The sequence below is a fragment of the Elephas maximus genome, chromosome 11 (assembly GCF_024166365.1).
Source record: "Elephas maximus indicus isolate mEleMax1 chromosome 11, mEleMax1 primary haplotype, whole genome shotgun sequence".
NCBI classification, from domain to species: Eukaryota; Metazoa; Chordata; class Mammalia; order Proboscidea; family Elephantidae; genus Elephas; species Elephas maximus.
The window spans coordinates 94,071,620-94,135,875 of record NC_064829.1 but is presented as its reverse complement, the minus strand read 5'-3'; the positions used below and the strand labels follow the sequence as shown (position 1 = coordinate 94,135,875).

Here is a 64,256-nt window from a genome sequence, read left to right as displayed (position 1 = left end):
CTTTCTTCACTTTAAACCACACAGTATCCCCTTGTTCTGTTTGAATGACTGCCTCTTGGCCTATGTACAGGTTCCTCATGAGTATTCTAGAATTCCCATTCTTCAAAATGTTATCCATAAATTTTTTATGATCCACACAGTCGAATGCCTTTGCATAGTCAATTGAACACAGGTAAACATCTTTCTGGTATTCTCTGCTTTTAGCCAAGATCCATCAGCAATGATAATCCCAACTTCCATGTCCTCTTCTGAATCCAGCTTGAATTCCTGGCAGTTCCCTGTCAATGTACTGCTGCGACTGCTTGAATTATCTTCAGCAAAATTTTACATGTGTGTGATATTAATGATATTGTTTGATAATATCCACATTCTGTTGGATCACCTTTCTTGGACTGGCACAAGTACAGATCTCCTCCAGTTGGTTAGCCAGGTAGCCATCGTGCAAATTCCTTGGCATAGATGAGTGATCACCTTTATGGCTACATCGTTTGTTGAAACATCTCAATTGGTATTCTATTCTATCAATTCTGGGACCCTTGTTTATTGCCAGTGCCTTCAGTGCACCTTGGGCTTCATCCCTGAGTATATCAGTTCTTGATCATATGCTACTTCCTGAAATGATCAATTTCAGACTGCAGACGTTACTAAACATCTTCAGTTTCTTCATCTTTGGCATTAGTGGTTGGTGAGTAAATTTGCGTCGTAACCATATAAACTGGTCTTCCTTGCAGGTGTATGGATATCATCCTATTGCTGACAGTGTGGTACTTCAGGGGAAAAAAAAGTTGCCATTGAGTCAATTCTGACTTACAGCGACCCTACAGGACAGAGTAAGACTGCCCCATAGGATTTCCAAGGAGCTTCTTGTCATCTCTCCTAGTCTCCTCATTCCAGGAGCTTCTCAGCGCAGGGATCCTGGGTCCAAAAGACGTGCTCCACTCCTGGCTTTTCTTTCTTGGTGGTGGTGACATCCTCCCTTTCTGCCTCTGGGATGGCTCATTTTAAGCCTAGTGGAATGGCAAAACTTGGCGGGCCACAATTACCTTATTTGCGTAGTTCCACTCAATCGCTTGGGTGGGAGTTACAAAACCATGGTGAGAAAGGCCATATAAAAGCAAGTCGTCACTCCACACCTACACATGGAGTGCCCAGAGGACACATTTTTACCATGATGGTGAGGAACGAATTTGTGAAGGGCGCCTTGGCATCCTTGAAGACTGCTGTAACTGATGTTTTACCATGTCAAATTTGACAATGGGAACTGTCCTAACTGAATTAAGGCACCTAACTACAATGGGGCTGATTGGGCCCCATGGTGGTAGCCGCTAAGCGGAGGCACTCAATTGACAAAGATAAGGTGGGCATGGTTACCAGAATGGAAAGCGGAGTCAAAGCACTAATTAGAATAGTCTGACTCATATGGAATTATGGTGTTGGCTACTTATTCATGGTGTCCCTAGGAATGAAACAGATGGGAAAGCTACTAAATATTTCCCGGATCTGTACAAGCAGATGAATTCAAGGACAAGTGAACAGCAGTCTAACTCAAATCACCTGAATAGAGTCACAGCCCATCAATCAATTCCCAGACTTGAGGCAGTTTACAGACCCACAACCCCTTGATTGAAGGGGAGGCTGCGTCCCTTTGAGGAAGGGCCACACTGTGCTTCAAAAAATTTATACTGTTAATCTTTCTCCAGCCTTCCCCAAAGGGATCTACAGCCTTTTATGAGAGTAGCTGTTCATTGGGGAAAAGGAAATAAACTTTTTGAGGATTACTGGACACTGACTCTGAAATGACACTACTTCCAGGAGACTCAAAATGTAATTCTGACCCACCAGTCAGAGTGGTGGCATATGGAGGTCAGATTATTAACGGAGTCTTAACTCATGTGCATCTCACAGTAGATCCAGTGGGTCCCCAAACCCATCCTGTAGTGATTTCCCCAGTTCCAGGATGCATAATTGGAATAGACATACTTGGCAACCGGCAGAGCCCCTACACTGGATCCCTGACAAGTGGAGTAAGGGCTACTAAGGTAGAAAAGGCTATGTGGAAGCCATTAGAACTGCATCTACCTAGGAAAATAGTAAACCAAAAGCAATATTGCATTCCTGGAGCGATTGTAGAGATTACTGCCACCATCAAGGACTTGAAGGACGCAAGGGTGATAATTCCCACAACATCCCCATTCAACTCATCTATTTGGCCTGTGAAAAAAACAGATGAATCTTGGAGAATGACAGCGGATTATCAAAAATTTAACCAGGTGATGACTCCAATTGCAGCTGCTGTTGCAGGTGTGGTTTCATTGCTTGAGTAAATTAATATATCTCCTGGTACCTGGTATGCAGCTATTGATCTGGCTAATGCCTTCTTCTCCATACTTGTTTTGAAGGAGCACCAGAAGCAGTTTGCCATCAGTAGGCAAGACCAGTAATGTACCTTCAAGTCCTACCTCAGAGGTATATCAACTCTCCAGCGCTATGTAATAATTTAGTCCGCAGGACCTTGATTGCCTTTCCCTCCCACAAGACTTCACACTGGTCCACTACATTGATGATATTATGCTGACTGGACCTAGTAAGGAAGAAGTATCAATGGGTCTAGACTTATTGGTAAGACATCTGTGTGCTAGACAGTGGAAAATTAACCTGACAAAAATTCAGGCGCCTTCCACCTCAGTGAAATTTGTAGGGGTCCAGTGGTGTGGGGCATGTTGAGATATTCCTTCTAAGTGAAGGATAATTGTTGCATCTGGCACCTCCTACAACTAAAAAGGAGGCACAACCTCTGGTGGGCCTCTGAGGATTTTGGAGGAAGCATATCCCTCATTTGGGTGTGCTATTCTGGCTTACAAGTAACTAAAAAACCTGTTAGTTTTGACTGAGGCCAGAACAAGAGAAGGCTTTGTCACAGATTCAGGCTGCCATGCAAGCTGCTCTGCCACCTGGGGCATATATCTAATTGATCGATTAGTACTTGAAGTGTCAGTGGCAGACAGAGATGCTGTTTGGAGTCTTTGGCAGGACCCTACTGGTGAATCCCTTAGGATTTTGGAGCAAAGCCCTGCCATACTCTGCATAACTACTCTCCTTTTGAGAAGGAGCTTTTGACTTGTTACTGGGCATAATAGAGAATGAATGCTTATGTGGCCTGAGCTGCCCATCACAAACTTACTGTTGTCTGACCCACGGACTCATAAAGTGGGATGTGCACAGCAGCACTCCATGATTAAATTGAAGTGGTATATGTGAGATCGGGTCTGAGCAGGACCTTAAGGGACAAGTTCCATGAAATGGCCCAAATACCCATGGTCTCCACTCATGTCACGTTACCGCCCCTCTCCCAGTCTGTACTTATGGCATCATGGGGGGTTCATTATGATCAGTTGATTGAGGAAGAGACAACTTGGGCCAGTTTACTGATAGTTCTGTGCAATAATATGCAGGCACCACTAAAATGTGGACAGTGGCAGCACTACAACCCCTTTCTGGGAACTCACTGAAGGACAGTGGTGAAGGGAAATCCTCCCAATGGACAGAACTTTGAGCAGTGCACCTGGTTCTTCACCTTGCTTGAAAGGAGAAATGGCCAGAAGTGTGATTTTATACTGATTCACGGGATTTAATGGTTTCGCTGGATGATCAGCGACTTAGAAGGAACATGATTGGAAAATCAGTGATGAAGTACAGGGAAAAGGTGTGATGGGCCACAGAAGTAAAGATATTTGTCTCATGTGAATGCTACCCAAAGGGTGACCTCAGCAGAGGAGGATTTTTTTTTAAGTATTTTTTATTGTGCTTTAAGTGAAAGTTTACAAATCAAGTCAGTCTGTCACATATAAATTTATATACACTTTACTCCATACTCCCACTTACTCTCCCCCTAATGAGTCAGCCTGCTCCCTCCCTCCAGTCTCTCCTTTCATGACCCTTTTGCCAGTTTCTAACCCTCTCTACCCTCCCATCTCCCCTCCAGACAGGAGATGCCAACACAGTCTCCAGTGTCCACCTGATACAAGTAGATAACTCCTCATCAGCATCTCTCTCATTGTCCAGTCCAATCCATGTCTGATGAGTTGTCTTTGGGAATGGTTCCTGTCCTGGGCTGTGACCGCCGAGATTCTTCTAGTCTCAGTCAGACCATTAAGTCCGGTCTTTTTATGAGAATTTGGGGTCTGCATCCCACTGCTCTCCTGCTCCCTCAGGGGATCTCTGTTTTGCTTCCTGTCAGGGCAGTCATCAGTTGTGGCCGGGCACCATCTAGTTCTTCTGGTCTAAGGATGATGTAAGTCTCTGGTTCATGTGGCCCTTTCTGTCTCTTGGGCTCGTAGTTATCGTGTGACCTTGGTGTTCTTCATTCTCCTTTGACCCAGGTGGGTTGAGACCAATTGATACATCTTAGATGGCCACTTGTTAGCATTTAAGACCCCAGACGCCACATTTCAAAGTTGGATGTGGAATGTTTTCATAATAGAATTATTTTGCCAATTGACTTAGAAGTCCCCTTAAGCCATAGTCCCCAAACCCCCACCCTTGCACCGCTGACCTTTGAAGCATTCATTTTATCCTGGAAACTTCTTTGCTTTTGGTCCAGTCCAGTTGAGCTGACCTTCTGTGTATTGAGTATTGTCCTTCCCCTCACCTAAAGTACTTCTTATCTACTATCTAATCAGTAAATAACCCTCTCCTACCCTCCCTCCCCTCTCTCGTAACCACAAAAGTATGTGTTCTTCTCAGTTTATACTATTTCTCAAGATCTTATAATAGTGGTCTTATACAATATTTGTCCTTTTGCATCTGACTAATTTCACTCAGCATAATGCTTTCCAGGTTCCTCCATGTTACGAAATGTTTCACAGATTCATGACTGTTCTTTAGCGATGCGTAGTATTCCATTATATGAATATACCATGATTTATTTAACCATTCATCCATTGATGGACACCTTGGTTGCTACCAGCTTTTTGCTATTGTAAACAGTGCTGCAATAAACATGGGTGTGCATATATCTGTTCATGTCCAGGCTCTTATTTCTCTAGGGTATATTCCGGGGTGGGATTTCTGGGTTGTATGGTAGTTCTATTTCTAACTTTTTAAGGAAAACGCCAGATAGATTTCCAAAGTGGTTGTACCATTTTACATTCCCACCAGCAGTGTATAAGAGTTCCAATCTCTCTGCAGCCTCTGCAACACTTATTGTGTTTTTTGGATTAATGCCAGCCTTGTTGGAGTGAGATGGAATCTCATCATAGTTTTAATTTCCATTTTTCTAATGGCTAATGATCGAGAGCATTTTCTCATGTATCTGTTAGCTGCCTGAATATCTTCTTTCGTGAAGTGCGTGTTCATATCCTTTGCCCACTTTTTGATTGGGTTGTTTGTCTTTTTGTGGTTGAGATTTAACAGAATCGTATAGATTTTAGAGATCAGGCGCTGGTCGGAGATGTCATAGCTGAAAATTCTTTCCCAGTCTGTAGGTGGTCTTTTTACTCTTTTGGTGAAGTCTTTAGATGAGCATAGGTGTTTGATTTTTAGGAGCTCCCAGTTATCTGGTTTCGCTTCGTCATTTTTAGTAATGTTTTGTATTCTGTTTATGCCTTGTATTAGGGCTCTTAACATTGTCCCTATTTTTTCTTCCATGATCTTTATCGTTTTAGTCTTTATGTTTAGGTTTTTGATCCACTTGGAGTTAGTTTCTGTGCATGGTGTGAGGTATGGGTCCTGTTTTATTTTTTTGCAAATGGATATCCAGTTATGCCAGCACCATTTGTTAAAAAGACTATCTTTTCCCCAACTAACTGACACTGGGCCTTTGTCAAGTATCAGCTGCTCATATGTGGATGGATTTATATCTGGGTTCTCAATTCTGTTCCATTGGTCTATGTGCCTGTTGTTGTACCAGTACCAGGCTGCTTTGACTACTGTGGCTGTATAATACGTCCTAAAATCAGGTAGAGTGACACCTCCCACTTTCTTCTTCTTTTTCAATAATGCTTTACATATCCGGGGCTTCTTTCCCTTCCATGTGAAGTTGGTGATTTGTTTCTCCATCACATTAAAAAATGTCATTGGAATTTGGATTGGAAGTGCATTGTATGTATAGATAGCTTTTGGTAGAATAGACATTTTTACTATGTTAAGTCTTCCTATCCATGAGCAAGGTATGTTTTTCCACTTATGTAGGTCCTTTTTAGTTTCTTGCACTAGTACTTTGTAGTTTTCTTTGTAAAGGTCTTTTACATCTTTGGTAAGATTTATTCCTAAGTATTTTATCTTCTTGGGGGCTACTGTGAGTGGTATTGATTTGGTGATTTCCTCTTCTATGTTCTTTTTGTTGATGTAGAGGAATCCAAGTGATTTTTGTATGCTTCTCTTGTAACCTGATACTCTGCTGAAATCTTCTATTAGTTTCAGTAGTTTTCTGGAGGATTCCTTAGGGTTTTTCTGTGTATAAGATCATGTCATCTGCAAATAGAGATAATTTTACTTCCTCCTTGCCAATCCGGATGCCCTTTATTTCTTTGTCTAGCCTAACTGCTCTGGCTAGGACCTCTAGCACAATGTTGAATAAGAGCGGTGATAAAGGGCATCCTTGTCTGTTTTCTGTTCTCAAGGGAAATGCTTTCAGGCTCTCTCCATTTAGAATGATGTTGGCTGTAGGCTTTGTTTTATTATGTTGAGGAATTTTCCTTCAATTCCTATTTTGCTGAGAGTTTTTATCATGAATGGGTGTTGGACTTTGTCAAATGCCTTTTCTGCATCAATTGATAAGATCATGTGGTTTTTGTCTTTTGTTTTATTTATATGGTGGATTACATTAATGGTTTTTCTAATATTAAACCAGCCTTGCATACCTGGTATAAATCCCACTTGGTCGAGGTGGGTTATTTTTTTGATATGTTGTTCAATTCTATTGGCTATAATTTTGTTGAGGAATTTTTGCTGTTCAGTTCATGAGGGATTTAGGTCTGTAATTTTCTTTTTTTGTGATGTCTTTATCTAGTTTTGGTATCAGGGATATGGTGGCTTCATAGAATGAGTTAGGTAGTATTCTGTCATTTTCTTTGCTTTGAAATATCTTTAGTAGTAGTGGTGTTAACTCTTCTTTGAAAGTTTGGTAGAATTCTGCAGTAAAGCCATCTGGGCCAGGGTTTTTTTTGTTGAGAGTTTTTTGATTACCTTTTCAATCTCTTTTTTTGTTATGGGTCTATTTAGTTGTTCTACTTCTGATTGTGTTAGTTTAGGTAGGTAGTGTTTTTCTAGGAATTCATCCATTTCTTCTAGGTTTGCAAATTTGTTAGAGTACAATTTTTCATAATAATCTGATATGATTCTTTTAATTTCAGTTGGGTCTGTTGCGATGTGGCCCATCTCGTTTCTTATTCGGGTTATTTGTTTCCTTTCTGTATTTCTTTAGTCAGTCTGGCCAATGGTTTATCAATTTTGTTAATTTTTTCAAAGAACCAGCTTTTGGCTTTGTTAATTCTTTCAATTGTTTTTCTGTTCTCTAATTCATTTAGTTCAGCTCTGATTTTTATTATTTGTTTTCTCCTGGTGCCTGATGGATTCTTTTGTTGCTCGCTCTCTATTTCTTCAGGTTGTAGGGACAGTTCTCTGATTTTGGCTCTTTCTTCTTTACGTATGTGTGCATTTGTTGACATAAATTGACCTCTGAGCACTGCCTTTGCTGTGTCCCAGAGGTTTTGATAGGAAGTGTTTTCATTCTTGTTGCATTCTATGAATTTCTTTATTCCCTCCTTAATGTCTTCTATAACCCAGTCTTTTTTCAGCAGGGTATTGTTCAGTTTCCAAGTATTTGATTTCTTTTCCCTGATTTTTCTGTTATTGATTTCTACTTTCATGGCCTTGTGGTCTGAGAAGATGCTTTGTAAAATTGCGATGTTTTGGATTCTGTAAAGGTTTGTTTTATGACCTAATATGTGATCTATTCTAGAGAATGTTCCATGTGCACTAGAAAAAAAAGTATACTTTTCAGCAGTTGGGTGGAGTGTTGTGTATAAGTCTATGAGGTCAAGTTGGTTGATTGTAGCAATTAGGTCTTCCATGTCTCTATTGAGCTTCTTACTCGAAGTCCTATCCTTCTCCGAAAGTGGTGTGTTGAAGTCCCCTGCTATAACTGCGGAGGTGTCTATCTCACTTTTGAGTTCTGTTAAAGTTTGTTTTATGTATCTTGCAGTCGAGTCATTGGGCACATAAATATTTAATATGGTTATATCTTCCTGGTCAATTGTCCCTTTAATCATTATGTAGTGTCCTTCTTTATCCTTTGTGGTAGATTTAACTTTGAAGTCTATTTTGTCAGAAATTAACATTGCTACTCCTGGTCTTTTTTGCTTGTTGTTTGCTTGATATATTTTTTTTCCATCCTTTGAGTTTTAGTTTGTTTGTGTCTCTAAGTCTAAGGTGTGTCTCTTGTAGGCAGCATACAGACGGATAGTGTTTCCTTATCCAGTCTGAGACTCTCTGTCTCTTTATTGGTGCATTTAATCCATTTACATTCAGTGTAATTATAGATAAGTATGTGTTTAGTGCTGTCATTTTGATGCCTTTTTGTGTGTTGTTGACAATTTCATTTTTCCACTTACTTTTTTGTGCTGAGACGTTTTGCTTTGTAAATTGTGTGTTCCTCATTTTCATAGTAGTTGAATTTATGTTTGCTGATTCGTTACGGTTTTCTTAGTTTTTATTTTGAGTTATGGAATTGTTAGACCTCTATGTGGTTACCTTAATATTTACCTATATTTTTCTAAGTAAAAACCTAACTTGTATCGTCCTCTATCACGTTTTTTTCCTTTCCATATGGCAGTTCTATGCCACCTGTATTTAGTCCCTCTTTGACTATTGTGATCTTTTACATAATGACTTCAATGATTCCCTGTTTTGAGCATTTTTTTCTTTTTCAAATTAATCTTAGTTTGTTTTTGTGATTTTTCTATTTGAGTTGATATCAGGATGCTCTGTTCTGTGACCTTGTGTTTTGTTGGTATCCGATATTATTGATTTTCTGACCAAACAATTTCCTTTGGTATTTCTTGTAGCTTTGGTTTGGGTTTTGCAAATTCTCTAAGCTTGTGTTTATCTGCAAATGTTTTAAGTTCACCTTCATATTTGATAGAGAGTTTTGCTGGATATATGATCCTTGGCTGGCAGTTTTTCTCCTTCAGTGCTCTATATATGTCATCCCATTGCCTTCTTGACTGCATGGTTTCTGCTGAGTAGTCTGAACTTATTCTTAGTGATTCTCCTTTGTAGAAGACCTTTCTTTTATTCCTGGCTTCTTTTAAAATTGTCTCTTTATCTTTGGTTTTGGCAAGTTTGATGATAATATGTCTTGGTGATTTTGTTTTTGGATCAACCTTAAATGGGGTTCGATGAGCATCTTGGAGAGATATCCTTTCATCTTTCATGATGTCAGGGAAGTTTTCTGCTAACAGATCTTCAACTATTCTCTCTGCATTTTCTGTTATCCCTCCCTGTTCTGTAACTCCAATCACACGCAAATTATTCTTCTTAATAGAGTTCCACATAATTCTTAGGGTTTCTTCATTTTTTTAAATTCTTTTATCTGATTTTTCTTCAGCTATATTGGTGTCAATTGCCTTATTCTCCAACTCCCCCAGTCTACATTCCAATTGCTCCATTCTGCTCCTCTGACTTCCTATTGAGTTGTCTAATTCTGTAATTTTACTGTTAATCTTTTGGCTTTCTGAATGCTGTCTCTCTATGGATTCTTGCAGCCTATTAATGTTTCCACTATATTCTTCAATAATCTTTTTGATTTCTTCAACTGCTTTATCAGTGTGTTCCTTGGCTTTTTCTGTAGATTGCCTTATTTCATTTCTGAGGTCATCCCTGATGTCTTGAAGCATTCTGTAAGTTATTTTTTTATATTCTGTATCTGGCAATTCCAGGATTGTATCTTCATTTGGGAAAGATTTTGATTCTTTAGTTTGGGGCGTTGTAGAAGAAATCATGGTCTGCTTCTTTATGTGGTTCGATATCGACTGCTGTCTCTGAGCCATCTATACGATACTGTAATGATTTATTTTATATTCACACACTGAGTCTTGTTTTGTTTTCTTTCAATATATGTAGATGGGCTACTAGATTGTGCTGTTTTGATTGTTGTAGGCTTTGAATCACTTATGTCCTATTACCATCTGGTTTATGCTGTTACCAGATATATAAGCCTAAGAGTCCGTTCACTATTCTTGAGTAGAACCTGATTTTGGGTCACCAAGTGTGTGGTGTAGACTGTCACCTATTCACTTAGAGGAGTAGTGGTGATAGTTGTGTGCACCAGATTCTAGTAGGAGCAGGGGGTCACACTCCGGGGGGGCAGGATGGTGACAGGCTTCCCCCAAGTGCCAGTGAGGTAGGTGTGTCTCTATTCCTAAAGCACTTTGGTGGGCGGTCTCTGCAGCTGTACCTTAGTCACCCAATGCATGTACCTCTACAGATTGGTAGGTGTCACTATCCTCAGATCCCTTTGGCAGGAGGCTAGGTGGATTGGGTGGAGCTTCAGCCCTCAGTTCCCCGTTGTGGGTCAGTGAGGGCTCTGTTTAATAGGTAGAGATACCAGACCTGGAAAACTTGTATTTCCAATAATCTGGTAAAACAATTACAGTCAGATCACTATTAGAATTGCCTTTGCAGTATAATAGCCACCTTGTTCCCTGTAGGGATGAAAGCCCAAGACTGTGGGTCTCTTATGGTTGGCTGGAGCTGGTTCTGTAATTTTAGTCCAATTTTGGGAAGTCAGGGAAGGATTTTTGGTCCCTGGGTTTTTTGTAGCTGCTTCTCTCAGGCCAGGAGAATGCGTTAGGAAAGGACAAAAACAAAAACAAAAACACCGCAGAGCACTTTACTCCCTGGCCCAGTTAATTCCAATGTTAATGAAGCCACCTGGGAAGGGAGGGGAGGGATCAGATAGATAGGAGAGAGTAGCACCCAGGAATATATACAAAGTTACTTATCTTGCTTGGTGATGTTTATCTGAGATTCCTGAGGGGCATGTATCCTGTGTGCGCTGGCTGGGTCGAGATTGCCCACGAGGGTCAGGCCCACGTCCTGTGCTTGTGCTGTCTCAGAAGACATGGTCAGTTCCTCCGCTCCCATACCAAAGCCTAGCGCCAAGTTTCCCCAGCTGGGACGCCACACATCTGGCTCCAAAACCAGTCGCTGCCGTCCGGTGACTTCTCCTTTTGTTAGCCGCATCGCTGCGCTGCCTGCATGCACTGGCTGGGCTTCCCCCGAGGTCACTTCAGGGAGCTAGGGCTGCGTCCCGTGTTTGCGCCATCTCAGGATGCTGTGCCCAGCTCCCCTGCGCCCAGTTCAAAGCCCGGTGCCAAGGTTTTCTGGCTGGGACGCTGGCTTGAGGCTCCAAAAACAGTTGCTACTTCCCCGTGGTTGCTCATTCTCTCGTTAGCCGCTTGAGTGTGCAGCCTGCTTGCTCTGGCTGAGTCTCTACGGAGGTTACCCCAAGGGGCTAGGGGTTAGGGCTGTGTCCTGTGCCTGCCCGGCCTCAGCAAGCCGCAATCAGCCCCACCACTCGGCACCAGGGAACCGCGAGGGTTCAAGGCTGTGGCACTGGGTGCCGGCTCCAGAGGCAGTTGCTGCTTCAGGAAGCAGCTTTTCGCTCACCTGTCACTCAGGTCAACTCTTTAGATCTGTGTTTGATGGTCAGGGTTCATAGATTGTCATGTATGTGGCCAACTCACTTGCTTTTCTGAGTCTTTTTTCCAAGAGGGATCCGAGGTAGCTTCTACCTAGTCAGCCATCTTGGCCCCCCAGAGGAGGATTTTAATAGTCAAGTGGATAGGATGATGTGTTCTGTGGAAACCAGTCATTCTCTTTCCCCAGCTACTCCCATCATTGCCCAATGGGCTAATGAACAAAGTGGCCATGGTGGCAGGGATGGAGGTTATGCATGGGCTCAGCAACATGGACTTCCACTCACCAAGGTCAACTTGAATATATCCACTGCTGACTGCCCAATCTGCCAGCAGCAGATTCCAACACTGAGTCCCTGATATGGTACCATTCCTTGAGATGATCACTCAGCAACCTGGTGGCAAGTTGCTTACATCACGGAATGGGCAGGATTTTGTTCTTACTGGAATAGACATTTTGAATATAGATTTGCCTTCCCTGAATGCAATGCTTCTGCCAAAACTATCATCCATGGACTTACAGAATGCCATAACCACCAATGTGGTATCCCACCCAGCATCGCCTTGAATCAAGGGACCTACTTCACAACAAATGAAGTGTGGCAATGGGCCCATGCTCATGGAATTCACTGGTCTTAGCATGTTCCCCATCATCCTGAAGCAGCTGGCTTGATAGAATGATGGAATGGCCTTCTAAAGACACAATTATGGCATGAGCTAGGTGGCAATACCTTGTAGCGTTGGGGCAATGTTCTCCAGAAGGGTGTATATGCTCTAAACAACCTTCCAATATATGGTGCTGTTTCTTCCATAGCCAGGATTCATGAGGCCAGAAATAAAGTGGTAGAAATGGGAATGGCATCACTCACTATTACCCCTACTGAGCCACTCACTAAATTTTTGTTTCCTGTCCCCTTGACTCTATGCTCTGAGGGTCTAGAGGCATTAGTTCCAAAGAGGAATGCTCCCACCTGGAGACACGTCAGTGATCAACAAGCAAAGAAAGTTACCGTATTGGCTGGTGTAATTGATCCTCATTACTAAGAGAAAATCAGATTGATATTACATAATGGAAGTAAAGAAGTGTATGTCTGGAATAATGGAAACCCCTCAGGGTGTCTCTTAGTACTACCATGCTATGTGATTAAAGTCAATGGAAAACTACAGCAACCCAATTCCGACATGACTATTAATGGCCCAGATTGCTCAGGAATGAAGGTTTGGGTCACTCCACCAAGTGAATAACCATGACCAACTGAGGTGCTTGCTGAGGGCAAAGGGAATATGTAATGGATGGTGAAAGAAGGTAATTTTAAATAGCAACTACGACCATGTGACCAGTTGCAGAAACAAAGACTGTAATTGTTATATTTCTTCCTTGTATGTGTGCATCAAAATTTTTTCTCTTCACATAAAAATAAGATGTAAATGGGTGTGGTGAGTTTTCAGTTGTATGTGTATTTTATCATTTTACAAGCAAGTATGACTTTATAATTGTCTTATTTAGAGATCATGTATAGTTTAAAGAAATGTGTACAGGTGTCAGGTTAACAAGGGGTGGACTGTGATGGTTAACATTGTCTGTCAACTTGGCTGGTCAATGATTCTCAGTGGTTTGGCAGTTAAATTGTAGTCTGGCAGTTATATAATGATGTAGTCAACTCTATGAAGAGATCTGCTATGAGCAGTCCATCAGCTGAAGGGAAGTTTCCTTGGGGATGTGACCTGCCTCCAGTATATAAATGGATGTTCTAGCAAGGCTCTTACTCTGGATCCTGCATCTGGCTTGTTGTTATCTGATCTTTGGTTCTAGGGACTTAAGTGAGCAGCTTACCTGCCAAATTTGCAGCTACATGAGTCAGGAGAAGCCTCCAGCCTGACTCCTGACCCATGAACTTGGGCCTTCCCAGCCTCTACAACCGTTGAGCCATTTCTTTGAGATAAATATACCTCTCTCTCTATTTCCATATGCATGCTTCACTGGTTTTGCTTCTCTAGAGAACCAAGCTTCAGACAGACACCAAAATAATGATAAACAGATACAACGAACAACCCTATGACCACAAATCTGACAACTTAGAGGAAACTGATGAATACTTTGAAAGACACCAACTACTAGACTTCACTCCAGGACAAACAGATTATCTGAATAGACCTATAACTACTAACTATATTGAATCAATAATTAATAACCTTCCAAAGAAGAAAGCAACAGGCCTAGAGATTTCACTGGTGAACTTTAACAAATTTTTAAAAAATAAATGAAACCAACTTTCTTATGTATCTTACAAAATATAGAAGTAGAGGAAACACTCCCTAAGCTACCTGATGAGGCCAATATTGCCCTAATACCAGAAAGGCATTAAAAGACATGAAAACTACAGACCAATATCTCTCATGTGATATATATAAAAACAAAAGACCCAGAATAGTTAACACAACACTGAAGAAGAAACACACCACTGGAGGACTGATACTAACAGACATCAACACTTTCTATAAAGCTATAGTAAGCAACACTGTATCCTACTGATTAAAAACGCAAAAAATCATCAAAACATTAGCATACAGAATCTAAAAGTATATTAAAAAAGACACATTAACCTATACCATGACCAAGGGTATTGGGACTTATACAGTGCACATCCATGAATAGAAAAAGGAGGAGTTAGGAAGTCAGATTGTGAAATTACACTGTATTGGTATTATTATTGTAGCCACATAAATATCCAGGGACAGAAAACAGAGAGAATACCTAAAGTGCAAATTATGAGTATATATTCAAAGAACTGTATAATTCCACAAAGGCAATAAATTTTTATATGTGTTATTTAACCATGATAGACTAATAATGCATTGTTGTAAGTACCATTTTTGTTGTTAGGTGCCCTCGAGTCGGTTCTGAATCATAGCAACCCTACATTCAACAGAATGAAACACTGCCCAGGACTACACCATCCTCACAGTTAAGTGCTTAGCTGCTAACCAAAAGGGCAGTGGTTCAAACTCATCCAGCAGCTCTGCTGGAGAAAGACCTGGCGATCTGTTCCCGTAAAGAATACCCACTGCCCTTGAGTCGATTCCAACTCATAATGACCTCATAGGGTTTCCGGGGCTGTAATTTCTACAGAAAGACTGCCACATCTTTCTCCCATGGAGCCGCTGTTGGTTTTGAACTGCCAAATTTTTGGTTAGCAGTCAATCGCTTTAACCACTGTGCCATCAGGGCTCCTTCCTGTAAAGAATGCAGCCTAGGAACCCTTATGGGGCAGTTCTACTGTCTTATAGGATCACTATGAGTCAGAACTGACAAGAGCACAACACATGAGACCTATGATACATTCTGAATAAATCAGTACCAAAATATGAAGCCAGCAGTCAAATATGAATCAAATACACATACACACTCCATTTTGGTTCCTTTGATTCTCCCCTCTGATAATTGCTCTTTTCAGTTTTCAAAAACAACACTAATTTTTCATTAATCTTTGATCTACAACAGCTATTGCAATTCAAAGGAGGCGACCATCATTAACCCTCTTGTTATTTCTAAAACATGATCAGGCCCTAGTAACTTATCACTCTCCTCCCATGAAGATCTCTCTCAAAGCACAGGCATGGTCTGTTTCATGGTCTGTTGGTGGAATAATCTGGTTTCTCTCAAGCATAAATTTTCAGATGATTTTCAAGCTGTGAATTTTGAGTAGTGACCTTGCCATATACGGGACATTTATATGGTTTCCCTCACTATTCCCTGTATAGTGAGGAGTACACCCCACTTAAAGGCTTTACTGCTTATTAAATTGGGAGGTTTTAAATCTTTGCATAAAAGCCTACATTACTGTAAAAACTGTACTTTTACACAAATAACACTTGCATTATGTTTTTTGCATATGGTGTAACCCCCATGTTATTTTGACAAAGGCGCTATACCAGAAGTTTTTACAAGTTGCTGGCTTCAATTTCAATTTTTTTTTTTTCTGTTCAACAGTTATAACATTGTTTCATCTTGGTGTCTGTTGACACAAAGGTTTGGTTGCCAGCAGCAGACCCTCACCAACCTACCCCTGAGTTTCTAAAGCAGCCCCTCTCCCCGCAGGATTCCTTCCCTGTTTTGCAAACTGCTTTCTCCAATAAGGGAAGAAATCACTTTTTGCACCTCAGAAAGTAGCTTTCCAAGGGTGCTGGCCCCAGCCCAGGAGGTACACAGAACTGCACACCCTGGGCCAGAGAGGCCACTCAGGCAGAAGCCTGGAGTGAAGCATCTGTGCACATTACACCCCACCATCCAGCTGGCCAGCCATCGTGCTGAGGCCATTTGAATCTCCCACTTACACAGACCACACGAGGCATATGTGAGAGCCACAGGCACAAAGGGATCGAATGTCTCTTGCTTGGACAAGATGGGTCTGACTTGGTACCCAGAGGCCCCGCAGGGCTGGGCCAGTGGGTGTCCCAAACCTGCATTGTCCTGCCACCTGGCTTTACATGGGGCTGGCACTGTAAGACCTGGATGTGTGTGGACAAGGGTCCCCATCCACCAGAGGACCAGCCCGTGCTTGGGCTATGGCAGGCCTGCACGCAGGCCTCCAGCCAACCCTCCACCCGTCTCTGACCCGCTGTACCTGGATGTAGATCAACTACAAGGAACTCCAGCACTCTCAGGCCTGGCCACAAAATGCCCCAGAGCAAACAAATTTCAATTTTTTATTTTCCAATTACTGGGGTACTACCGAACTCGATCCATGAGTTTTTGACCATGGCTTATACCTTAATTATACAAATATGATCAAAAAGTAACATTTTCACACAATCGAATATGGATGAATGAGGCTGAAATTCACCCCTAGAAGTGTCACAAGACATGTGTGTATCATCTGCAAAAAAATACAGTAATTACATTTCTAAGGTTTCTCATTAGTATGAAATCTGTGATGCGTTGTAAGGCTTTTACCTTTACTAAATACCTTGCCGTATACATTAAATTTACATGACTTCTATTATGGCTTCTCTGATGAGAGATTTGAGCCACATTTAAAGAATTTACTTCACTTATTACATTTGTAATGTTTCTTCTCTGGTATGAGTTCTCTCATGACCCTGAAGGATTGACTGACTGCTAAAAGCCTCTCTGGACTCATTACATTTTTAAGGCTTCCCTCCAGTATGAATTTTCTTATGATCCCAAAAGGTTTATATGTGGAAAAAAGACTTACCACATTCATTACATTTGTAAAGTTTCTCTCCATTATGAATTGGTTGATGTTCCAAAAGACCTGGTTTTGGGGTAAAAGCCTTACCACATTCATTATTTGTACAATTTCTCTCCACTATGAATTTGCTGATGTTTCACAAGTTTTGATCTTCTGGAAAAAGCCTTACCACACTCAATACATTTGAAATGTTTTTCTCTACTATGAATTTGTTGATGTTCCAAAAGACTTGATTTTCGAGTAAGAGCCTTACCACATTCAGTACATTTATAAGGTTTCTCTCCACTATGAACTCGCTGATGTCGCACAAGATTTGATCTTTTGGAAAACGCCTTGTTGCATTCAGTACATTTGTGAGGTTTCTCTCCACTATGAATTCGCTGATGTTCAAGTAGACTTAGTTTTCGGATAAATGCCTTACTGCATTCATTACACTGGTAAGGTTTCTCTCCACTGTGAATTTGTTGGTGTTTCCAAAGATCTGATTTTCGGGTAAAACCCTTACCACATTCATTACATTGGTAAAGTTTCTCTCTACTATGAATTGTCTGGTGACGTTTAAGGCCTGAACACTGACTAAAGGTCTTGCTACATATATTACATTTATACAGTTTCCCCCTAGGATGGAGTCTCTGATGTTTACTGAGGCTTGAGCTCCAGTTAAAGGTTTTGCCACATTGATGACATTTGTGAGGTCTCTGACCAAAATGAATTCTCTGATGATTAATAAGGATTGACCTTCGGCTAAAAGCCTTACAACATATATTGCATTGGTTTGGTTTCTTTACACTGTGAATTTTCTGATGCTGAACTAGAACTAATTTTCGGGTAAATGTCTTACCACATTCATTACACTGGTAAGGTTCCTCCCCACTATGAATTGTCTGGTGACGTTTAAGGCCTGAACATCGACTAAAGATCTTGCTACATATATTACATTTATATGGTTTCCCCCTAGGATGGAGTCTCTGATGTTTACTGAGGCTTGAGCTCCAGTTAAAGGTTTTGCCACACTGATGACATTTGTGAGGTCTCTGACCAAAATGAATTCTCTGATGATTAATAAGAATTGATCTTCGACTAAAAGTCTTACAACATATATTGCATTGGTATGGTTTCTTTACACTGTGAATTTGCTGATGTTGAACTAGAATTAGTTTTCGGGTAAATGCCTTACCACATTCATTACATTGGTAAGGTTTCTCTCTACTATGAAATGTCTGGTGACGTTTAAGGCCTGAACATTGACTAAACACCTTGCCACATATATTACATCTATATGGTTTCTTTCCATTATGGATTCTCTGATGTGTAATGAGGTGTGAATCACGGTTAAAAGTTTTTCCACACTCATTACATTTGTAAGGTTTCCCTCCACTATGAATTCTCTTATGACCCCACAGGTTTGGACGTCTCATAAATTCCTTACCACATTCATTACATTTGTAAAGGATCTTTCTAGTATGGAATCTCTGATGGGCCTTAAGGCTTAATCGTAGACTAAATACCTTGCCACACACATTACATTTACATGGTTTCTCTCTGGCATGGATCCTGTGATCTTTAGTGAGGTTTGAGCCACAGTCAATGGTTCTGACACCCTCGTTACCTTCGTAAGGTCTCTGTACACAGTGACTGCTCTGATGATTAGTATACATTGACCTCTGGCTGACTGACTTCCCACATTCGTAAGGTTCTTCCCTGCTGTGGGTTTTCTGGTGTTGTATAAACAACGTAGGATGCGAGAAAACCTCCCCACATTCATTAGAAATGTTGCTTTGGACACTAGGAGGAAATCTTTGAAGGGATGGAATTGAAGATCCATTGCTGACTGACGGCTCCACTTGATGGCAGTCATAAATTTTCTCTTCAGTGTGCAATTTCTGCATTTCAGCCACATGGGACTGAAAGCATTCAATTGTATTTTTAAAACATGTCATAAACTTGTTTCCTGTATCTTTGTTAACATGCTGATCTCTTCTACCAGTGAAATTTTTGTTATGGGCCTCAGTCACTCCTTTGTTATTTCTTCCATCTTCTCCCCACTGACTTTCAAACTCACATACATTTTCCCTGACTTGCCTGAAGCGAAAATCCTCAATGCCATGACTTTCATTTCTTTCCAACACCACTTTCTGGAATAATTCTCCCTTCTTACTGATCTCTTTTGTTGATAATTCCTTGATCACACAGGTAGAAATGATATCTAAAAAATATAAAGAATCATAAGCTGCCTATTAACAACAGTTGGAAAATATTTCATATCCAAAAACATAATTTTAAACCAGCAGGAATAGTAATAATAAAGAGAATTTTAGAACTTCTGCACTTTGGTCTTCGAACGTTTAGGAACACAAAGTTAATAGGATTCCTCAATAAAGTAAGGATAATTACATGTAATTCATATCATTTTCAGGAAAGTTCAGTGTTAAATACACACGACCATACCACTCATGCTATGTAAAGAATGTAAGCCCTAAGAGAAACAGACCGGTGGTGGCATTCCGTGGTGGACTGTGTGTTGCTATGATGGTGGAAGCTATGCTACCTATATATGAAATACCAGCAGGGTCACCCAAGGTGTACTGCATTCAGCATAACTGTGTGATTAAAACAGACTAGGAAGAAGGGCCTGGTGATCTATTTCTAAAAATTAGCTGATGGAAATCTTACAGATAACAAAAGAATATTGTCAGAGATTAGCATTGAAAGATGAGCTCCTCGGGTTAGAAACCACTCAAACTATGAATAGAGAAGACCTGCCTCCTAAAAGTACCCCAAACCAAAAAACACCCATTGCCATTGAATTGATTTGGACTCACAGCGACCCTACAGGACAGAGGAGAACTGCTCCGTAGGGTTTCCAGGGAGCAACTGGTAGATTTGAACTGCTGACCTTTTAGTTAGCAGTCAATCTCTTAACCACTGCGCCACTTCGACCTTAATGATGGAGGCAGGCGAGGGTCTTTGGGACCTTCATTTGCTTATATGGCATGACTCCAAAGGAGAAGTAAAAGCTGCAAACATCTATTACTAATTGGAATGTCGACTGTACAAAGTATGAATCAAGAAAACACTGAATGTCATCAATAATGAAATGGAATATGTGAAGATAGATACCCTAGGCATTATCGAGTGGAAATAGATTGCTAATGGCCATTTTGATTCTAACAATCGTATGGTCTACCATGCCAGGCACAAGCAATTGAAGAGAAATGGCGTTGCACTGATTGTCAGAAGGAACATTTTTAATCTCTCTCTTGAAGTACAACACTGTCAGTGATAGGTTAATATTCAGATGCCTCCAAGGAAGAGGGGTTAATATGGCTATTATTCAAATTTATGTATCAACCACAAATGCCAAGGATGAACAAATTGAAGATGCTTACAAAATGCTGCAGTCTGAAATTTAACCAATGTGCAATCAAGATGTGCACATAATTACCAATGACTGGAATGCAAAAGTTGGAAACAAAGAAGAAACAATAGTTGGAAAATACAGCCTTGGGGTAGGAACAATGGCGGATATAGAATGAAAGGTTTCTGCGAAAACAATGACTTGTTTGTTGGAAACGCTTTTTTTCCAATAATAAAACTGATGGCTATACATGTGGACATCACTGGCTGTATTACAGAGGAATCAAATCAGCTGCATCTGTGGAAAGATAGGGACTGGCTGCGGAACAGACCATAAATGCAAGTTCAAATTGAAGCTCAAGAAAATCAAAGCAACTGCACGAGAGCTTAAGTATGACCCTGAATACATCCCATGTGAAAATAGAGACCACCTCTGGAACAGATTAAATGCACTGAACACTAACGACCAACGATCAAAGAATTGAGGGATTACATCAAGGACATCACACTTGAAGAAAGTAAATGGTCACTGAAAATTCAGGAAAAAAAGAAAAGACCAAAATGGATGCTAGGAGAGACTCTGAAACTTGTTCTCAAGCACAGAGTAGTGAAAGTGAACACAGAAATGATAAAGTTAAAGAACAGAATATTTCAGAGGGGGGCTCAAAAAGACAAGGTAAAGTATAATAATGACCCATGCAAAGAGCTTGAGTTAGAAAACCAAAATGGAAGAACACGATCAGCTGTTATCAAGATGTAAGAACCAAAGGGAAAATTCATGCCTCAGGTTGCATTACCGGAAAATTCTATGGACAAAATATTGATGAAACAAAAAAAGATGGAAGCAATAAACAGAGTTGGTGTACCAAGAAGGACTGGTGAACATCTAACCATTTCAGGAGGCAGCAAATGATGAAGAATCATCATTGCCACAGGAAGAACTTCAAGCTGCATTGAAGGTAATAGTGAAAAAGCAAGGCTCCAAGAACTGATGAAATACTAATTGAGATGCTTCAACATGCAGATCCAACACTGGATAGACTTACTGGCTATGTCGAGAAATTTAGATGAAAGTTCCTGGACTGGATCTGTATTTGTGCCCATTCCAAAGTAGGGTGATCAAACAGAATGTGGAAATTATCACACAAGATCATTCGTATCGCATGGTAGCAAAATTTTGCTTAAGATAATTTAAAGTTCGCTGCAGCTGTACATCAACAGTGAACTGCCAAAAATTCAAGCCAGTTTCAGAATGTGGAATGAAGGATATTACTGCCAATATCAGATGGATCTTGGTCCAAATCAGAAAATATCATAAAGATGTTTACCTATGTTTTATTGACTACATGAAGGCATTTGACTGTGTAAATGATAACAAATTATACATAAAATGGTAATCCCAGAACACTTAATTCTGCACATACGGAACCTGCACGTGACTCAAGGTACAGTCATTAAAAAGAATAAGGGGACACTATTTTTTTTTTATATGGATTCAAACTGGAAAAAGGTGCGTGGTAGGGTTGTATCCTTTCACCATATTGATTCAATTTGTATGCTGAGCAAATAACCCAGAACTGGACTATATGAAGAAAGTGGCATAAAGATCTGAGTAAGACTCATCAACAACCTGTGACATGCATTTGACACAATTTTACCTGGCCAAAGTCAAGGCAACTGAAGGCGCTTACTGATCAAGGTAGAGACTACAGGCCAAAGTATGTATTACACCTGACCATTAAAAAAAAATGAAAATCCTCACAACTGGATCAATAAACAACATCATGATAAATGACAAACTGAAGTTGTCAAGGACTTCATTCTAATTGGATCAATAATCAATGCCCATGGAAGCAGAAATCAAAGAACACATTGCACTGGGAAGTTGTGGAAGAAGACCTTTTTAAAGTGTTAAAAAGCAAAGATGTCACTTTGATGACCAAGGTGTACCTAACCAAGCATGGTCTTTTTAATTACTGAATATACATGGGAAAGCTGGACACTGATAAGGCAAGATTGAAAAACAATTGATGCATTTGAATTGTGACGCTGGCGAAGAATACTGAATATACCATGGGCCACCAGAAGAAATGAATACATCAGTCTTGGAGGTGGCATGGCCAAAATGGTCCTTAGAAGTGAGGATGGCATGATATATCTTGCTGACTTTGGACACATTATCAGGAAACAGCAATTTCTCTATAAGGACATCCAATTTGGAAGAGGGTCAGAGAAAATGAGTGTTAGGTCATGAAGAGCACTCTGGCCTTTGTGGTCAGTGATAGATAACACTTAGAATTTTTCAAGCGAGTGAGGTGTTTTCTGTTATCTAGGCCTACCGACTATCCCTGAGGCTTTGTGCAAATGAATGGGGACTGGCCAGGCCCGAAAGACCACCAAGTTGCTGATCAAAAATGTGAGGAGAACATGATTCATTCAATCATTCACATGAAATGAGGACTCAATCATGACTGTGATGATGCCAATAAAGCCTTTGGACATGTATGTTCCATTACCTTCCTAATTGGTGAAACATATCGATACACGTGGGAAAGTAGTGTGCCATTTTGGGATATAGAAGCTTACACTGGGGACCCTCCCATACCTCACTCCATGTGCTTCTTCTTCAGCTGGATCCTTTGCTATATTAAATCTGTAATCATAATTATAGCAATTTCCATGAATTCTGTGCTTAACAGGTGAAAGTGAGAAAGTCCAGAGAAGGCCAACGAGCTTGCTGCTGATACCCTGAAGGGGCAGTTGGAAAACTCCCAAAGTTGAAGCCAGCAAGCACGTCAGAAGTAAGGGTGTTGTGTAGACTCCTGAGCTTGCAGCTGACATCTGCCTATTTGGCAGTATGAAGGACAGTGTCCTTTTAACTGATGAGATCTGACCTAATCCTAGATAGCAGATGTCAAAGAGACAAGTACTTTGTGAGTACCTGGTGTCAGAAGTAAACAGAGAAGTAGAAAGTGCAGATCTGTTATATCCTTGCAGTTGGAACAGAATGGTAAGATTCTAAGATTTCCACTAGATGGACTTGGCTTTCTTATCCTGAATGCAACAAGGGAAACCCTTAATGAGATACAGTGACATAACAATTGCAACAATGGGCCAAACAAACCAATGACTGCAAGGATAGCACAGGACTAGGCAATGTTTCATTCTGTTATACAGAAGGTAACCATGAGTTGGAGGCAACTTGACGGCAACTAACAAGAACAAGTTCTAAGAGATGGAATATTTGTTCATCACCATCCTAAAGCACATTCTACTTGGTTGCCTCATATTGGGAAAAAAAAAAAGGACGAATATGTTAATATATGTTGAGGCAAAATTACTGTACACAAATAAATACTAAAACACAGACCCATATAATGTAATGGTAAGTAATCCACTGTCAAGTTATCTCATGAATATGATCAATAAATGGCAGTTCAGAATTTCAAAACAAAATAACTTCAGGTATAATCAGGAAGAATGTAAGAAAACAATAGTTTAAGAGGTACAAAATATTCTTTTGAATAAAAAAAAAACTTTTGAATACCTGTTTAAAAAACTATACCCATGCAAAATAGGCATTTTGCAACATTTACATCTGGTACATGGCAGTTATATTCCAAAAACCAACATCTAAACATTAGAATCAAAATTAATACACAAATCAATCCAACAAACCATGATAAATCCAATAGGTACTTAATAAGTAACCACAAACATACAAAATTTTAGTCTGTATAATTAGAACAAATTTTCCATTAAGAAGAAAAGACTTCTAACACACAGGAAGCATGCAGTATAAGAAAAAGAAAATACGCTGGAAATAACTGTCTTTTGAAATATATTCAGCTAAAGAAGTTAATACTAAGAGAATAAAAACAGGTTTTAAGTCAGGTGAAACAAACGGAATAACTATTTCTGAACAAAATTCTGGAGGTTTTATAGAACTTGGGGAAACGGCTATTAAGCTATAATCCTCAACCCTTGTGTAAGAACACTTCTTGTAAAATTGATAAAATAATACTCATCACACAATTCCACAGCCCCACAAATTGCAGATGTAAAACACAGAGCACTAAGAGTACCATCAAAACATGTAATTAATGAGTGTGTGATAATGAATGTCCTTATTAAAAAAAAAAAAAACTTTAGCCTTTTGGTCCCTAAGAAATAATCGTTGGAATTTCCTGAGTAATTGAGGTGCCTTCTTTATCTAAAACCTTCAGACCACACCTGAGGATTTCTATTAATGAGTGGGAGCTAGAAGGACCACAAAGACCACTTAGTAGCCCGTTATTAACTAACCTCAGTGTCATGGATTGAATTGTGCCCCCCCAAAATATCTGTTAACTTGGTTAGGCCATGATTTCTAGTATTGTGTGGTTGTCCTCCATTTTGTGATTTTCCTGTGTATTATAAATCATAATATCTGCCTGCGGTTAAAGAAGATTAGGGTGGGAGGTAACACCCTTGCTCAGGTCACATTCCTGATCCAATGTAAAGGGATTTTCCCTGGGGTGTCTTGCACCACCTTTTATCTTACAAGAAATGAAAGGGAAGCAAGCAGAGAGTTGGGGACCTCATACCACCACCAATGCAGTGCCAGGAGCAGAGCACATCCTTTGGACTTGGGGTTCCTGTGCAGAGAAGCATCTAGTCCAGGGGAAAATTGATGACAAGGACCTTCCTCCAGAGCCAACAGAGAAAGCCTTTCCCTGGAGCTGACACCCTGAATTTGGACTTCTGGCCCACTAGACTGTGAAACAATAAATTTCTCTTTGTTGAACCTATCCACTTGTGGTATTTCTATTATAGCAGCTCTAGATAACTAAGACACTCATAAGGCATGATTTTACATATCATACATAGTTAAGGGGGCCTCAATCATGACCATATAATGAAGCCAACAAAGGCTCTACACCCATTTGCATCCTAGTGCTATAGTAAATCTGTAATTCTACGTATAGTACATTCTGTTACTTCTGTAAGTCATTCGAGGGAGTTATCAAACCCAAAGGAATAGTGGAACCCAGCGGATGAAAGAGGGGGGGTCCAAGGAAGGCCCTCCAGCTTGTGGCTGCCATCTGAAAGGCAAAAAGGAAAAGTCCAAATTTGTGACCAGCAGGTAAAGTGAGGGTGTCATGTGGACTCCCAAACTTGTGGCAGATGTCCACTTATGTGGCAATCTTAATGACAGTGTCCTTGTAACTTGTGCCCTGTGACCTAGCTCCAGGTGGGCAGGAGCAGAAAGAGGAAGTATCTCATAGGTGGACAGTGTCAAAGAGGATGAAGACTTGGGAAATTGGGGATTTGATCAATCTTTTTTTATCTGCAAAATGATTAAATAAAATAGCTATTATAAATCATGAAAATGTACAAAATGAATGTAGCAGTAGCTTAAATGGGTAAAACAAATTACAGTAGAGTTAAAAAATGTAGGCATCCTACAATATCATGAGTTCCTTCAACATGAGGCATCTAAAGAATGTTTGTTGAAGAGGAATGAACGATGACACACACATGGGATTAACAATGTGGCATGAGCAATAATTTGGTCAAAATCCTCAAAGATAGGAGCTCGTGAACGTGGACAATGTTCTTCCTAAGATAAATTCTTACCCTTGTGTGGCACAAATAACTGGAGGTGGTCTTTTGTTTCTGGGTAACGAAAATAGTCCTTGGAATTTCTCAAACAATAAAGGTGCAATGCAGTGCAGTGAATTACTTAATATGGCCCTTTTAATTATAGTCTTTGTAACTCCCACCAAATGAGTAGGTGGGACTATGCAAATGAGGTCCTTGTGGGCCATTAACTGGACTGGATAGTTTACTAATGATGTAAATACAGTTCATGGCACACTCGTGACTATTGGACCATGCAAATAAGGTGTAAGGAACACCAATGGGAAAATTGGTCAGTTTTACCATTCTGCTAGGCTTAAAGGGAGACGAAGGGAGAGAGGACCTGCAACACAGAAGACAGAGAGACGGCAAAGACAGCAGAACCAGGATACAGAAGGGAGAGCTGTAACACTGGAGATAGCAAGAAGCAGTGGCAGCAGGACCAGGAGACCGGCAGCAGTTGGAATGGTAGGCTTCTCAGCCCACAGAGAAACCTGAGCACCTTCAAGCAGGAAGCTTCCTGGCATAGTGAGGTGCCCCTGAGCACTTACTGGCAGAACTAAAGAGCTTTGTAACATTGTCCGAGCAGGGCAGAGGCCAGGTTGATGGGCCGAGGGACAGAGAGAGGCCTTCCTGTGGACATAGCTGAGAAGAGGCTGTCCGGATAGAAGAACTGAATCCTGAGTAACTCTTGATCCTGAATTGTAACCTGTTACTTCCCCAATAAATCCTATAACTGTGAGTATGGTCTGTGAGTTGTGTGTGACCATTATAACAAATTATCAAACCCAGCAGAGAAGCAGGGAGTGTCTTGGGAGGACGGATGGTGTCAGAATTGATAAAAGGTTGCCAAGAGGAGGTATATCTGACATTGACCTAACAGGAATCTGCTGTCAGCTGATGCTGATAGTGATTCTCTCTCCCCCTTGTGAAACCAGAGGAGGTCAGATGCCTTCGCCACCCCATTTTGACAAAAGGTGACTTCATTTTTCTAAAATAGCCAGGCAACAAATATATCAGGATCCCCAAAGACCACACCAGGCAAATAACTTCAGGAAGGATAAGTGGCATGATGCATCAGTCGCGTATTCATTAATTCCATTAACCATGCATGTATTATGAGGCACTAATCGTGACTCCCCCATGTGTCTGTCAGTTTGTCTTACTATAATGATGGCTGGTGTGTTGCTGTGATAATGGAAGCTTTGCCACTGGTATTTCAAATATCAGCAGGGTCACCCTTGGTGGACAGGTTTCGGTGGAGCTTCCAGGCTAAGACGGATTAGGAGGAAGGGCCTGGAGGTCTACTTCTGAAAAAAAAAAAAAAATTAGCCAGTAAAAACCTTATGAATAGCAGTGGAACACTCTCTGATACAGTGCTAAAAGATGAGTCCCTCAGGTTGGACGACACTCAAAAAATGACTGGGCAACAGCTGCCTTCTCAAAGTAGAGATAACCTTAAAGACGTGGATGGAGTCAAGCTTTCAGGACCTTCATTTGCTGATGTGGTAAGACTCAAAATGAGAAGAAACAGCTGCAAACATCCATTAATAATAAGATTGTGGAATGTACAAAGTACAAAATGGAAATCATCAAAAAATGCAATGGAATGCATAAACATTGATATCCTAGCCATTAGTGAGCTGAAAGGACTGGTATTGGCAATTTTGAATCAAACAATCATGTGGTCTACTGTGCTGGGAATGAACAAACTGAAGAGGAACGGCATTGCGTTAATCATCAAAAAAACATTTCAAGATCTGTTCTGAAGTACAACACTGTCAGTATAATATTCATATGCCTAAAAGGAAGACCAGTTAATATGACTATTATTCAAATTTACATAACAAACACTAAGGTCAAAAATGAAGAAATCGAGGATTTTTACCAACTTCTGCAGTCTGAAATTGATCAAACGTGCAATCAAAGTGCATTGATAATTACTGGCAATTGGAACGTGAAAGTTGGAAACAAAGAAGATGGATCGGTAGTTGGAAAATATGGCCTTAGTGATAGAAGGTGGATGCTGGAGATCCCATGACAGAATTTTGCAAGACCAACGACTTCTTTATTGCAGATACCTTTTTCCAACAACATAAACAGTAACTCTACACATTGACCTCGCCAGATGGAATACAAAGGAATCAAACTGACTACATCTGTAGAAAGAGATGCTGGAAAAGCTCGGTATCATCAGTCAGAACAAGGCCAAGGGCTGACTGCAGAACAGACCATCAATTGCTCATATGCAAGTTCAAGCTGAAACTGAAGAAAATCAGAGCAAGTCCACAAGAGCCAAAATATGACCTTGAGTACATCCCACCTGAATTTAGAGACCATCTGAAGAACAGATTTGATGCACTGAACACTAGTGACCAAAGACCAGATGAGTTGTGGAATGACATCAAGGATGTCATACGTGAGGAAAGCAAGAGGTCACTGAAAAGACAGGAAAGAAAGAAAAGACCAAGATGGATGTCAGAGGAGACTCTGAAACTCGCTCTCAAACATGAAGCAGCTAAAGGAAAAGGAAGAATTGATGATGTAAAAGAACTGAACAGAAGATTTCAAAGGGTCGCTCGAGAAGACAAAGTAAAGTATTATAATGACATGTGCTAAGAGCTGGAGATGGAAAACCAAAAGGGAAGAACACATTTGGCATTTCTCAAGCTGAAAGAACTGAAGAAAAAATTCAAGCCTCAAGTTGCAATATTAAGGATCCTACGGGGAAAATATTAAATGAAGAACCAAAAGAATTGGTTGACCTTCAGCCATCTCAGGAGGTAACACACGTTCAAGAACCATTGGTACTGAAGGAAGACATCCAAGCTGCACTGAAAAAACTGATGAAAAACAAAGCTCCAGGAATTGATGGAATATCAATCGAGATGTTTCAACAAACGGATGCAGTGCTGGAGGTGCTCACTCGTCTATGCCAAGAAATTTGGAAGACAGCTACCTGGCCAACCGACTGGAAGAGATCCATATTTATACACATTTCAAAGAAAGGTGATACAATAGAATGTGGAAATTATCGAACAATATCATGAATTCCACACATTAAAATTTTGCTGAAGATCATTCAGAAGCAATTGCAGCAGTACATTGACAGGCAACTGCCTGAAATTCAAGCCAGATTCTGAAGAGGACGTATATCAAGAGATATCACTGCTCTCCAGAAGATAACCTAGATAACTGGGATCTTCTAAAAATTAAACACTTAGACTCATCAAAAGACTTCACCAAAAGAGTAAAAAGAGAACCTACAGATTGAGAAAAAAATTTTGGCTATTATAAATCCAACAAAGGTCTGATCTCTAAAATCTACAGGAAAATCCAACACCCCTACAACAACAAAAAACAAATAATCCAATTAAAAAACGGGCAAAGGAAATGAACAGAGGCTTCACCAAAGAAGACATTCAAGCGGCTAACAGACACATGATGAAATGCTCACCATCACTAGCCATTAGAGAAATGCAAATCGAAACCATACTGAGTACCATCTCACCCCGGCATTACTGGCATGAATGAAAAAAACCAGAAAATGACAAATGCTGGACAGGCCGTGGAGAGACTGGAACTCTTATGCACTGCTGGTGGGAATGCAAAATGATATAACCATTTTGGAAAATATGGTGCTTCCTTAGAAAGCTAGAAATAGAAATATATGATCCAGCAATACCACTCCTAGGAATATATCCTAGAGAAATAAGAGTCATCACACGAAGAGACATATGTACACCAATGTTCACTGCAGCATTGTTCACAATAGCAAAAAGACTGACACAACCTAGACGCCCATCAACAGAATGACTGGATAAACAAACTATGGTACATACACACAATGGAGTACTAGGCAAAGATAAAGAACAATGATCGATCTGCAAAGCATCTCACAATACGGATGAATCTGGAAGGTATGCTGAGTGAAATAAGTCAATCACAAACGGACAAATACTGTATGAGACCACTAATATAAAAATTCATGAAAAGGTTTATACATAAAAAGAAACAATCTTTGAAGGTTATGAGGGAGGGGAGAGGTGGGGATGGAAAAAAACTAAATAGACAATAGATAAGTGGTAACTTTGGTGAAGGGTAAGACAGTACACAATACTGGGGAAGCCAGCACAATCTGTACAAGCAAGGTCATGGAAGCTTCATACACACATCCAAACCCTGAGGGACCCAACTGCTGGGCTGAGGGCTTTGGGGACGGACCATGGTTGCGGGGAACATCTAGCTCAATTGGTATAACATAGGTTATAAGGAATATGTTCTATATTCTACTTTGGTGAGTAGTGTCTGGGGTCTTTAAAGCCTGTGAGCAGCCATCTAAGATACTCCACTGGTCTCACCCCTTTGGGAGCAAGAGAGAATGAGGAAAACTAAAGCCACAAGGAAAAATTAGTCCAAAGGACTAATGGACCACAACTACCACAGTTTCCACCAGACGGAGTCCAGTACAACTAGATGGTGTCTGGCTTCCACCACTGACTGCTCTGACAGGGATCACAATAGAGGGCCCTGGGCAGAGGTAGAGAAAATGTAGAACAAAATTCTAACTCACAAAAAAAGAGCAGACTTACTGGCCTGACAGAGACTGGAGAAACCCTGAGAGTATGGCCCTCAGACATTTTTTTAGCTCAGTAAGAAGGTCGCTCTCGAGGTTCACCCACCAGCCAAAGATTAAACAGACTCATAAAACAAAACAAGATTAAAGGGGCACACCACCCCAGGGGCAAGGACTAGAAGGCAGGAGGGGAGAGGAATGCTGGTGATAGGGAACCCAAGGTTGAGAAGGGAGAGTGTTGACATGTCGTGGGTTTGTTAACCAATGTCATAAGACAGTGTGTGTACTATTTAAGGAGAAGCTAGTTTGTTCTGTGAACCTTTATCTAAAGTATGAAAAAAAAAAAAAGAGATATCAATGCTGATGTCAGACAGATCCTGGCTAAAAGCAGAGAATACCAGAAAGATGTTCACCTGTGTTCCATTAACTATGCAAAGACATTCAACTGTGTGGATCCTAATAAATTATGGATAACACTGCGAAGAATGGGAATTTCAGAACACTTAGTTGTGCTCATGAGGAACCTGTACTTAGACTAAAAGGCTGTTGTTTGAACTGAATAAGGGAATACTGCTGGTTTAAAGTCAAGAAAGGTGTGCATAAGAGTTGTATCCTTTCACCATACTTATTCAATCTGTATGCTGAGCAAATAATCCAAGAAACTGGACTGTATGAAGAATACAACATCAGGATTGAATAAAGACTTATTAACAACCTGCGATATGGAGATGACACAACCTTGCTTGCTGAACGTGAAGAGGACCTGAAACACTTACTGATGAAGATCAAAGACCACAGCCTTCGGTATGAATTACACCTCATTATAAAGAAAACAAAAATCCTCACAACTGGACCAATAAGAAACATCATGATAAACAGAGAAAAGATTGAAGTTGTCAAGGATTTCATTTTACTTGCATCCACAATCAATGCCCATGGAAGCAGCAGTCAAGAAATCAAATGAGACATTGGGCAAATCTGCTACAAAAGTTCTCTTTAAAGTGTTAAAAAGCAAAGATGTCACTTTACAGACTAAGATATGCCTGACCCAAGCCATGGTGTTTTCAGTCACCTCGTGTGCTTGTAAAAGTTGGACAATGAATAAGGAAGACGGAAGAAGAACTGATGCCTTTGAATTATGGTGCTGATGAAGAATATGGACTATACCATGGACTTCCAGAAGAATGAACACATCTGTCTTGGAAGAAGTACAGCCAGAATGTTCATTAGAAGCAAAGATGCTGAGACTTTGTCACATATACTTTGGATATGTTATGAGGATGGACCAGTCCCTGGAGAAGGACATCATGCTTTGTAGAGTAGAGGGTCAGCAAACACAAGGAAGACCCTCAATGAGATGGATTGACACAGTGGCTGCAACAATGGGCTCAAGCGTAACAACCTCTGTGAGGAGGGCGCAGCACCAAGCAGTGTTTCCTTCTGTTGTACACAGGGTCACTATGAGTCAGAACTGACTCCACAGCACCTAATAACAATCATGACTATGCATTATGGTCCCAGTGAATGTTATAAGAGCCCTTGAACACAGAAATACTTGGGTTTTCTGGACCGGAGAGAGTGTGGTACATCCATGTGAATAATGTAAATCTGATGCCAGGACCTCGCCCAGGGCAACACCTGTTGAGTCTTTTGGTGTGTATCCTTTTGTTGTTATATTAAATTTATTACTGTAAATACAGCCCTTTCTGTGAGTTCTGTGAGTCCTTCTAGGGAACTATCAAACCCACTGGGGACAACGGACCAGCATAAGTTGGCACCTGCCTATTTGGCAGTCTGAAGGATAGAGTTCTTCTGATTTGTGTCTATTGACCTGGGTAGGAGCAAGGCAGTGCAGGAAGTTGATTGGAAGGACTGCGTCATTTTACTAGTAAGGTCTGACCTAATTTTGGGTGGTTAGGTTCAGAGAGAGAAAATACCATGAAGGTGGCTGGTGTCAGAAATGATTGAGAACTGCATCGTTCAGTTTTTTGCCCAAAGCATCCAATTTTGCAACTCGAGGCTTGAATTATTTTCTTCAGCTCTTTCAGCTTGAGAAATGCAAAATGTGTTCTTCCACTTTGGTTTTCTAACTCCAGGTCTTTGTACATTTCATTATAATACCCTGTCTTCTTGAGCTACCTTTTAAAATCTTCTGTTCAGCTCTTTTACTTCATCATTTCTTCCATTTGCTTTAACTACTCTACATTCAACAGCAAGTTTCAGAGTCCCTTCTGACATCTGTATTGGTCCTTTCTTTCTTTTTAATGACCTCTTGCTTTCTTCATGTATAATGTCCTTGATGTGATCCAACAACTCTTAGGGTCTTTAGTCATTAGCAGAGTCAACCTTAACGATGTTGATGGAGCAAAGCTTTTGGAACCTTCATTTGCAATCGGGACATGGAAATTATGACGTATGAATTAAGAAATACTGGAAATCATAAAAATGACATGGGACATTTAGAGATCAATATCCTAGGTATTAATAAACTGAAATGGATTGGTATTGGCCATTTTGAATCAACAATCATGTGGTCTACTATGCCAGTAATGACAAATTGAAGAGGAACAGCATTTCTCTCATCATAAAAAGAACATTCCAAGATGTATCCTGAAGTACAACGCTGTCAGTGATACGATAATATCCATATGCACGCAATGAAGAAGAGTTAATACGACTATTAATTAAATTTAAGCACCAACCAATAATGTCAATGATGTAGAATTTGGAGACTTTTACCAAATTCTGCAGTATGAAATTGATCAAATTTGCAATCCAAGTGCAGTGATAATTACTGGTGATTGAAATGCAAAAGTGGAAACAAATAAGTACAATCAATAGTTGGAAAACATAACCTTGGTGATAGAAATGATGCTGGAGATTGCATGACAGAATTTTGCAAGACCAGCACGTTATTCACTGGAAATACCTTTTCTCTATACCATACACAGTGACCATACAAGCGGTCCTTGCCACATGGAATACCCAGAAAACAAATCAACTACATCTGTGGAAAGAAACGTCGGAGAAGCTCAATATTATCACTCAATATAAGGCCAGAAGCTGACTGCTGAACACATCATCAGTTGCTCATATGCAAGTTCAAGCTAAGCTGCAACACTGCTGGTGGATGAAGTTTTACACATCTGCAGAGAGCGATATGCAGGGTGTGGAGAGAGTAAACCAAAAACCAACCAAACCCAGTGCTGTCGAGTCGATTCCGACTCATAGCAACCCTATAGGACAGAGTAGAACTGCCCCGTAGAGTTTCCAAGGAGCGCCTGGCGGATTCGAAGTGGCGACCCTTGGGTTAGCAGCTGTACAACTTAACCACTACGCCACCAGGGTTTCTGTGGAGAGGGTAGGGAAGGAAAATTTCCCTTGAGAGCTCACAAGAAATAAATTTGTGTTTTTCCCTTGGGGGAAGAGTCTCTCCAAACCATATTTAATTGTGTGGTTTCTTCTCTAACCATGTGACCTCTTACCTATTGTTATAGATTGAATTGTGTCTCCCAAAAAGTATGTGTTATAAATTCTTACCCTATACTTGTGGATGTAATCCCATTGGGAATAGGGATTTCTTTGTTGTGTTAATGAGCCATGTCAGTATTCCTTAAGCCAATCATTTATAAATGAACATATTTGACACAGAAGAAAGTTAGGACAAACAGAGGGCAAATACATGAAGATTGCCAAGATTGGAGGAACAGAAGCTAAAGAGACAATGACCTTCGCCTAGAGCTGACAGACAGCCTTCCCCTACAGCTGACACCATGATTTTGAACTTCTAGCATCCTAACCTGTAAGAAAATATATTTCTGCTTCTTAGAGCCACCCATTAGTAGTGATTTCTGTTACAGCAGCTCTAAGAAACTAAGACACCTACATTCATATCTTGACACATTCCCACATACCTGTGTTATTTGCTAGTTTCATCTTCTTCTCTACCATCCAAAGTTCTGTCCCTTTCTTCAAAAGGGAGATAATATTCATCTCAAAAGGAGAGATTCCTGTTTATCAGAAAAAAGGAACATGGTATGCTGTAGCTTTTGAATACAGTCTAAGCCATTTGTTCAGCTTAGAACATCACAGATGTCTCTAGAAAAGTATTTCAAACATTCATGCATTGACTGCCCCCTTTGGAATACTTAGGAATGTATTAAATATGTAGACATCTATCTCTCTTACAACAACTACTCAGTCAAAAAGCATGGAAGTAAAGCCAGACAAGTGGATATATTAAAAGTTGGCCATAAGGTTTTGTGCTTACGTAAGGCATGGAACCACAGTGACCTAGAGTGAACCAGGCAGATCATCTGAAGAAATGGGAAGGCTAAAGTTCTGATGCCATATTAGAAAACTTTACAATTCTGAATCAGCTTCAATCTCTGCCATAAGAACAGAGGTTTCAAAGTCCATCCAACAGTGCTGGGGCTTCCAAGATACTGACAGGGAAAATGCAGTGATACAGAAGGACAGATTCTACATATGGAGGTAAGTTATACTCACCCATGGACACCAGGTTCCTGTAGTTCTCCAACATCACATCCCTGTACAAGGCCCTCTGAGCAGGGCTCAGGCATTCCCATTCCTCCTGAGAGAATTCTATAGCCACATCCCTGAATGTCAACAGACCCTATAAAAAACAAAGACCAAAAAGAAACAAAACAAAAAACTACCTCTCAGGAGTAGAAAAGGGAGAATTCTTATTTTCATACAAAATGACAAAAGAACAGTATACAGATCAAGTCGATTGATGTGAGTGGTTTGAAAGATCCACATAATAGTGAGCAAGTTATATGTCCCTAATTGTGTATTATTGTGGTGTGACGGATTGCTTTTGTGTGGCCTTTCTTGCCATGGTCTTGACTCCCACCCAAGTGATGGGTGGGACCATTCAAATAAGGTCTATGGAAATCTATGAAGGGACTGACCAGTTTTCCCATCCTACTAGGCTTAAAATGAGCCATTCCAGTGGCAGGAAAGAGAGAATTTCACCACCACCAAGAAGGAAGAGACAGGGGTGGAGGACATCTTTGAGACTTGGGAACCAGGAAACTGAGAGAGCTATAACAATGGAGATGGCGAAAAGCGGTGGCAGGAGAGACCGGCAGGGATGGTGCAGTGGGCTTCCCAGCCCACAGAGTGAGAAAGCTGAGTGCCTTTGGACAGCAGGCTTGCTGGAGGAGCAGGGTACCTCCAGGCACCTGGTGGAGCTAGGTTTGCTAACCCAGGGGTTTAGAGCTGAGCGATTTTGGCTGAGGCTTACTAGCCGAGTGGGGTGCTTTGGGGCACTTACTGGCAGACCTAAAAGAGCTTTGTAACACTTGTCGAAACCGGGCAGAGGCTGAGGGCCAAGGAGAGGCTTGCCTGCGGGCACAAGTGAGAAGTGGCTATCCTGGTGGAAAAACTGTATGCTGAAAGTTCCTGAACTTGAATTGTAACCTGTTAATTCCCTAATAAACCCCATTATCATAAGTATTATCTGTGTATTCTGTGTGGCCATTGCAATGAGTTATTGAACGCAGCATAGAAGTAGAGTATGCCATGGGAGGGATGGATGGTGCTAGAATTGGTAAAGATTGTGGAGACAGGAGGCATGTCTGACCTCCACCTCATAGGAATGAGCCTTGGCCTATTGATCTTGATTCTCCTTTCCTATCCTGAAGTTGCAGGAGGTCAGGTGCCACCCCCATGCCATTTTTATAACTATACTTTTCCATCACAGGATATGAAATCCATTGCATCATTGGGGACTTTAATTTTGGTGGACAATAAAAGAAATAAGCAAGTGAAAAGAATTCCCAGTGTTGTCTATGTATAAGTGCTAGCTGTTATATTCTGTGGCATGTTTCCAGAACCTTTCAAAACACAAATGCAGAATCCTAGACGTAGCACTCACTCTTCAAGCTCCCCAACCTGGAGGAACCCGCAGACATCTGGAAAGAAGTCAAGGTACTCAGGAGTAACAACTACGACAACAGCAAAAATTGTAAAAGACCCATGTATGTTCATTATGAGAATGCTCTAATGAGCATCTAAAAGAACAAGTTATCTCTGTTTACTAACATGACAAAATTCTAAGACATACAGTGTGTAAACTTTTAAAAAGTTGAAGAATAAATTATCACAACAACACCTTCACTGGAGAAAATTTTGTTCAAATCACATCACATAATGATGCCTTTTACCAAGACCCGCACTGCCTCTTGCCTCAGAAATGACAAGAGTGGTTCCTGATGGAGGCTGTGAGCGATGGTAGAGGACGTGACAGGGTAGAGAAGGTTTACATTTTACTCTCTATGGGCATCACTGTTTCTAGTTTTACCACAAATTACATATTTCTATCATGTATGTTAAAAATAAAAGAAATATTTAATAACAAAGGTCGAATCAGTATTTGCTTCTATTCCTACTGAAGACAGTTCTTTTCCTACCTCTCATCTGAATGAAAATCATTTTTATCTGAAAGGCCTGCTGAAGAGAGTCCCTGAACACCATTGTCTTCAAGTGATGACTGTTGTGGGTTTTACTTTACCATAAAAATTTGGTCTTTGTCCTTGATTCTTGAGAGATAATTCTAAATCCTTGGATTTTCCCCAATCTTAAGTATCTTTGAGCATCCAACCTAGCAGTTTATGCTAATGAGGTGACTCTGTGGTGGGAACAGGACAGGACAGAAAGACTCACTTCATGATATCAACATTGTGATATAAACACTATGACAAAGCCTCATGATATCAACACAACTCAGAGGACAGGGTCTGGAACTTGAATTACATAATGAGTCCCTCAAATAAATGTTCTTGACACTGGTGCTCTATGGGCTTCTTGGTTGGTGAAAAAACACTGATGCATGTAGGAGGGTAGCATGTCCTTCTGATATGGAAACAACACATTGGGAATTCTCCCTGACCTTGCCCTATGTGTCTCTTTGTTTATATCCTTTTTCTATAATAAAATTGTAATCTTGAGGATAGTACATTCCATGAGATCTGTGAGTCAGACTAGCCAATTACAAAACCCAAGGTAGTATTAGGAGCCACCAGGTCAGAAGTGAGGGGAGCTGGGACCCCCTGAACTTATGGCTGACACCCAGAGACATGAGAACTGGGGTTTCATTTTCCATGCATGTGTGCTGTGAATGACATAAAGAACCCCCTACAGGCAGACTGTCATTGTTAAGGATGTGTGTCAACTTGGTTGGGACATGATTCTCAGTAGTTTGGCAGTTGCGACATAGTTTGGCAGTCATATGATGATGTGATCACTCCCATGATGGGATCTGATATAATGTGTGATTGTCTCCATGATAGGATCTGCTGTGAGTAGCCAATCAGTTGAAAGTGAGTTTCCTTGGGGTGTGGCCTGCATCAAACATAAGTGGACTTTCTGGCAAGGCTTGTGAGCTTTTGCTTGTACTAGATCCTGCAGCTGGCTCCTGTTTATCTGACCTCTGGTTCTTGGGACCTGAGCTAGCAGCTTACCTGTGATCTTGCCTGCCGATCTTGGGATTCATCGATCTTTACAGCAAAAGCCCTGCTCTCTGACCTGCAATCTCTGGTCCATCAGCCCCTGCAACTATGTGAATCAGGAGAAACCTTTATTCTGACCCACAGACTTGAGATGTTCCGGCCTCTACAATCGCATGAGCCATTTCCTTGATATAAATCTCTCTCTATACATAGATTTACATGCTTTACTGGCTTTGCTTCTCTAGAGAACCCAGCCTCAGACACATTTAGGTGGATTTCATATTTGAAAATTAATTATGGAATAAAGCATTCTCTATCACTGATGTCTATTACCAAACTTTCCACTCCTTATCTAATCATTAAGACTTTGGAACCAATAACTCAGATTCACTTGCTTAGCTTCAAATGTATTAAAAATCGGCAGAGTTGGTTTCCCATTATAAGTCTTCTTCAGAAGCACATAAACGTGCAGTTGCCTTAATGCTGGTCCACAGAGACCTGACAGGGCATGCTGATGCAGCCCCTAAAGATTCCCTGCTGCCCACTCTCACTGCCCTCACATGGCCCAATCCCTGTCTCCAACCCAGGACTGGTATGAAGCACTTCCCGTGACGCTCCCCAAATCTAGCCTCTTCACAAGTCCCATGTCACTGAGTCAGACCATGAGAGGGAATATGCATGAAGATGAAAGGGGGTGGAAGGAAGGCCATGGGTGAATGTGAGCAAATGTGTCAGGCAGGACACATCAGAGGAGATGAGCAAATTCTCTGGACAGCATTTCAGGAAGGAGAGGACAGAATCATATATCAAGAATATGACAGTTACCTGGGAAAGAGCCATTCTGGACTCCTCTTAATCTCTTAGTCCTCCCAACTTCTTTCTTGGGCAAGATGAATCTTGAAATGTCAATCCTGAGTGTCAAAAAAAAAAAACATGCTGTTAAATTGCTTAGCATCAACATATCCCTTTCCCCTGTAACAACCACAAATGTAAGGAGGACCTCACCATTGGGAAGGCGGTCCCTGCTTCCTCCTGTACCACAAGGCATTCAGGGACAATGAACTTCTACACAGAGATCAACAGGTGAGTTTATTGCTCACTGCCTGGTGTTGACCACACATGCCAGTGCAGCTGGGGGATATGACCTGGACTGATCCTCCCATTCAGGTCACACACCCGGCCCTGATACCAAACCCCAGGGTTGTGTTTTTTTAAAACATCCCAAGATGTTCACCTGATCCTGAGGAAGGTCAGAGCACCCCTTAACTGAGATGTGGAGGAGTTCAAAGCCAGGGGGTCACTTTTGCACATTTTAAGGTAGGGATGCCTGGTAGAGGCCCCAGAAGAGATTTCCAAGAGTCACATGGTCACATGAGTCAGGGGAGAAGTCTGGGCTGGAGAGGAGGAACTAGGAGATGCAAAGGTGTTTAAAGCTGTGGGGTGAGATGAAAGGCTGTGGGTGTAGACAGAGAAAATGTTCAAGGACTGCGCCCTGGGTGTTAACTGAGCAGTGATAAGGAAGAAAAGTGAAACAAATACACAGCAAGAGAAGGATATTTAAAGAATATTGTGATGTCCTAAAAGCCAAGAAAAAAAGTTTCCATAAAGAGGGAGTGAACTGAGGCGAAGCTAAGATGGCAGAATAGACAGATGCTTCCGTCCAGAGCTCTTTACAACAAAGACCCCCCAAAAACAAGTGAGACAAGTATACTTGTGACAAGCTGGGAGCCCTGAGCATCAAAGGCAAGCTTAGACAAAGAACTGAGGGGCAGGGGAAGGAAGAGACCGTTCAAAAGCAGAGAGGAGTTGCCGGACCTGAATTGTGGGGAGCCCTCAGGCACCATTCCAGCAGTGGCGGCGGCAGTGGTGGCAGTGGGCTGGTCCTAGCCTTCAGCCACAGTTTCCTCAGGGAGAAGCAGCAGCCACACAGCCCACTCACACCTCCGGAACCTGAGCAGAAGGGTGCTCTCGGCAAAAGCTAAGCGCTTGCATATATTTTACCACGCCCTCCCACCCCCAAGCCAGCTTCAGCGGCTGAATCCCCAGGCCTGAGATAGACCCTGGTGAGCACCTGGAGCCGTCCTCCCCGCCTTGGGGAAGGAAAAAATTTGCAACTGGGGGGAAAAGATAATTTGCTGCTCCATTAACTGGGGGAGCTCAGGACAGAAGCGGCTCCTGTCCAGGCATAAACCGTCCGTGGACCTTGAGCACCTTTCCCTTCTGCATGGACCTGTGTGGGCCTATTTCAGGAGAACAAGCCCTTGTTGGCAAACTCCAACCATTTCAGCAGTACGGTGGAGAGGTGCGTGTTTGATGTTTGACGTTGATTTGCCTGTTAAACAAGGTCCTCACCTGCCTACAACAGGGACCTAAGGACTGGCAGCTCCACTTGGGTCACCCAGCCACCTGCAACAGGGGCCCAGGGATAACTGGTACCTCCCAGTCCTTACAACAAAATCTTTGGGTGCTCATGGTCTCTCTGCAGAGCCCACCCACCAGCACGCTCTAGGGAACAGAGACGCGTTTTCCTCAAAGACACTTGGGGGTCGGTTCTCAGCCCCCTGCCTTGTTCAGAGCATGACCCCCTGCTGCAATGAGATACGGGTATATACGCCAATCACCCCTGCTCCTCTAAGGCTGTAAGACAGAGCCTGTACCACACACTTGATATCAGCTACCTGGAAACCTGAGCTGAATTCATACAAGAAAACTGAAGGCACTCCTAGACTGATATACCTGATAACAGCTCTAGCCAGCTGGGGACAGGACACCAGAGCTACAAAGGCAAAAATAATCAAGCTAGCTCACTCAAGCAACCCATAGGGGTATGCCAAAACAAAACAAAGCATGCAGCTACGACACAGTAAGCAAGCATAAATTAATACAATAACTTATAGATGGCTCGGAGAAAACAGTCAATATCAAGTCACGTAAAGAAACAGGACATGATCACCTCAACAGGCTCTCAAAACAAAGAATCCAGGGATCTTTTAGATGAAAGTGCATTCCTGGAATTACCAGATGCAGAATACAAAAGTTTAATATACAGAACACTTCAAGACATCAGGAAGGAAATGAGCCAATACGCAGAACAAGCCAAGAAACACACAGATAAAGCAACCAAAGAACTCAGAAAGATTATTCAGGAACATAACGAAAAGCTTAATAAGCTGGAAAAATCCATAGACAGACAGCAATCAGAAATTCAGAAGATTAACAATAAACTTACAGAATTACATAACTCAATAGAATGTCAGAGGAGCAGAACTGAGCAAGTAGAAGCTAGAATTTCTGAACTCGAAAATAAATCCCTTGGCACTAATATATTTGAAGTAAAATCAGATAAAAGAATTTTAAAAAATGAAGAAACCTTAAGAATCATGTGGGACTCTATCAAGAGAAATAACCTACGAGTGATTGGAGTACCAGAACAGGGAGGGATAACAGAAAATACAGAGAAAATTGTTGAGGATTTGTTGGCAGAAAACTTTCCTGATATTGTGAAAGAGAAGAAGATATCTATCCAAGATGCTCATTGAACTCCACATAAGGTAGATCTTAAAAGAAAGTCAGAAAGACATATCATAATCAAGCTTGCCAAAAGCAAAAATAAGGAGACAATTGTAAGAGCAGCTAGGGATAAAAGAAAAGTCACCTACAAGGGAGACCCAATAAGAATAAGCTCAGACTACTCAGCAGAAACCATGCAGGCAAGAAGGCAATGGGATGACATATTTAAAAAATTGAAGGAAAAAAAACTCCTTGCCAAGAATTGTATATACATCAAAACTATCTCCTAAATATGAAGGTGAAATTGAGACATTTCCAGATAAACACAAGTTGAGGGAATTCATTAAAACCAAACCAAAACTACAAGAAATACTAAAGGGAGTTCGTTGGTTAGAAAATCAATAACATCAGGTATCAACCCAAGACAGAACACTGGGCAGAGCAACCAGAAGTCAGCCCAGACAGGGAAATCCAAAAAAAAAAAAAAAAAGCAAGATTTAAAAAAAAAGCCCAACACAGGGTAACGGCAATGTTATTATATAAAAGAAGACAACATTAAAATAATAAAGACGGACTAAGAAATGTAATCATACAGTTTCCATATGGAGAGGAAGATACGGCCATACAAAGAAATAAAAGTTAGTTTTAAATTTAGAAAAAAAGGGTAAATAATAAGGTAACCACAAAGGGGACAAACTATCCTACTCACCAAAATAAAATACAAGGGAAAAATACAGACTCAGCAGAAACAAAATCAACAACAACAAATATGAGGAAAGGACAATATATAACGAAAATCTACTCAGCACATAAAATCAAGTGGGAAAAAGAAGCTGTCAACACACAAAAAAAGACATCAAAATGATAGCACTAAATTCATACCTATCCATAACTACCCTGAATGTAAATGGACTAAATGCACCAATAAAGAGACAGAGAGTGGCAGAATGGATTAAAAAACAAGATCCCTCTATATGCTGCCTACAAGAGACATACCTTAGACTTAGAGACACAAACAAACTAAAACTCAAAGGATGGAAAAAAATATATCAAGCAAACAACAATCAAAAAAGAGCAGGGGTGGCAATATTAATTTCTGACAAAATAGACTTTAAAGTTAAATCCATTAGAAAGGATAAGGAAGGACACTATATAATGATTAAAAGAACAATACACCAAGGAGATATAACCATATTAAATATTTATGCACCCAATGACAGGGCTGCAAGATACATAAAACAAACTCTATCGGCATTGAAAAGTGAGATAGACAGCTCCACAATAATAGTAGGAGACTTTAACAGACCACTTTCTGTGAAGGACAGGATGTCCAGAAAGAAGCTCAATAAAGACACGGAAGATCTAAATGCCACAATCCACCAACTTGACCTCACAGACATATACAGAGCACTCCACCCAACAGCAACCAACCATACTTTCTTTTCTAGTACACATGGAACATTCTCTAGAATAGACCACATGTTAGGTCATAAATCAAGCGTTAGCAGAATCCAAAACACTGAAATATTACAAAGCATTTTCTCTGACCATAAGGCCATAAAGTGGAAATCAATAACAGGAAAAGCAGGAAAAAGAAATCAAACACTTGGAAACTGAACAATACCCTGCTCAAAAAAAGACTGGATTATAGAAGACATTAAGGATGGAATAAAGAAATTCATAGAATCCAATGAGAATGAAAACACTTCCTATCAGAACCTTTGGGACACAGCAAAAGCGGTGCTCAGAGGCCTATTTTTATCAATAAATGCACACATCCAAAAAGAAGAAAGGGCCAAAATCAAAGAACTATCCCTACAACTTGAACAAATAGAAAGAGAGCAACAAAAGAAACCCACAGGCACCAGAAGAAAACAAATAATAAAAATTAGAGCTGAACTAAATGAAATAGAAAACAGAAAAACAATTAAGAATTAACAAGACCAAAAGCTGGTTTTTGAAAAACTCAACAAATTTTATACCCCATTGGCCAAACTGACAAAAGAAAAGCAGGAGAGGAAGTAAATAACCCGAATAAGAAATGAGATGGGTGATACTACAACAGATCCGACTGAAATTAAAAGAATCATATCAGATTACTATGAAAAACTATACTCAAACAAATTTGAAAACCTAGAAGAAATGGATGAATTCCTAGAAACACACTACCTACCTAAAATAACACAAGCAGAGGTAGAACAACTAAATAGACCCATAGCAGAAGAAGAGATTGAAAAGGTAATCAAAAAACTCCCAACAAAAAAAAGTCCTGGTCCGGAGGGCTTCACTGCAGAGTTCTACCAAACTTTCAGAGAAGAGTTAATGCCACTACTGCTAAAGGTATTTCAGAGCATAGAAAAGGATGGAATACTACCAAATTCATTCTATGAAGCCACCATATCCCTGATACCAAAACCAGGTAAAGACACCACAAGAAAAGAAAATTACAGACCTATATCCCTCACGGAAACCCTGGTGGTCTAGTGGTTAAGTGCTACGGGTGCTAACCAAAGGGTCAGCAGTTCAAATCCGCCAGGCGCTCCTTGGAAACTCTATGGGGCAGCTCTACTCCATCCTATAGGGTTGCTATGAGTCGGAATCGACTCGAGGGCACCGGGTTGAGTATATCCCTCATGAATGTAGATGCAAAAATCCTCAACAAAATTCTAGCCAATAGAATTCAACAACATATCAAAAAAATAATTCACCATGACCAAGTGGGATTCATACCAGGTATGCAGGGATGGTTCAACATTAGAAAAACAATTAATGTAATCTACCACATAAATAAAACAAAAGATAAGAATCACATGATTTTATCAATTGATGCAGAAAAGGCATTTGACAAAGTTCAACACCCACTCATGATAAAAACTCTCACCAAAATAGAATAGAAGGAAAATTTCTCAACGTAATAAAGGGCATTTATACAAAGCCAACAGCCAACATCACCCTAAATGGAGAGAGCCTGAAAACATTTCCATTGAGATCAGGAACCAGACAAGGATGCCCTTTATCACCACTCTTATTCAACATTGTGCTGGAAATCCTAGCCAGAGCAATTAGGCTAGATAAAGATATAAAGGGCATCCAGATTGGCAAGGAAGAAGTCAAAGTATCTCTATTTGCAGATGACATGATCTTATACACAGAAAACCCTAAGGAATCCTCCAGAAAACTACTGAAACTAGTAGAAGAGTTCAGCAGACTATCGGGATTCAAGATAAACATACAAAAATTAGTTGGATTCCTCTACACCAACAAAAAGAACATCAAAGAGGAAATCACCAAATCAATGCCATTTACAGTAGCCCCCAAGAAGATAAAATACTTAAGAATAAATCCTACCAGAGATGTAAAAGACTTATACAAAGAAAACTACAGTATGCTTCTGCAAGAAACCAAAAGAGACTTACATAAGTGGAAGAACATACCTTGCTCATGGATAGGAAGACTTAACATTGTAAAAATGTCTATTCTACCAAAAGCGAAGTGTACATTTAATGCAATTCTGATCCAAATCCCAACGACATTTTTTAATGAGATGGAGAAACAAATCACCAATTTCATATGGAAGGGAAAGAGGCCTCAGATAAATAAGGCATTACTGAAAAAGAAGAACAAAGTAGGAGGCCTTACTTTAACTGATCTTAGAACCTATTATACTGCCACAGTAGTCAAAACAGCCTGGTACTGGTACAACAACAGATACATGGTCCAATGGGACAGAATTGAGAATCCAGACATAAATCCATCCACATATGAGCAGCTGATATTTGACAAAGGCCCACTGTCAGTTAATTGGGGAAAAGACAGTCTTTTTAACAAATGGTGCTGGCATAACTCGATATCCATCTGCAAAAAAATGAAACAAGACCCATACCTCACTCCACGTACAAAAACGAACTCAAAATGGATCAAAGACCTAAATATAAAATCTAAAACGATAAAGATCATGGAAGAAAAAATAGGGACAACGTTAGGAGCCCTAACACATGGCATAAACGGTATAGAAAACATTATAAAGAACGCAGAAGAAAAACTAGATAAGTGGGAGCTCCTAAAAATCAAACACCTATGCTCATCCAAAGACTTCGCCAAAAGAGTAAAAAGACTACGTACAGACTGGGAAAAAGTTTTTAGCTATGACATTTCTGATCAGTGCCTGATCTCTAAAATCTACATGATACTGCAAAAACTCAACTGCAAAAAGACAACCCAATTAAAAAATGGGCAAAAGATATGAATAGACACTTCACTAAAGAAGACATTCAGGTAGCTAACAGATATATTAGGAAATGTTCACGATCATTAGCCATTAGAGAAATACAGATCAAAACTACAATGAGATTTCATCTCACTCCAACAAGGCTGGCATTAATCCAAAAAACACAAAATAATAAAGAGATTGGAACACTACTACATTGCTGGTGGAAATGTCAAATGGTACAACCACTTTGGAAATCGATTTGGCTCTTCCTTAAAAAGCTAGAAATAGAACTACCATACGATCCAGCAATCCCACTCCTTGGAATATATCCTAGAGAAATAAGAGCCTTTACACAAACAGATATATGCACACCCATGTTTATTGCAGCACTGTTTATAATAGCAAAAAGATGGAAGCCACCAAGGTGCCCATCAACGGATGAATGGATAAATAAGTTACGGTATATTCACACAATGGAATACTACGCATCGATAAAGAACAGTGAGGAATCTGTGAAACATTTCATAACATGGAGGAACCTGGAAGGCATTATGCTGAGTGAAATTAGTTGCAAAAGGACAAATATTGTATAAGACCACTATTATAAGAACTTGAGAAATAGTTTAAATTGAGAAGAACACATTCTTTTGTGGTTACGAGAGGGAGGGAGGGAGGGTAGGAGAGGGGTATTCACTAATTAGATAGTAGATAAGAACTACTTTAGGTGAAGGGAAAGACAGCACACAGTACAGGGGAGGTCAGCACAATTGGACTAAACCAAAAGCAAAGAAGTTTCCTGAATAAACTGAAAGCTTTGAAGGCCAGCGTAGCAGGGGCAGGGGTCTGGGGACCACGGTTTCAGGGGACATCTAAGTCAATTGGCATAATAAGATCTATTAAGAAAACATTCTGCATCCCACTTTGAAGAGTGGCGTCTGGGGTCTTAAACGCTAGCAAGCAGCCATCTAAGATGCATCAACTGGTCTCAACCCACCTGGATCAAAGGAGAATGAAGAACACCAAGGACACAAGGCGATCACGAGCCCAAGAGACAGAAAGAGCCACATGAACCTGCGACTACATCATCCTGAGACCAGGAGAACTAGATGGTGCCTAGCTACAACCCATGGCTGCCCTGACAGGGAACACAACAGAGAACCCCTGAAGGCGCAGGAGAGCAGCAGACCCCAAATTCTCATAAGACCAGACTTAATAGTCTGACTGAGACTGGAAGGACCGTGGTGGTTACGGCCCCCAGGCCTTCTGTTGCCCCAGGACAGGAACCATTCCGGAAGCCAGCTCTTCAGACATGGATTGGACTGGACAATGGGTTGGAGAGGGATGCTAGTGGGGAGTGAGCTTCTTGGATCAGGTGGACACTTGAGACTATGTTGGCATCTCCTGCCTAGAGGGGAGATGAGAGGGTGGAGGGGGTTAGAAGCTGCCGAAAAGGACATGAAAAGAGAGAGTAGAGGGAGAGAGCAGGGTGTCTCATTAGGCGGAGAGTAATTGGGAGTGTGTAGCAAGGTGTATATGGGTTTTTGTGTGAGAGACTGACTTGATTTGTAAACTTTCACTTAAAGCACAAGAAAAATTATTTAAAAAAAAAAAGCTAAAAAAAAAAACAGGGAGTGAACAGCTGTGCAACATGCTGTTGATTGAATGAGAGTTCAACTTAGGTAGTAAGCTCTGAAGAAGTTTCTTCAATGTGATCTCAGTCATTCATGAAAAACCCACAGCTAATATTATACTTAATGAAGAAGGGCTGAGAGCATTCCCATTAAGATCAGGAACAAGGCGAGGATACCACTCTCACCACTCCTATTCACCATTGTATTGAAAAGTCCTAGACAGGGCAATTAGGCTGGAAAAAAACAAAGAGATCCAAATCGAGGAGGAGGGAAAACTATCCCTTTTCACAGATGACACGATCTTATATATAGAATATTCCAAAGATTCCACAAGAAAACTATTACAGCTTATATATAAATGAATTCAGCAGGGAATAAGTCAACATACAAAAATTCAGTCAGTTTTCCATACATCAGCAATGAGCAAATTGAAAAGGAAATTAAGGAAACAATTCCAAAAATAAAGCACCTAGGAATAAATTTAACCAAGGTGAAAGATTACACACAGGAAACAATAAAACACTATTAGAAACTATAAAACATTATTAGAAGAAACTAAAGGAGGTCTGCTATGCAATGGGTTTCCCTTATATATGGCCTTCCTGGCCTTGGGTTTGTAATTCTGCCAAAAATGATTGGGTCGCAGTTTGCTCTGCAACTGGTCTATTTTACACACCATGCAGGATTTGCTATTCAAACAGTGGCCTGAAAATCCACCCAATGGGACTGAGGGGATGGGTTGGTTGATGTCCCTGCTGGGAAGGCCACACCTTGCAATTGACAAGGAATTTGTTTATGTAAGCAGCCAACCCCACTTAGGTTTGGGGGGGAGAGGGGAGGGGAGGGGGGAGAGGGGGAGACGGGGTGAAGTGGGAGGGGGAGGGGGAGGGAGAGGGAGAGGGGGAGGGGGAGGAGAGGGGGAGAGGCAGAGACTGGGAGGGAGAGGGAGAAAGGAGAGAGGGGGAGAGAGGGAGAGGGGGGAGACAGGGAGAGGGGAAGAGAGAGGGAGAGAGGAGGGGGGGAGAGAGAGGGGAAAGCGGGAGAGAGGGGAGGGGGAGAGAGGGAGAGAGGGGAAGAGGGAGAGAGGGAAAGAGGGGGACAGAGAGGGAGAGGGGAAGAGAGAGGGAGGTGGAAGGGACAGGGAAAGAGGGAGAGGAGAGAGGGAGAGAGAAATGGGCCTGGTGGTTGGGAGACAGCAGCAAGTGGCCCGGAAGGGGGCACAGGTGGCAGAGAGACAGTACTGAAGACAGAAAGCTGCTGCTGGGAAAGTAGCCAAGAGAGCTCAGTGGGCTGCTACACTGGCCATGAGTTGGATCAGTTAGCACAGAGAGGCTTTCGGCAGGAAAGTTGAAGTCACACAGGCCTGCACGGCTGAGCTGGGGAGTGCATAGCCAAGAAGGACCTGCATGCTTGTATGGCTAGGAAGAGCCTGCTTTCACAGCCAAGAGCAGCTGAGAGAGCTGTCCTGGATGTAAGCTTTCCTACACTAAAGAAGGGAGGGATGTGCTTGCTCTCCACTTCAGGGGAGCCTTCCAAACCGCAGCTACATGCTTCGTGATCCTAATCCTGAGTTGTTCTGGTTACTTCCAAGTTGATCCTGATTCCGAGTTGTAGCCTGTTACAACCCTAATAAACCACATAACTTTGAGTATGGTCTCTGAGTTCCGTGTGGCCATTCCAGGAATAATCGAGCCCAGTGAGATGCAGAGTGCCACAGGAGAAACACTTGATGACAGAAATGGTGAAGAGGTACCTCTGACCTCCATCTCATAGGAGCCAGCTTTGTGCTGATCCCAGGGCTTTGAACTGGTTTTGCCGGTTTCACTCATGGCCAAGGAAGCATCACCAGAACAGATCTGAAGTTTTAAAGTTACAGTGAACCAGAAAGATAGCTGGAACAGGAAAAATTAGGATTCAAAGCCCTACTAGAAACTTAGTCTCTCTCTTAGAGAACAAGGGCAAGATATGCACTGCACGGTGACCAAATTTCTTGCCCTCAGATTTTGAGCAGTCAGAAGCAGCACTGTTCTGCTCAAAGACGGTGGCGCTATGTTCAAAGATGGCAGTGTCCCACTCAAAGATAGAGGCTGGTCGCATCACTTTGAATGTGCCTCGTAGGAATACAAACAGAAACCTGTACACCAATGTTGACGGCAGTACTTTTCCCAATAGTCAAAAGGTCGAAACTAAATTCCCATTAACAGATGAGTTAATAAGAAAATGTGGTATATACAGACAGTGGAATATTACACAGCAACATACAGAAACCAAGTCCTGATGCATGCCACAATGTAGATGAACCCTGAAAACACCATGCTGAGTTAAATAAGTCAGTCCAAATAGGACAAATACCATGTGATTCACTTATATGAAACAGGCAACTATATAGAACCAAAGCAAATTAGTGGTTACTAGGGATGGGATGGGAGAGAGAGGGACAAATGAACTTCCTGTTTAGAAGGCACTGAGTTTATGTTGTTGTTACGTGCCACAGACTTGGTTCTCACTCACAGTGACTGTATGTACAACAGAACAAAACACTGCTCTTTTGCCATCGTCACAGTCCTTGCTACGTTTGAACCCACTGTTTGCAACCACTGTGTTAATCCATCTGGTCAAGGGTCTTCCTCTTTTTTGCTAACCTTCTACCTTATGAAGGTTGATGTCTTTCTCCAGGGATTGGTCCCTCCTGATTACACATCCAAATGACATGAGACAAAGTCTCACCATCCTCCCTTCTAAGGAACACTCTGTACTTCTTCCAAGACAGACTTGTTCTTTCTTCTAGCAGTCCATGGTATATTCAATGTTCTTTGCCAACACATAATTCAAAGGCATCAGTTCTTCTTTGGTCTTCCTCATTCATTGTCCAGTTTTCGCATGCGTATGAGGCAACTGAAAATATCATGGCTTGGTGAGGTGCACCTTAGTCCTCAAAGAGACATCTTTGCTTTTCAACATCTTAAGACGTCTCTTGCAGCAGATTTGCCCAATCCAGTACTTCATTTGATTTCATGACAGCTGCTTACATGAGCATTGACTGTGAATCCAAGAAAAATGAAACCCTTAACAACTTCAGTCTTTTCTCCCTTTATCGTGATGTTGTTTATTGAGCCCTGGAGGTACAGTGGTTAAGAGCTCAGCTGCTAACCAAAAGGCTGGCAGTTCAAATCCACCAGTGGTTCCTTGAAAACCCTATGGGGCAGTTCTACTCTGACTATATGGTTGCTATGAGTCATAACTGTCTCAACGGCAATAGGTTTTTTTGTTGTTGTTTATGCTGAGGTGTAATCCATACTGAAGGCTATAGTCTTTGATCTTCATCAGTAAGTGCTTCAAGTCTTCTTTGCTTTCAGCAAGCAAGACTGTTATCTGCATATTGCAGGTTGTTAATGAGTCTTCCTCCAGTCCTGATGCTGGGTTCTTCTTCGTACAGTCCAGCCTCTTGGATTGTTTGCTCAGCATACAGACCGAATAAGTATGGTGAAAGGATATAACCCTGATGCGTACCTTTCTTGATTTGAAACTAGCAGTATTCCCTTGTTCTGTTTGAATGGCTGTGTTTTGGTCTAAGTGCAGGTTCTGAATAAGCACAATTAAGTGTTCTGAATTCCCACACAGTCAAATGCCTTTGCATAGTCAATAAAAAAAGGTAAACACCTTTCTGGTTTTCTTTGCTTTCAGCTAAGATCTATGTGACATTAGCAATGATAACCCTTGTTCCACATCCTCTTTTGATTCTGGCTTGAATTCCTGACAGTTACCTGTCGGTGTACTGCTGCAACCATTTTCGAGTTATCTTCAGCAAAATTTTACTTGCGAGTGATATTAATGACACTTTTCAATAATTTGTTAGATCACCTTTCTCTGGAATGGGGACAAATGTGGATTCTCTTCCAGTCAGTTGGCCAGGTAACTGTCTTCTAAATTTCTTGGCATAGAAGAGTGAGTACCTCAGCGTTGCATCTGTTTGTTGAAACATCTCAATTGTATCCTGTCAATTCCTGGAGCCTTCTTTTTCACCAATGCCTTCAGTGCAGGTTGGACTTCTTCCTTCAATACCATCATTTCTTGATTCATATGCTACCTCCTGAAATGGCTGAACTTCAAGCATTTCTTTTTGGTACAGTGACTGTGTACTCCTGCCATCTGCTTTTGATGCTTCCTACATTGTTCAATATTTTGCCCATGTTGTTGTTGTTAGGTGCCGTCGAGTCAGTTCCGACTCATAGTGACCCTATGTACAACAGAGCAAAAAACTGCCCGGTCCTGTGCCATCCGTAATCACTGCTACGCTTGAGCCCATTATTGCAGTCACTGTGACAATCCACCTTGTTGAGTGCCTTCCTCTTTTTTGTAGGCCCTCTGCTTTACCAAACTTGATGTCCTTCTCCAGGGACTGGTCCCCCTGAAAACATGTCCAAAGTGTGTGAGATGTAGTCCATCCTTGTTTCTAAGGAGCTTTCTGGTTGTACTTCTTCCAAGACAGATTTGTTCACTGTTTTCGCAGTCCATGGTATATTCAATATTCTTCGTGAACACCGTAACTCAAAGGCATCAATTCTACTTCAGTCTTCCTTATTCATCATCTAACTTTCGTATGCATATGAGGCTTGTCAAAACATCTTGATTGGTATTCCATCAATTCCTAGAGCCTTGTTTTTTGCCAATGCCTTCAGTGCAGCTTGGACTTCTTCCTTCAGTACCGTCAGTTCCTGGTCACATGCTACCTCCTGAAATGGTTGAATGTTGACCAGTTCTTTTTTGGTACAGTGACTCTGCGTATTCCTTCAATCTTCTTGTAATGCTTCATGAGTTGTTTAATATTTTCCCGGTAGAATCCTTCAATATTGCAACTTGAAGCTTGAAATTTTTCTTCATTCCTTTCAGCTTGAGGAATGCTGAGTGTGTTCTTCCCTTTTGGTTTTCTAACCCCAGGTCTTTGCATATTTCATCTTAAGACTTTATTTTGTCTTTTGCAGCTACCCTTTGAAATCTTCTGTTCAGCTGTTTTACTTTATTTCTTCCATTTGCTTTAGCTAGTCGACATTCAAGAGCAAGTTTTAGAGTCACTTCTGACATCCATTTTTATGTTTTCTTTCTTTCCTGTCTTCAGTCATTAGTTTTCAATGCATCAAATCTGTTCTTGACATGGTCTCCAGGTTTACGTGGGTGTTTTAGTCATCCAGTGCTGCTATAACAGAAATACCACGTGTGGATGGCTTTAACAAGGAGAAATTTGTTTTTTCACGGTAAAGTAGGCTAAAAGTCCAAATTCAGGGTGTCGGCTCCAAGGGAAGGCTTTCTCTGTCAGCCTTCTCATCAATCTTCCCCCAGACTATGAGCTTCTCTGCCCAGGGACCTCAGGTCCAAAGAATGTACGCTGCTCCCGGAACTGCTTTCTTGGTGGTATGAGGTCCCCCTGTCTCTCTGCTCGCTTCTTTCTTTTATATCTCAAGAGATTGCCTCAAGACACAATTCAGTCTTGTAGACTAAATACTGCCTCACTAATACAACTATAGCCCGCCCTCCCTTATTAACGTGATAGAGGCAGGATTTACAACATATGGGAAAATCACACAATAATGGGAATCACGGCCCAGCCAAATTGATACACACATTTTTTGATGGGCATAATTTAATCCTTGACATTGGGATATACTGAAGGTCATATTTTGGCTCTCATGGATTTGTTTAAATTTTATTCAGCTCAACTTGAACTTGCATATGAGCAACTGATGGCCCATTTTGTAGTCGGTCCCTGGCCTTGTTCTAACAAGAATTTATGTTAATTGGTGGTGAAATAAGTCAGAAAAGGATAGTGATAATGTTTGTACAACATGAAGATGGTAATCTATGTCACTGAATTATATATGCATAAATTGTACTGGCAAATGTTTTTTCTTATGTATATTTTTATCAGGATTAAAAAATTTCTTCATCATGAATAGATGAGCTCCATTAGAACAAGGTTCCAAGTCAATCCATCCCAGTCTTGAACATTTGCCCAGAGAGGTCAAGAGGGACTTCAGGGAAACATCTACCTGTAGCTCACAGCTCACTATTTTAACACATCACTTGAGGGAAGAAAGTTGAATTAACTGGTTGATTGACAGCTTAAGCTAGGTTTTGTCTGATAATATAAAAGATCATTGACATCTCTGCAAAGTGGATATTGAAATAGTCTAACATTATTTACTAGGTACCAGACAATGTTTCCAGTATATGACAAAGAGTAGAAAGCATTCAGGTCTCATAATTTAAACCAGACATAAACCCCAGTGCTGTCGAGTTGATTCCGACTCATAGCGACCCTATAAGACAGAGTACAACTGCCCCATAGAGTTTCCAAGGAGGGCCTGGCAGATTCCAACTGACGACCCCTTGGTTAGCAGCTGTAGCACTTAAGCCGTACGCCACCAGGGTTTCCAGACATAGTCAATTTAAAAGAGAAAACGATTTGGAAATTTTTAAAGAAATTTAGTGAAGTCTGGAGCAGTCAATGTTAAAAAAAAAAAAAAATTAAGAATATATTTAGGAAAGAATAGCATGCACTCATCACAGGATGCCGTAAGGATCATTTCAGATGGTAGTAATTATTAAATGAAATCAAAATGGATTCCTGTGGTTGACAAAATGGCATCAGTAGTTAGTGTGGGCAACTTCTCTACAAGACTCCCCCGCCCCAACTTACGCCTAATAAACCCTCTTGTTATGCCTAGCTTTGCTGTAAATCAAGTCACCCTCCTTTACCAATAAGATCCTGACAGTACTGAAACTGTAAAATCCAATCAGAAATAAGCTTTTTTTGCTACCGAGTTAGTCAAAAGCCAGTTACTGCTTATACTTGGCAAAGTATCTTTCCACTTTAGGTTTGGTGCTACTCATTCGCCAATCTGCCCGAATAAACCTCATATAAATAGATTAATTTTATTATTGTTTCTTTTGACACGGTTATTTACAGAAAAGGTGAAATTCAATTAAAGAACATTTATTTAATAAACCTGACATAGGAAAATGAATTATTAAGGCAAAAGTAAATCCATTAAAAAATATATGCTTTAAATGTTTCTTTTCGAAGGCACCAAGTGTAGGGTCATTAACGTCTTTCCCCGTTTCACTCCCCACGCCACCTCAGGCCTGTAAAGCGACAAGGGTGAAGCAGAATTGACTGAGACAAGTCACTGCTTTTCTTTACATATAAGAAGACGCGAGGTCGGGCGTCTCAGGAGAGAGGTGGGGGTCTCAGAGTCCCAGGAACAGGGTGGGGATGGACGGCCCGGAAGGGACTGGAATGTCGCCAGACCCCGGTGAGGACTTGACGCGGCGCAGGCGGGCGGGGCCCAGGGAAGGGCTTTAAGCAGGAAAGCCACGGGCAGGCGGCGTGTGCACCCCACGAGGGCTGGAAGGCCGGGGCGGGGCTCCTCCTCAGCGCGATTTGACACAGAAACTGACGCGGATCCCTGGCCGGCGGCGGAGTTAACCCGAATCGGAACATCTGACTCTGGCCGCGCGGGGATTTCACAGGGTGGGAAGCGCGAGTCTGAGAACTTGAACTTTCGGGGTAAGCCCTGGCCAGATGCGAAGGACGGGGACCGAAAAGCGCACGTTTAGAAGAGGAAGAGGAAACTCACTCTCTCCTCCACGACTTCGGCTCGGTGCGGCCCGCTTCAGCGTCTTCAGTAAAGCGCGCAGGTGCGCGGCGGGAAGAACAGCAAAGCGTGGAGGCGGGGCTTGAGCGCGCTCAATCAGCAGGGGCGGGTCGTGGAGAGCCGCCGGGCCACAGCAGGCCTGCGGAGCGGGGCGGGGCTTCGGTACGCTTCCTCCCAGGCCGGCTCCTTGAAGAGAAGTCCTGGCGTGACGTGGAAGTACTCAACTCTTAGGGGAAACCTTGGGGGTTCAAACTCTGCCAGAATCGCCTTCTTCGGTAATCTCAGACTGTACTCCTCCACAACTAAAAAGTGAAAGTACCAATAATAACGTCCTATTTTAACTTAGCATTTAAGGTAAAACCCTAGAGTTGTGTGGGACGCTCATTCGAAGCTGCCATGTTTTCCTTTTAACAAGTTGAGAACGATTTAAGAGTAAACCAATGTTTCCAATGTGTGGAGACGTGGGTCCTATGAGTAAAGCCCAAGTGACTCGGGGCTGTAGCTCCCCCTTTGAGATCTCGGTGACTGTGGTTCCACCCTTTGAAACAGACTCAGCCCTGCTTTCCATACTCCTTTGAACAGTTCTGCCCATCTAGAAACTTCTCTAGGGATGGCTATTTTCTTTTCTTGGAGGACAACAGATGTAACTCCTTTGGCTTGTTTCCTGCCTGTAGAATTTCAAGAGGCAGTTTCCTTTCCTCCTGCCTCTGCTTTCTTCAGTCAGAAGCACATTTAATGACCACATATCTAGCAACATTCTATTGACAGTGCCATTTGTATTCTTTAAGGTAACAGAGACTTTCTCTATGGCTCTCCTCACTTCCTTCTGAATCCTCACCAGAATTTCATTTGACATCCATAATTCTACCAACAGTCTAGTACAGGTAATCTAGGTTTTTACTATTAGGCCCATTAAAACTCTTCCAGCCTCTATCCATTACCCACATTTTAGGTATTTGGCAGCACCCTACTCTGGGTACCAAATTCTAAGTTCTCCAGTGCTGCTATAACAGAAATATCACAAGTGGGTGGGTTTAACAAATTTATTTTTTAACAGTTTAGGAGGCTAGACGTCTGATTTCAGGGCACCGGCTCTAGGGGAAGGCTTTCTGTCTTTGTCAACTCTGGGGGAAGGCCCTTGTTCCTTGCTTCCTTGGTGATCTTTGTGTGCTGTGGCATCTTTCTCCACTTTTGCTTGCTTAATCTTCTCTTTTATATCTCAGAAGAGATTCAGTCAACACACACCCTACACTAATACTCTCTCATTAACATAACAAAATTAAATGTGGTTGGACAGATCACTTTTGTATGGCCTTTCTCACCATAGTCTTTTAACTCCCACCAAATTGACTGGATGTTGTTTTTGTTAATAGGTGTCATCGATTCGGTTCCATCTCATAACAACCCTGTGTACAAAGGAATGAAACGCTGCCCAGTCCTGAGCCAACTTCATAATTGTTGCCATGTTTGAGCCCATTGTTACAGCCACCGTGTCAACCCATTTCTTTGAGGGTCTTCCTCTTTTTTGCTGTCTACTTTACCAGGCATAATGTTCTCCAGGGGCTGGTCCCTCCTGATAACATGTACAAAGTACGTAGGATGAAGTCTTGCCATTCTCACTTCTAAGGAGCATTCTGGCTGTACTTCTTCCAAGACAGACTTGTTCATTCTTCTGGCAGCCCATGGTATATTTCAATATTCTTCACCAACACCATAATTCAAAAGCATCAATTCTTCTTCCGTCTTCCATATTCATTGTTCAGCTTTCCCATGCATATGAGGCAATTGAAAATACCATGGTTAAGGGGCACCTTAGTCTACAAAATGACTTTTTTGCTTTTTAACGCTTTAAAAGAGTTCTTTTGCAACAGATTTGACCAATGCAATACGTCATTTATTTCTTGACTGCTGCTTCCATGGGTGTTGATTGTGGATTCAAGTAAAATGAAATCCTTGACAACTTCAGATTTATTATGCTATTGCTCATTGGTCCGGTTGTGAGGATTTTTGTTTCTTTATGTTGAGGTGTAATCCATACTGAAGGCTATAGTCTTTGACCTTCATCAGTAAATGCTTCAAGTTCTCTTCACTTTTGTCAAACAAGGTTCTGTCATCTGCATATCACAGTTTGTTAATAACCTGATGTCACATTCTTCTTCATATAGTCCAGCTTCTCAGATTATTTGCTCAGCATACAGATTGAATAAGTGTGGTGAAAGGATACAAACCTGATACATATCTTTCCTGATTTTAAACAAGGCAGTATCCCCTTTTTCTGCTCAAACAACTGTCTCTTGTTCTATGTACAGGTTCCTCATGAGCACAATTAAGTGTTCTGGAATTCCCATTCTTCACAATGTTATTCATAATTTGTTATGATCCACACAGTCGAATGCCTTTGCATAGTCAATAAAAAACAGGTGAGCAGGTTTATGGTATTCTCTGCTTTCAGCCAAGATCCATCTGACATCAGCAATGATAGCCCTCATTCCATGCCCTTTTCTGAATCCGGCTTGAATTTCTGTCAGTTCACTGTTGATACACTGCTACAACCATTTTTTAATTATCTTCAGCAAAGTTTTACTTGAGTATGATGTTGATGATATTGTTCAATAATTTCCACATTCTGTTGGATGACCTTTCAAAAATCTACAATTTCTTCACCTTTGGCATTACTGGTCCCTGCATAAATTTCAATAATAGTCATGTTAACTGGTCTTCCTTGTAGGTGTATGGACATTATGCCATCACTGAGAGCATTGTACTTTAGGATAGATTTTGAAATATTTTTTACAATGAAAGTGACACCATTCCTCTTCAATTTGTCATTCCTGGCATAGTAGAACATATGATCTTCCAGTTCAGAATGGCCTACACCAGTCCATTTCAGTGCAGCAATGCCTAGGATATCAATCTTTATGTGTTCCATTTCATTTTCTATGACTTCCAATTTTCCTAGATTCATACTTCATACATTCCAAATTCCACTATTAATGGATGTTTGCCACTGTTTCGTCTCATTTTGAGTTGTGCCACATCAGCAAATGAAGGTCCGGAAAGCTTGACTCCGTTCACATCATTAAGGTCCACTCTAAGGAGGCAGGGCTTTGAGTGCCTTCCAGCCTGAGGGGCTCATCTTCTAGCACTATATTACACAATATTCTGCAGCTATTCATGAGGTTTTCACTGGCCAAATTTTTAAGAAGTAGAACAGGGGAGAACAGACCCCAGAGAGCTATGAACAGCCCCACTGCTGCAGCCGGCCTAGTTACCATCACACACTGGGGGAGCCACAGCTGCCGCAGCCGGCCCCAGTCACCATCACCACAACCCTGAGCAGCTATGCCGAGACCCAGTAGCTGCCCGCCGTGCCCCCCGGCCCCCGCCCTCAGCGCTGCTGACACCAAGCCCGTTACTACTGGCAGCGGTGCAGGGAGCGGCAGCCGGGGTGGCCTCACATTGGCGGCGCCTGCCAATGGGGACAAGAAGGTAATCATAAGGCAAGTTTGGGGAAGAGTAAAACGGTTCAATGGGAGAAACGGATGTGGTTTCAACAACAGGAATGACACCAAGGAAGATGTATTTGTACATCAGACTGCCATAAAGAAGAATAACCCCAGGAAGTACCTTCGCAGTGTAGGAGATAGACTGTGGAGCTAGATGTTGCTGAAGGAGGAAAGTGCGTTAAGGCAGCAAATGTTACAGGCCTTGCTGGAGTTCCAGTGCAAGCCAGTAAATATGCAGCAGACCATAACCATTATAGGCGTTATGCACGTCGTAGGGGTCCTCCACGCAATTACCAGCAGAATTACCAGATTAGTGAGTGTTGGAAAACAAATGAGGGATCGGAGAGTGCTCCCGAAAGCCAGGTCCAACAGCACCAGACCTGCCGCAGGCGACGGTTCCCACCTTACTACATGTGGAGACCCTATGGGCGTCGACCACAGTATTCCAAGCTTCCTGTGCAGGGAGAAGTGATGGAGGGTGCTGGCAACAAGGGTGCAGGAGAACAAGACAGACCCGTGAGATAGAATATGTATTGGGGTTATAGACCACGATTTTGCCGGGGCCCTCCTCGCCAAAGACAGCCTAGAGAGGAAGGCAGTGAAGAGGATAAGGAAAATCAAGATGAGACCCATGGTTAGGAGCCACCTCAACTTCGGTACCGCTGCAACTTCAATTACCTACGCGGAAGTCCAGAAAACCCTAAACCACAAGATCGCAAAGAGACAAAAGCAGCTGAGAATTCGTCCGCTCCCCAGGCTGCGCGGGGCGGGCTGAGTAAATGCCGCCTTACCCTCTCTACCATCGTCCATTTAGTCATCCAACAAGAAGAAATGAATATGAAATTCCGGCAATAAAAAATGAACAAAAAGTTAGAGCTGAAGACCTTAAAGTGCTTACTTTTTGCCCGTTGACCAGATAAACAGAACTATCTGCGTTATCTATGCAGAATGGGGTTTTTTTATTATTATTATTTTTACTTAAAGACGTCTCTTTTGGGTAATGACAAATTTTTTTTTTTTTTTAAAGCCTGTTTTTTCTCAATACGCCTTTAAGGGTTTTTAAATTGTTTCAAGTTGAGGTTTTTAAGAACTTCATTTTTAATTTGTAATAAAAGTTTACTTGATTTTTTTCAAAAAAGTCAACAAACTGCAAGCCCCTGTTAGTAAAGATCTTAAATAATTGTCAGCCCCCGCCCCCCCCCCCCAAATTAAAAAATAGATCGCTATGTCCTTCTTCCTGGTCTGTCTTGGTCTGGAAGCTCTGCTGAAACCTGTCCAAAATTGGTGAGCCTGCTGGCATTTGAAATACTGGTGGTACAGCATCCAGCGTCACAGCAACATGCAAGTCAGCAGGTGTGACAAACTGGTAGATGAGTGGTGGAAAGCGCACTGCTGTTGAGTTGATGCTGACTCATAGTGACCCTTTAGGACAGGGTAGAACTGCTCCATAGGGTTTCCAAGGTTACAATCTTTATGGAAGCAGACTGCCACATCTTTCTCCAGTGGAGTGGCCGGTGGGCTCAAACTGCCAACCTGTTGGTTATCAGCCAAGTACTTAACCACTGCACCATCAATGCTCCTTAAAGAATTAGTGGGACCATACAAATGAGGTGCTTGGCACCCTTGTGGGGGTGGGACCGTGCAAATAAGTTTTATGGAACCCTAATGAAGGGACTGGTCAGTTTTGTCATCCTGGCTAGGCTTAAAATGAGCCATCCCAGAGGTGGGCAGGGGGACCTCACCACCACCAAGAAGAAGAGGTGGAGTGGAGTGTGTCCTTTTGACCCAGATCCCTGTGCTGGGAACCTCCTGGACCCAGGAGACAGGGAGAGAGAGCTGTAACACCAGACACAGAGAGAGAAGCAACAGCAGAGAAACGGCGGCAGCAGAGTCAGCAGAACCAGGATACTGGCACGAAATGGTGAAATGGGCTTCCTGGCACACGGAGCAAGGCAGTTACAGCGGGTGTATTGGCCCATGGAATGAGGGAGCTGAGTGCCTTCACGCAGGAGGCTTCCTGTAGGGGTGGAGTGCCTCCAGGTACTTGGTGGCAGAGTTAGGGTCACCGACACATGGAGCAAGAGCTGAGCCCCTTCAGGTTGAGGCTTACTGGCAGAGAGGGATGTCTCTGGGTACTTATTGGTGGAGCTAAAAACAGCTTTGTAATACTTGCCTGAGCAGGGCAGTGGCCTGGCCAGCCTAAGAGGCCTAATGGGGTTGAGGGGCTGAGGGCCAGAGAGAAGCCTGCCTGCTGCACAGTTGAGAAGAGGCTGTCCTAATAAAGGTGCTGTATCCTGAATATTCTTGAATTGTAACCTGTTACTTCTCTAATAAACCCCTTAATTGCGAGTATGGTCAGCGAGTTCTGTGTGGCCATTGCAACGAATTATCATACCCAACAGAGAAATAGAGAGTGCCGTCCATGGGAGGGATGGTTGGTGTCAGAATTGGCAAAAAAAGGTTGGAGAGAGGTGGTATGTCTGACCTCTGCCTCATCGGAATCAGTCTTGGACAGCTGATCCTGATTCTCCTTTCCCCTTGTGAAGTTAGAGGGGGTCAGACGCTCCCGCTGTGCCATTTTTACAGTTGGCATCAGAAGTGGAACTCATTGCATTGGTTTCAGACTCATGGAAGTACAAGACTTAGGAAGAGAAAGAATGAAGGGATGGGAAGTGAAACTTGATTCTTAGATGGTTACTTTGGTTGTTGTTACCCGTAATGGCTGAAAGGAAAGTAAGAGATGTTGCTGCTGAGGGAAGAAAAGCTACATCTGGAGTGACTTGGGGCAAAATCTAAGCCAGGGGGCCAGGGTCTTTTGGCTCTTCCCAACCAGAGGCTTAAGGCCATATGCATATGAATGGGAAGATAGTCAAGGTGTGCAGAAGAAAAGCTGAAACTGGAATGTTTTAAAAAGGGTTATGTGTTTATTTGAATGTACTATGGATATTGAATATTAAATGTTGTAAAACAGACCTAAACGTATAATGGAAATGAATATTGGGAATTACATATAACAGGGTGTGTAACTCCACCTTCAGCCAATATTTGATTGGATATGCTAAAAGTGGAACTAGGATTTGCCTAAAAGAAACACAGGCTTTTGGTTTCAATGTAGTATCCCAGTGTATACACTGGGGCTTAGGTTGAAAACTTGAGCCCTACCCACAGCCTTCAGAGTCAGGAAATTTTTATTTGAAAAGACATGCAGACCAGAGCTGCTGAGAGAGCAGGAAATTTGCATTTGAAGGAAGGACGTACAGAACAAAAAAAAAGAGTTTTGCCTTTCAAATTTCAAGCAAGTGGTTTGCCTTTGGGTGCATCAAGGCAGGAAAAGTCAATGTCCATCAGAAGAAACACCTTTTAGAACTGGAAGTTAAAGGGATCCAGCAAGTAGACAGCCTGGTATTCTCACTTCTGGTGTGTAGCTTGATGAGTGGAACTGGGGAAGATGCATCAATGAAACAACGGTCTGAGTTTGGACATGTTCCATTGGCACCTATTGACCTAAACCATGGGAACTAGGTATGAGAGAGAGAGAGAGAGAAAATGGGCTAGCTGATCTGAAGTGCAGGAAGCTGTGTGGACTCTTGAGCCTATGGGTGGTGCCCAGTAACCTAGCCCATTGGGGCTAGAAATGAGAGAGAGAAGGGGCTGTCTGGTCTGAAGTGCAGGGAGGTGTGTGGACTCCTGAGCCTGCAGCTGGTACCTATTGACCTAGTTCACAGGTGCTAAGGTGAACTGTCCAGAACCTGACCAAATGAAGAGAGAGACGTTTGACATGATAAACGGGTAGATTGCTCCAATTTGATGGTTTGCTCTGGACTGGACTTTGATTATGGATGCAGATGCTCAAAATTCCAACCAGAAGATTGGTCCGATCCAGGCAAATGCTTGTCTCCGCAGAGTACTGATTTGATTAAAAAAAAAAAAAAAAAAAAAACCATTGCCATTGAGTGGATTCCAACTCATAGCCACTCTATGGGACAGAGTAAAACTGCCCCATAGCGTTTCCAAGGAGTGACTGGTGGATTCGAACTGCCGACATTTTGGTTAGCAGCCAAGCTCTTAACCACTGCATCACAAGTTTGATAGGGGTGCTCAATTCAAACATTGACTATCCAAAACTGGGGGGAGATGAAGCATGAAGTGGCAGGCTTACATGGTTTGTGGGTGAGTTTAGACTCAAAACGAGGGGGACAATGGAGGATCCCCACTGAATAGATTCCTTTCTTCCTGATGGGTCTGGGGAAGAGAGGGTGGGGGAAGATGCTGATAGAATTATATAATTCAGTTGTGAGTGTGGATTGTTATGACACTTGTAAGGTCTCTTTCCAGTATGAGTTCTCTGATGAATTGTAAAGCATGAATATTGAATAAAGGCCTTGCCACATACATTACATTTATATAGTTTTGCACCCGTATAGATTCTCTGATGTCTAGTTAAGCTTGAGCTTCCAGTTAGGGATATTCCACACACATTACATGTGTAAGGTTTCTGTCCAGAATGAATTTTCTGCTGTTCTACTAGTTTTGATCTTCAGGAAAAGAATTGCCACATTCAATACATTTGTATGATCTTTCTGCAGTATGTAAAGCCTGAATGTCGACTAAAGATCTTGTCATATACATTACATTTACATGGGTTTTTTTTTTTTTGCTTTAACCGGTATGAATTTTCTGATGTGTCGTCAGGTTTGCGCCAAAATTAAAGGCTTTGCCACAAATGTTACGTCCGTTAAGGTTTCTCTCCAGTATGAATTCTCAGATGATCTTCAAGGTGTTCATTTTTACTGAAGAACTTCTCACGTACGTTTATATAGTTTCTTTGCAGTATGGAGTCTTTGATGTTTAGTGAGGTCTGAGCCACCGTAAAAGGCATTGGGAATTTTGTTATGGGTTGTAATGACTCCTCTGTCATTCCTTTCATTTTCTTCTCACTGACCCTGAAACTCATGCATCTTTCCTGAATTGCCTGAAGTCAAAATCCTCAGTGCCATGACTTTCATTCTTTTCAACATCACTCTCTGAAATAATTCTCCTTTATTAATGGTCTGTTTTGGTGATAATTCCTTGATCACAGGTATAGAAAAGACATCTAAAAGATATAAAGAACCACAGGGTTCCTATTAGCACCAGTTGAAAAATATTTTATGTCGAAAAACAATTTCCCATCAATACTTACTTATGGATATTATAATTAAGAATACTTAAAATTAAGCATTTTGAAACTTCTACTCAAAGGACTTCAAATGATTAGGAATACAAAATTAGTAGAGTTCCTCCATAAAGAAAGGATGATTTCATGTAATTCAAATGATTTTCAGGGAAGCCGAGTTTCAGATACCCTATGACCATACTACTTATGCTGTGTAAAAACACATAAGCCCTAAGAGAATGCCGCTATTCTAAAGCATACTCCAGTTGACAAAGGTATGTGGCTGCCTCATATTAAAAAACAAAATAAAGCATATTACACATAAATATCATTTACAAATAAGTGCTAAAACACAGACCTATGCAAGATAATGGTAAATAATTTGAATAAAGTTTTCTAATGAAGGTAAGTAAGTAGAAGTTTGAGTCTTTTATATCTTCCACATCTCTACCTAGTGTTTAATCTTTTGGCTAACTTTTGAAGAAATGGGATTAGTATAAATAATTATTTTAATGTCTTTTCTGCTAATTTTAATATCTGTATGAATTCTCTGTAAGAGCAATAATTATTAAAAATAGATATAAGTTGCCTTGTCTTCTTTATACTTGCTATTCTGTCCACACTTGAGATGGTTGATGAACTCAAAGTAC

At 41.4% G+C, this 64,256-nt stretch overlaps 1 protein-coding gene and 1 pseudogene across 1 annotated transcript; one reads left to right on the top strand and one right to left on the bottom strand.

Annotated features, from left to right (window-relative positions):
• Nucleotides 1-17,007: 17,007 nt before the first annotated feature.
• On the bottom strand, nt 17,008-38,782 carry LOC126086214 (zinc finger protein OZF-like). The gene is made up of 4 exons (XM_049902384.1): nt 38,768-38,782; nt 34,977-35,103; nt 18,085-19,118; nt 17,008-17,496 (listed from the first exon to the last, which is right to left on the bottom strand). The coding sequence occupies exons 1-4, from the start codon at nt 38,780-38,782 to the stop codon at nt 17,008-17,010; spliced, it is 1,665 nt and encodes a 554-aa protein (XP_049758341.1).
• Nucleotides 38,783-54,563: 15,781 nt separating this feature from the next.
• LOC126086213 (Y-box-binding protein 1-like) lies at nt 54,564-59,306 on the top strand (annotated as a pseudogene).
• Nucleotides 59,307-64,256: the final 4,950 nt, after the last annotated feature.

What these genes read in the sequence shown, in the direction of transcription:
- LOC126086214 (XM_049902384.1), bottom strand. An exon ending in CAGGAACCTGGTGTCCATGG is followed by an intron (nt 19,119 to 34,976) that starts GTGAGTATAACT and finishes TATATTTTTTAG; the next exon opens with ATATCATTTCTACCTGTGTG. An exon ending in AATGTAATGAATGTGGTAAG is followed by an intron (nt 17,497 to 18,084) that starts GCATTTACCCGA and finishes ATATGTAGCAAG; the next exon opens with ACCTTTAGTCAGTGTTCAGG.